This window comes from Nicotiana tabacum, chromosome 23, assembly GCF_000715075.1.
Source record: "Nicotiana tabacum cultivar K326 chromosome 23, ASM71507v2, whole genome shotgun sequence".
NCBI classification, from domain to species: domain Eukaryota; kingdom Viridiplantae; phylum Streptophyta; class Magnoliopsida; order Solanales; family Solanaceae; genus Nicotiana; species Nicotiana tabacum.
The window spans coordinates 67531633-67603721 of record NC_134102.1 but is presented as its reverse complement, the minus strand read 5'-3'; the positions used below and the strand labels follow the sequence as shown (position 1 = coordinate 67603721).

The following is a 72089-nucleotide window of genomic DNA, read 5'->3' as shown; positions in this document are numbered from 1 at the left end:
CGAGGTACCATCAGTTGAAGATTCGGGATTCGGATGTTCCGAAGACTGCTTTCCGGATTAGATATGATCATTATGAGTTTCTGGTGATGTCTTTTGGTTTAACTAATTCCCCGGTAGTGTTTATGGATTTGATGAACAGGGTATCCAGGCCATATATTGATTCGTTTGTCATTGTCTTCATTGATGATATTTTGATCTACTCACGCAGTAAGGAGGAGCACGAGCAACATATGAGAGTGGTGCTCCAGACGTTGCGGGAACAAAAGCTATATGCTAAGTTCTCCAAATGTGAGTTCTGGCTAGAGTCTGTAGTATTTTTGGTGCATATTGTATCGGGCGAGGGTATTAAGGTTGATCCCAAAAAGATTGAGGCAGTTCAAAATTGGCATCGTCCCACTTCGGCGACTGAGATCAGGAGTTTCCTAGGTTTAGCAGGTTATTATCGTCGGTTCGTGGAGGGCCTTTCATCTATTGCAGCACCTTTGACCAAATTAACCCAGAAGGGTGCTCCGTTCTGATGGTCCGATGATTGTGAAGTGAGCTTTCAGAGGCTCAAGACAGTATTGACTACAGCACCAGTGTTAGTGTTGCTTTTCGGTTCGAGAATGTATATAGTATATTATGACACTTTACGCGTTGGCTTAGGTTATGTATTGATGCATGAAGGGCGCGTTATTTCATATGCTTCACGTTAGCTGAAGCCCCACGAGAAGAATTATCCGGTGCATGATTTGGAGTTAGCTGCGATTGTTCATGCTCTTAAGATTTGGAGGCATTATCTTTATGGGGTGTATTATGAAGTTTACATTGATCATCGTAGTTTGCAACATTTGTTCAAGCAAAGAGACCTAAATTTGAGGCAACGCAGATTGCTTGAGTTACTAAAAGATTATGATATTACTATCATGTATCATCCAGGCAAAGCAAACATGGTTGCAGACGCCTTGAGTAGGAAGGCGGAGAGTATGGGTAGTTTGGATTTCATTTCAGTAGAGGAGAGGCCATTAGCTTTGGATATTCAGTCCTTGGCTAACAGACTTGTGTGGCTGGATATTTTAGAGCCCAGCCGAGTTCTTGCATGTGTTGTGGCCCAATCTTTACTATTTGAGCAGATCAAGGCTCGCCAGTATGATGATCCATACTTAATGGTTCTTCGAGAAACGGTACTACGGGGTGGTGCCAAGGAAGTTACTATTGGAGCGGATGGTGTTATGCGACTCCAGGCTCGTCTATGAGTTCCTAATGTGGATGGACTGAGGAAAAAGATTCTAGAGAAAGCACACAGTTCTCGGTATTCTATTCATCCAGGTGCTACGAAGATGTACCATGACTTAAGGCAGTAGTTTTGGTGGCGATGAATGAAAAGAACATAGTTGAGTATGTAGCTAGGTGTCTAAATTGCCAGCAAGTTAAATATGCGCACCAAAGGCCATGTGGCCTACTTCAGCAGATGACTATACCAGAGTGGAAATGGGAATGCATTACTATGGACTTTGTAGTTGGGTTTCCGCGGACCTTGGGGAAGTTTGATGCAGTTTGTGTGATTGTTGATAGGTTGACCAAGTCGGCACACTTTATTCCGGTTGTGACTACATATACTTCAGAGAGGTTGGCCCAGATTTACATTTAGGAGATAGTTCGGTTGCACGGTGTGCCAATTTCCATCATATTGGATAGAGGCCCTCAGTTTACTTCACATTTCTGGAGAGCAATACAGAGTGAATTAGGAACCCGTGTAGAGCTCAGTACAGCCTTTCATCCACAGACCGACGGGAAGTCAGAGCAAACAATTCATATTTTGGAGGATATGCTCAGGGCATGTGTGATTGACTTTGGAGGTCAGTGGGATCATTTCCTGCCTTTGGCTGAGTTTACTTATAACAACAATTACCAATCTAGCATTGAGATGGCTCTGTTTGAGGCTTTATATGGTCGGCGATGTCGTTCGCCCATTGGATGGTTTGAGCCCAGTGAGGCTAAGTTATATGGTATTGATTTGGTGAAAGATGCCTTGGAAAAGGAAAAGTTAATTCAGGAGCGACTTCGTACGGCACAGTCCAGATAGAAGAGTTACGCAGATCAGAAAGCGCGTGATTTATCATTTATGGTGGGTGAAAAAGTTCTCTTGAAAGTTTCGCCATGAAGGGAATCATGAGATTTGGGGAAAAGGGGAAGTTGAGCCCAAGGTTTATAGGCCCATTAGAGGTGTTGAGACGAGTTAGGTAGGTTGCTTACGAGCTCCCTTTTCCTCCCAGTCTATCAGGAGTTCATTCGGTTTTCCATGTATCTATGCTTCGGAAGTATCATGCTGACCTATCACTTGTGTTAGACTTCAGACAGTTCAACTAGATTATAGTTTGGGCTATGAAGAAGAACCACTTGCCATTATTGATAAACAAGTTCGCCAGTTGAGGTCCAAGAGGATTTCTGCAGTAAAGGTTCAGTGGAGGGGCCAACCAGTCGAGGAAGTGACTTGGGAGGCCGAGGAAAACATGCGGACCAGATATCCACACTTATTCAACACTCCATGTACAATTCTAAACCCGTTCGAGGACGAACTTTTGTTTAAGAAGTGGAGAATGTAATGACCCAACCGGTCATTTTGACTTTTAGAACCTCGTTCCCCTAAATAAAAATCCTTGTATGTTCTTTCATTAATTTATGACTTGCGGGGATGATGGGTTCGGGATTTGGAAGTGTTCGGGTTGAAATCGGAACACTTGGTTCCTTAAGTTAGCCTTAAAATGCTAAGTTTGACTTCGGTCCACATTTTTAGAAAACGACCCCGGAAAAGAATTTTTATGATTCCAACAGCTCCGTATGGTAATTTTGGACTTAGGAGCGTGTTCGGAATTTTATTTGGAAGTCCGTAGTTAAATTAGGCTTGAAATGACTAAAATAGGAATTTAAGTTTGGAAGTTTGACCGTGGAGTTGACTTTTTGATATCGGAATCGGAATCCAGCTCTGAAAATTTTCATAGCTCTGTTATGTCATTTATGATTTGTGTGCAAAATTTGAGGTCAATCGGACTTGATTTGATAGGTTTCAACATCGAATGTAGAAGTTGGAAATTTTAAGTTTCATTAAGCTTGAATTGGAGCATGATTCGTGGTTTTAGCATCATTTTATGTGATTTGAGGTTTCAAATAAGTTCGTATGATGTTTTAGGACTTGCTGGTATATTTGGTTGAGGTCCCGAGGGTCTCGGGTGAGTTTTGGATGGTTAACGGATCAAAAGTTAGACTTAAAACAAATACTGCAATTTTTCTTTGCTGCTGGAAATTCGGGGCTGAAATCGAAGTCATGGTCGAGCCCAGGATTGAGATCGAAGATCGAGGGTCATGATCAAAGGCCCATGATCGAGGGTCATGATCGAAGGCCCATGCTCGAGGGTCATGATCGAAGGCAGTGCTCGAGGGTCACGATCGAAGGCCCAGGGTCGAGGGACATGATCGAATCCACCATCGAGGTCGAGGATCGAGGCCATGACCGAGGCAGGACCGAGGGCTACCTGGGCAGAACTATAAAGGAGGGGACTTCGTCCCATTCTCCATTTTTGACAAATTGAAGATTCGATGTTTAATAGATTTTCAAGGAAAGACATTGGGGTAAGTGATTCTAACTCGGATTTGGTCAATATACACGAATATATCATTGTTTTCACCATTTAATTAGTGTTTTGAGATTGAAATTTTTGTAAATTTTAGAAATCTCGTAGAAACGAATTTTTGAGATTTGGGTGTCGATTCGGAGTCGGATTTGAGTGAAACTGGTATGGTTGGACTCGTAATTGAATGGGTTATCGAATTTCGTAACTTTTACCAGATTTCGAGGCATGGGGCCCACTGACGAATTTTTAATTGATTTAGGATTTTTATTGAAAATGTAGTATTTTCTTATGAAATTGATTTTATAATTTTTGGTGACTGTATAGAATTATTTTTGGTTAGATTCAAGTCATTCATAGTTGGATAATCGAGGAAAGGGTCTACTAGTAGATTAAATTAGAGTAAGACGAGGTAAGTCTCTTGTATAATCTTGTGAGGGAGAAATTACCCCATAGGTGATTAAATTAATAATTGTTGCTAATTGTGGGGGCTACGTATGCATGAGGTGACGAGAGTTCGTACGTAGCTACTATCTATGCTAAGTTCAGGTAGTTTAGGATTCAAAGCATGAATTATGTGTGTAAATTGTATTCTTTATTTAATTAAATTATTTGAAATATATTGTGAATTGTTAGGGAAAGATAGTAAAAGATGGGAATCTCATATAATTTTTTGTTTTAATTAATTAATTATTAAAAGGAATTGTTCATCCTCTCGAATTAATCTTATAATAAATACACTCTCATTCCGGAGGTATATAAAAAAATGTCCTCCTTTCTTGTGGAGCGGGCCGAAAGCCTCGGCAGTATAGATACATCTATGGATCGTGCCACACGTTTCTCGGTAGTGTGCACGACACTCTAGAACGAGCCGTATGACCTCGGTAGCAATCGTGCCTAATAATAATAATAATTACACGATACCTTGATGTTTTAATGGCAGCTTGTGAATTTAATTAATAGATTGGAATTTGTTGCATTTGAAGGAATGTAATTATTTCTGTTGGTTAAATGAGAATTATCATAAATTCTATGAATCATGTTGATTTAAATATTCTATTTTTATTTCAATTATTATTATTGACCCCTTAGTGAGTGTCAAAGTCGACCTCTCGTCTCTACCTCTTCGAGATTAGGCTTGATACATTCTGGGTACACATTGCTTACGTACTCATGCTACACTTGCTGCACTTTTTGTGCACGATCTGAGACAGGCACTTGTGCAGGACCTATTATCGCACACCCACGTTATCTAGAGGCGTAGTGGTGAGTTGTCTTTCTGAGCCGTTCTGCAGCTACAAGTGCCTCTTCTTGTATTTGCACTCTGTCTATTTTATTTCAGACAGTATTTGGAGTTTTGTATAACTTACTAGATGCTCATACACTTGTGACACCAGGTCTTGGCATACACACTGGTAGAATTTGGATTTGTATTATTTTCCTTGGATATAAATTAATCAGTACCTTTTCTACTTTCATTAATATTTCTAGGAAAAAGAATATATTATCTAGAAATTTGTTTTAAGAATGATTGATATATGTTTAATTTATTAGTTTGGCTTGCCTAGCTGTAGTGTTGGGCGTCATCACGACATTTAGGTGAAATTGGGTTGTGATATTTTGTAATGACCCGACCAGTCGGTTTGAGCTCTAGCGCATTGCTAGGCGGTTTAAGACCTTAAGTAGCTTCACTTCAAGTATTATGACTTGTACGTGTGATCAGAATTGAATTTCGGGAAGTTAGGAGTTGACTTGGGAAGAAAATTCTAATTTCGTATGCTTTAAGTTGGTAGAATTGGCTAAGGTTTAACTTTTGAGTAAACGATCTCGGAATTGGGATTTGAAGGTTCCAATAGGTTCGTATGATGATTTCGGACTTGGGCATATGTTCGGGTTGAGTATCGGATCACCTGGGAGCATTTCGACGCTTATTATGGAAAGTTAACATTTTGAAGGTTTAAGAATTTCCTAAGTTTGGTTTAAAGTGGGCTTTGGTGTTATCGATGTCTGTTTGGGATTCCGAGCCTTTGAATGGGTTTGTATTGTGATTCATGATTTGTACGCAAAATTTGGCATCATTCCGGAATGTTTTGATATGGTTCGGACGAGTTCGTCGAAGTTTGAAGGTTGGAAAGTTAAAGGAAAGGTTTTGGCCATCGATTTGTAATTTTGATGTTGTTTGACATGATTCGAGGTTTCGACAAAGTTCGTATCGTGTTGTGGGATGTGTTGGTATGTTTGGACGGGGTTCCGGGGGACCTCGGGTGCGAATCGGATTGGAAACGGATCGAGTTTGAACTTGGAAGAACTGCTGAAGCTTAAGGCTTCTGGTGCGATCGCACCTGCGAGATTATGGCTGCAGGTGCGAGACCGCAGAAGAAGCCCAAGGGTCGCAGAAGCGGTAGGGAGTGATGTTGGATGGGATTCGCAGGTGTGAGGAATTTTCCGCACATGCGGGCTCACAAATGCGGGCGGAGAAGCACAAAAGCAGAAGTGGTCTGGGGCTGGTTGATCGCAGGTGCATGTGCTATAGCGCACCTGTGGAGCCGCATGTGCGGTCATGGGTGAGCATGTGCGGAGTGGTGCTCGAGTTGGGGAGTCCACAGGTGCAGAGGTTTTCCGCAGAAGCGGATGCGCACCTGCAGTTGGATGGTCGCAGAAGTGGAAAAAGCTGGCCTTGGGGGAAGCCGCATCTGCTAGGAAGCTTCCGCAGAAGCGGCTATTGTTCCGTAGATGCAAAAAGGTCGTTGGGCAGTGTTGTTTTAAGAACATGATTTGGCCCATTTTCTTTCGTTCTCTCTGGGTTTGGGCGATTTTTGGAGAGCTTCAAGTGAAGGTTTTCATCATCTATGTCAAGGTAAGTAATTCCCACATATTGTGAGTTAAATACATGATTTATATGCGGATTTAAACTTGGAAATTAGTAGAAATTTTGGGGTTTGGTAGAAAACCTAGAAATTGATATTTTTGGATTTTTACCACAAAATTGGTCATGGAATTGGAAATAAATCTTATATTTGGGTTCGTAATATTATGGGTAAAGTTTATCTTCGAGAAATTTTGAAATCCGGGCACGTGGGCCCGAGGGTCGACTTTATGGACTTTTCGAGCATAGTTGGGGATTGTTATAAATTGATTAATTAAGGGTAATAGAGAATATATTTATGGAGTTGCACATTTGTTTTACTAGTTTTGGAGAGACGGGCATCAGTTTGAGGTGTTAGAGTGGCGTTGGATCCGGCTATGGAACTTTAGAGCGAGGTAAGTCTCCTGTCTAACTCTGTGAGAGGGGAAACTACCCCTAGGTGATGTATTTGATATGTGCTACTTGTTACGGGGGCTACGTACGCACGAGGTGACGGGAGCCCGTACGTAGCTAGATTCATGTTATGTCCGGGTAGACTTATAGCATGTTTGGCCAAGTTAGAAAAATCAGCTTATTTTGAGAACTGTTTCTTTCAAAAGTATTTTTCGAAAAAGTACTTTTGGAGAAAAGCAGTTTGTGTTTGGCTAATCCATTTGAAAAGTACTTTTGAACTATAATTTGTGTTTGGCCAAGTTTTTCAAAAAGTTCTTTTAAATGTCAAATTACAAATAAGGACATGAAGAGATTTGCTTAATAGTTAATATTATATAAGTAGATAAATAATTACAAATATTTATTATTAAAGATAATAATTAAGTTTTTTATTTTATTTAAGTAAAATATAAAAATAAAATTGAAAAGTACTTTATTCTTTCAAGATAATTTAAATATATCAAAAATCATTCAATAAATATGAAAGTTCATCCCAAAAGTCATTTTACATTACTTAATAGTTTAAACAAAGTAAGGTTATTTTGGTATATATAATATTTTGCAAAGGGTATTTTTGGAAGGAAGAAAAGTCCAAACTGCTTCTGCTTCTGGAAAGAAGCTACGCTTTTCTGCTTCTTCAAAACTGCTTTCTGTATCTAGTCAAAAGCACCTTTTTTTCTCAAAAACAGTTTGGCCAAACACCTCAAATTGAGGAAAAAGCACTTTTTTGAAACAAAAAACACTTTTGGCATGGTGAGAAGCTTGGCCAAACAGGCTATTAGGTTCCCACCATGCTATAACTGTACTATTTGAGTTGTCTCTTGCCTATTAAATTCCTTTAGTTTACGTTGCGACTTGAGACTAGACTTTTGTAGAGTCGTAGACTTGCTATTGTAGAGATTCGACGGGCTTCATGATTAGCCACGAAAAAATTGTACTCCTCCTATGAATTTCTCCCGCGTTATGCATTTTCATCGAAAGGTTTCCCTTAAAATTTATAACTTACACGCCTATTCGTGAGTGGGGTCAAGGACCCGTTAAAGCTCCTTATTCTAATGGGATCGGGCCATTCGCCTCGGCAGTATAATAGATGCATCTATGGTTCATGTCGTTCGACCCTCGGCAGTGCGCACATTATGATGGGATCGGGTTCACCTTGGCAGGATTACGTATCACACTGTCATGGGAGCGGGCCTTTCGCCTCAGTAATAAAATAGATGTATCTATGGTTCATGTCGTTCGACCGTCTGCAGTGCACATATTATGATGGGATCGGGTCGTACGCCTCGGCATTTCAAAAAAATACTCTTATGAAATCGTACGTAATAATTGACAAGAAGCCAGTATATCTGTGAGTTTTCCTGATTTGAACTGTGACGACCTATCTGGTGAGGTCCATTATATATATACTCCGATTGAGTAGGTAACTAATAGTTGAGAGCTTGAGTTATTAATGAGAGGAGAATTTTACTACGTATTTATATTTGTTGTTTCGTTTATTTATTTTGACTTACATCTGTTTACTTCTACTGTATCTGTCTTATTGGACCACTAGTAAGTATTGATGTCGACCCCTCGTCACTACTTCTCTGGGTTAGGCTAGATAATTACTAGGTACGCATTGATTTGCATACTCATGTTACACTTGTTGTACTTATTGTGCAGGTACATATATGTCTGGTGGACTTTTGGGCGCAACGGCGCGGCTATTGCAGGGACTTTGCCATGAGCTGCATTCCAGGTCAAGATCCACAGCCTGCAGAGTCTCCATCAGAATTATTTATATTCTCCTGTCTAATTTATATTCCAGACAGATGTTGTGTTTTATTTATATTTCCTAGTTGATGCTCATGCACTTATGACACCGGGTTTTGGGGGTTCCTACAGGTTGTTCATTATTGTAGCTCGTATAAATAGTAGTATCATTTACCCTATAAATTCTATTTAATACTACTCCCTCCGTTCCAATTTATGTGAACTTGTTTGACTGGGCACGGAGTTTAAGAAAAAATGAAGACTTTTGGAATTTGTGGTCCTAAACAATTCAAAAAGGGACCTAGAGTATTTGTGTGGTTATAAAATCTTCTCATTAAGGGTAGAATTGTAAGTTTAAGCAAAATTATTTCCAAATTTAGAAAGGGGTCATTCTTTTTGGAACGGACCAAAACGAAAATAGGTTCACATAAACTGGAACGGAGGAAGTATTTAATTAATGAAAATTCTTATTTCAAAATACTAAAATGAGTAATTAAGTTGATCAATCACCGTTGGCTTGCCTGACGGCAGTGTTAGGCGCCATCACAACCTTTAGTGGATTTTGGGTCGTGACAGCTTGGTATCAGAGCATTAGGTTCACTTAGGTCTCACGAGTTATGATCAAGTCTAGTAGAGTCTTGTGGATCGGTGTGGAGACGTCTGTACTTATCTTCGAGAGGCTACAGGGATGTTAGAAGCACTTTCCTTCTTGATTCCTCATCATGCGATTTGATTCCATTGAGGCTTGTGCCTTTATTTCCTTCCTACTCAATCTTACTCGACGTGGGGCGCTTGTTATCAATTGGGTGTTGAGGAGTTGTAGTGGTACTGCAGACGTGGTGCAGGATGTTTTTCCATACGTGTTCGGGCAAGCTATTATCGTCGCCTTGCGGAAGGATGTTCTTTTGTTCCAGCTCAATATCTGTATTCCCCATGGTTTCAAGACTGTGCACGGATGGCTATGATGTCTATGAGTTGTTATCGCACAATGTTGGTGTGATGGTAGGGTGCTTGTTTATGTATCGAGACAGTGAATGACTTGAAAGGAGGATTTCTCAGTGCATGATTTAGAGGTTCAGCATTCAATTCCAGCAAAGGAAAGGCAATCAGACTATGTATGTTCAGACCTTGGTTAAGAAGTGACGGGACTTGGTATTTTCGAGCGTGGTGAATTCTCATTTGTGATGTGGTATCGTTGTCCTTGTTTGAACGCATTAAGGTTCGCAGGTATTATGGTCATCTTCAATTTGCCTTTGGGACAGGGTGTTATGAAATGGTGTCTGAGAAGCGGTTGTCAGAGATGAAGGAGTGTAGCGGTTTTGGAATCAAATTGGTATTTCTAATGTTGATGGTTCGAGAAAGATGATCTTCTAGGAGGTTTAGAGTTGGTGGCAATTCATTAGTTTAGGTGCTATAGGTTTGGATTTAATTTGAGGCAACATTTGGGCAGGGAAGTATGAGGAACGACATGGAGGGAGGTGTCTCGCAGTAGTTCGATTACTAGCAGGCCAAGTATGAAAAGCGAAAGTCAAGAAGTTGCTTAAAGGAGATGGTTTGACCGAAGTGGGAGTGGCAGAGTAGCATATGGATTATGTGGTAGGATAGCCACGTACCTTGAGGAATATTAGAGCGATTTGGGAGGCATGGTAGAAAGTGAATAGGTCCACGAATTATAATTGGAATGGTGGTTACTGTAGGGAGAAAGATTGAATATGGCAGAAATGGAGTTTGCTTGATATAAAGAGGGGTGTGAAGATTTGAATATCGTTTCGGATGCAACATGACTTTGAGTTTGGAAGGTATTGTTGAACTTTCAGTTGATATCAATGGAGAAGGAACAGACTTTGTACAACTGGTGGACGAGCATGGGCTCAGAAGGGTTTACTGATTTCGTGGTAGTTGCACCCAGTGCAGCGTCGTTGGGAGATGTCGGTATGGAATTCCACATGTGGGCTATCTCTAGTGGACAGGTCGGCGGTTGTGTGATTTTGATGAAGTTTCTATGAAGAGTTCTACTTACTATGAAGCGGAAGGTCAAGTATATGATTATGGTTGATAATTCGAAATGTTCATGAAAAGTTTAAAAAGAGGCTACAAGAAATTTGGCGGGTTAAAAGTGCGAGATCATGGTAATTGAGAAGGAGCATTCGTGCGGGCTCTACATTATCTGATGATAACTTAGAGCTAAGTTGGGGAGCCTACCATCTACAATTGGATCGCGTGGTTGTCTTCATGTGCGATTTTTGGTTATCCATGCGTTGGTGGATTATTTATGACTAAGAAAAGAAAACATCAGGGGTAATTGGAGAAAGGAACTTGATGAATGTATGCTATACTTCGCCTTATCAATTCAGGTGCAGGTTTTGGGAAGACTCGGAGTTTATGCTTATTGTGGATATAATGTACAAGGAAAGGAATTCAACCGGTTGCTTCTTTGATAGGGTGTTCGTGTGCTAGCAGAGCGATGGAGTTTGGTTATATTCGGGACCAGGTCAGAGTGGGTGACTCTTAACAATGGTCCTAGTGGGTTCAAGAATTTAAGTGTAGTGCCTAAGGATTTCGGGTCCGTTGTGTGGTTAAGGATCGAGTTTTCGCAGTGGATTACGAACGGGACTTAGAGTGTTCTATGTTATCATAGGGTATGCGGTGCAGTATTGGAGGAAAGGAAGAAATAGCTTCGGATTCGCGGAAGGTCTTGGAGAATTGGTGTACCAGTCGGAGATGCTATTGTGCGCATGAGGAGAGTATGAGATGGTTCAAGAGTATTTAGATGATGTGGTCTCGTGATGCGGATCACTCAGGATGAGTGCGGATTTGACTCGTTAAGTTTGTGAATGGAGCTACTATTATTTCTAAGGCAAGTCGAGAGTAAATTGGAAAAGGTTGGTCAGTTAGTAATGATTGAATCAGCATGATTGTGACAATGATCAGTTCCTTAGGGGAGATTGATGCTGCTAATGGTTTCCCATTATTATGAAGCAAGCACTCTCAGTATTCAGTTGCTAGAATATAGCAGACTTAGCCGTCTTAAGATCTCCCAGTAGTTTTCTGAGAGTATAAGGTGTCAAAAAAAATAAGGTTTCACATAAGGACATGGATGAAAAATCTTATACTGCAAATCCTTGCACTCGTGTTGCTATTTGAAAGATCAACTTCAGTCACCAAAATCTCGTTGAAACTTCTATGAGATGAGATTTGAATTGTGACAGACGTATAAATGAGAGCTTAGTTTTTTGCAAGCTCTTACTTGTCATCATTCGATTTGAAAACCCTGGAAGTTATCTGGCTCATTATTTGTCCTTCTCTTCCAATGAAGATAACTCACTGTTTTGATGCCTAAGACAAACTTCATAGCATTTTGACTCCTGAAATTTGGAAAGGCTTAGATATGTACGCATGCGTTGTATCCTTTTCTGAGGCCATAAGAAGCTTTTTGTTAATGTCATAAACCCAAAATAGCTCACTGTTTAGTTTGGTAATTTCAACAGAATTGGGCGTGCCTTGAGATACTTTCCAACTAATTTTTAACAGAAGCTGAAAGAAAAGAGTAATCTATTTTTTGGTAAAAATTAGAATTTTCAAAAATAGTTATGTTCAAAAGCTGAATTTCAGGGCACCATTGGCTTGCTTAGTGGGATAATATTATTTCTTCTAGGATGTTATGATGACTTCCAGCCCCTTGGGGGGATATTTTCTTATTTTACGGCTACAAAAGCTAGGAACTCGCCTGGTAATCCCTGTGCAAGCTTTTGATTTTACAACAAACAAACAATAACATACCAGTGTAATCCCACAAGTGGGGTTGGGGGAGGTTAGTATGTATGCAAATTTTATCCCTACCTTGTACTGGTAGAGAGACTGTTTCCGATTGACCCTCGGCTCTAGAGGAACAAAAACATAGCAGTTTTAAAGAAATACGATAGCGAAGAAGACATGAGCAAAGAAGCGTTAACAACGACAGGCTAATAACAAAACTGAAGCAGAGGAAGCATCATATAATAATAGAAGTCTAAGAATAAGGAAATACAAGAATAATACTAGAACAAACGATAAAGAAAGAAAAAATACGGTACTATCCACTAACCTTCCACTCTAGTTCTCAACCTCCCCACCTTTCTAACAAAAGTTATGTCAAGTTGGAATAACATCTTCTCGAGGGCCATGGTACACGACATATCCTTCAGATAGTAACACAAGAACATCGAACAATTCGAAAGTCTCATGTGAAGGACGACAAAGAGCCATCATCACAGTTCCTTCCATTATATGAACAAAATTTTGTCTGCACTTGACTATTTCGGAAGTTGTATTACTGTCAAGTCCAGTAGAAATCTCATCCATGAACAGTGTTTTCCTGGGACCAACAATCATTTCTCCTGCAGGTTGGAAATATTAGCGTGCAAAAGCTGGAGCTTAAATTTCATGAGGCCATTGCCCTTCTCCGATCATATTAACTTCCAAAAATAAGATATTTCTTTTTCTAGGATAATCCCCAAACGATCAACTCGACTAGAATATATATATATATATATATATATATATATATATATATATATATATATATATATATATATATATATATATATATATATATATATATATATATTTCAACGAGAGAGAGAGAGAGAGAAACCTGTTGTAACTCTCTTCCTTTGTCCACCTGAAACTCCTCTTATCGTGTCATTACCAACTACTGTGTCTGAACATATACCAAGTCCAAGAACATTCAAGACATAGTCTGTCCACACATTGTGCTTTGTTCCACCAACGGAAGATGCCTGAATGGTTAGATTGGTTTCCTGATCAAAAGTCAAACATGAAAACAACCAGAAATAAAAAGGTCATGAAAGATCAGAATGAAACCTTCATATATGCATCTATCTCAGACTCCTGACGTATATCTTCTTCCTTCTCTACATGGTCAAGCTCTTTCATATAGTCTGCAGCAAAAATAACAGGGCAAGTTCAGGAAAGCAAACATTCTCATGGGATAAATTAGAATGTCCTCCTTATCTCTAAACTATATACTCTCTTTATAGATCTTGAATTCCTCCCCTTGTCCATTATTGTAGGCCTAATTGGTCGTACATACCTAGGTCCGTATTATTATTATTATTATCATCTTTCTTTGGGGTATATATCGCCCTGTTTCAATCAGAAGTACGGACTGAACCCGACCAGACGTTTTGCTTTCTAGATTCATGTTCCTCTAAATAAGACTTCCCGTATGTTCTTTTACTATTTTATGACTTGTGGGGATGGTTAGTTCAGGTTTGGAAGGGTTCGAGTTGAAATCTGAATACTTAGTTCCTTAACATTGGCTTACAAGGGTTAAGTTTGACTTGGGTCAATATTTTTAGTAAACGACCTCGGAACGGGGATTTAACGGTCCCAATAGGTTTGTATGATGATTTGGGACTTGGGCATATGTTCGGATCGCATTTTGGATGACTCAGGAGCATTTCGACGCTTAATATTGAAAGTTGGCACATTGAAGGTTTTAAAGTTCTTTAAATTTTGTTTGAAGTGGGTTTTGGTGTTATCGAGGTCCGTTTGGGATTCCGATTCTGGGAATAGTTACGTATGGTGATTTAAGACTTGCACGCAAATTTTGGTGTAATTCCGAGTAGTCTAAGCATGATTGCGCGTTCGGAGTAAGTTGGAAGAACTTGAAGTTCATAAGATGATTCGATTTGGTTTGGGGTGCGATTCTTTGTTTTGATGTTGTTTTACACGTTCCGAGGGTGTGAGTGAGTTTGTTTTATGTTTACGAACTTGTTGGTATGTTTGGGCGAGGCCCCGGGGGCCTCAGGATCTATTCGGACGATGCGCAGATCAAGTTTGGACTTGAAAGAACTGTTGGTGCACCAGTTTTGGTGCGTCCGCATCTGCGAGCGTTTTGGCAACAGGTGCGAGCTTTTGATTGCATAAGTGGCCTGGGACTGGTGGTATGTGGCCCGCAGAAGCGAAGGAAGTTCCGCAGAAATGGCCTCGCTTCTGTGATGAAAAGGCCGCAGGTGCGAAAAGAGGCTGTCTAGGCCTGGACCGCAGGTGCGACGCAGTTTTTGCAGAAGCGAAGGTAGGTGGCCTGGGCTAGGACCGCACCTGTGATGGATTTTCTGCAGATGCGCCCCAGGATCCGCAGAAGCAAAAATCACTGGAGGCAATGAGGGCTTTTAATGTCGGGACTTAGGTAATTTTAGCTCATTTCTTTCATCTCTTGGGCGATTTTGGAGCTCTTTGAAGAGGGGTTTTCACATAGCACTTTGAGGTAAGTAATTTCTATATGAGATGAGGTTAATACATGTATTTTGGATAGATTCTTGGCATATAAAGTGTAGAAATTATGCGTTTTTTAGTTGTAAAATCTAGGTTTTGATAAAAATGGGATTTAACCACAAATATGATTATGGAATTGGGTAAAAATTATATATTTGAGTTCGTGAGGTTATGGGTAACAATTATCTTCGATAATTTCTAGAATCCGGGCACGTGGGCCCGGGGGTGAATTTTAGGAATCTTCCAATTTGGGTTGGGTAATTACTCTAATAGTTGAATTATTAACTTTTGAGCGCATAATGATTAATTTATATAATATTTGGCTAGCTTCGGATTTGTTCGACACCAAGTTGGGTCCTTGGAGTGAATTTGTGGCCGAAACGTGAGCTTTGAGATGAGGTAAGTCTTTTACCTAACCTTGTAAGAGGAAATTTACCCCATAGGTGCTTTAAATTACTATTTGCTTCTAATTGTGGGGGATACGAACGTAAGAGGTGACGAGAGTCCGTGCATAGCTACTAATTATGCCTATGTCCGGGTAGTTTAGGACCCAAAGCATGAAATACTTGTAATGTTTGCACCCTACTTGTTAATTAAAGTGCCTAAATTATATTGAAACTTGATAAAGGATTTGTAAAGACTGAATTTCACTTACTTGAGTTTTGGCGGGTTACTTGACCGTTAATAAAAATTGTGCTTCTTTGTGTATTAGCCCTATAATAGCTTTTAAATCGGATGTTCATAAAGTATTTTCTATTCTTGTGGAGCGGGCCGAACGTCTCGGCAGTATAACAAATGCATCTACGGTTCATGCCGCTCGACCCTCGGCAGTGTACACATTATTCTGGATCGGGCCGTATGACCTCAGCATAAATCGTGCATGTTAATGCTTGGAGACCGAATACACTTGATATTATTTTCATGAATTGAGAGGTTATAATTTATTTATTTGCTCGAGATTTATTTGGAATTAGTATGTATTAGTGGAAGACTTTTGGAATTTACTATTAGTTAAAGAATCATTTAATCATTGTTGATACTGTGTTAATATTATTATTCATATATTCTATGCCTATTTAGCATTCCTGTATTTTATTGTTAGCTCATAGTAAGTGTCGATGTCGACCCCTCGTCACTACTTCTTAAATGTTAGATTGGATACATACTGAATACATATTATTTTTGTACTCACGCTACACTTCTGCACTAATCCTGCAGGATCTGAGGCAGGTGCATCTGGCAGTCATTCTGGCGCGCACCCTCGTTACCCCGAGGCCTAGTGGTGAGCTGCTTTCTGAGTTCGTTCTGCAGTACCTAGAGTTTCTCTTTTGCATTTATTTTCTGTATACTCTACTTCAGACAGTAGCTAGTGTTTTGTACATTCTACTAGTTGCTCATACACTTGTGACACCAGGTCTTGGAATACATGCTAGTAGACCTTATGGTTTTGGAATATTTATCTCGCTGCATTTGCTCTCTCATTAGCTTTCGCTTTACTTTATTAAATTTTCTACTCCTTATTTTCTTAATAAATGAAAATCAACTACTTGGAAATTTATTAAAAAGAAAAATTACATGGTAAGTTCACCGTTGTCTTGCCTAGCAGTGACGTTGGGTGCCATCATGGCTTATAGGAGAAATTGGGTCGTGACAACATGGTATCAGAGAACTAAGTTCATATAGGTCTCACGAGTTATGAGCAAGCATAATAAAGTCTTGCGGATCGGTGCGGAGACGTCTGTACTTATCTTCGAGAGACTATAGGGTGTTAGGAAAACTACTCTTTCTTCATCTCTTATCGTGCAGTTGATGTTATGCTAAGTGTCTTTCTCTTATTCTCTCACAGATGGTGAGAACGAGCGTGACTGATGTACCCGACCATGGAGGAGCTGCTACCCTTGTTACTAGAGGCCGAGGCAGAGGCCGAGGGAGGGCTCCAACTCGTGGTAAAGGACGAGGACGTCCCAGAGTTTCCACAATTGTGCCACCAGTGGATCCTGTGGAGGATCCTGCTATTGAGGAGCAGGGCTAGGTGCCTGCAGCGGAGCCAGCCCTAGTGGATTTCATGTCTGCACTGCGATTCCAGGAGGTCATGGGACATATGTTGCGTTTCATGGATTATATGACTCATGTTGGTTTATTTTCAGCAGACCCAACCACATCTCAGGCGGGAGAGGGAGCATAGACCCCTACCGCTCAGGCTCCAGGGCATGCAGCTGTCGTATATCAGACCCCGGGAGCACTACCCATGGGTAGAGCTCAGCCAGTTGCAGCACCTATACCTGAGCCCAGACCAGCTGCGGTCGGCGAGCCGCAGAAGCTATTGGACAGATGGACCAGGATACATCCTCCTGTCTTTGGAGATGAGTGACATGAGGACCCCCAAGACTTTATTGATCGTTGCAGGGATAGACTGCGAGCGAGATGGTAATAGGGGTGTGGAATGGTTGATTGCACCTTGGTTATGGTCATTTTCGGTTGTGGTATACGGTATGGTTTGCTCCTTCATGGTTATGGCCATGCACTTTGTGTACTTGATGTCAAACTGCGTGTGGTTGTTGATTTGGAGCATTGTGGCTTGAGGTATTTCATAGTGATCAGTGTTTGGATGGGGTCACGCATTGTAGTGGAATTATGTTGAGAAACGATCATTTGCGTTAGATTAGCGTGTCTTGGTTCTACTTCGTACGATGGGTTCATAGCATTGCGGTTGTGGTGGTACTTGTTGAGTTTGTGGGACAGTCCTCTCATTTGAGTCATTTCCTATTTTTCGTATTGGTGCGCGGATTGTACGGTTTGTGGCTCTAGGTTGAATTGGTGTGGAATGTCTGTAGGGCAATTATATTTGATAAGATGAGGTCGTCGGACCTAGAAGGGGTGCTATCGGATTGGATTGCGGTATATTTGGAAAGATAATGTCGATGATCGGCTTAGAAATTGACTATAGCTCTTGTCGAAGGGGAGGAGCTCCATGACTTGTTGATCTGATAAGTGGTTACGGTTTTCTACGCGTTTCTTTCATCATCAACAATGTATAAAGGTTTTAGAACGGGTTTTTGTTCAATAAGAGGTTTATTACCGGTATTGGGTTGTGTTGAGCAGCTACTATGATCGAAAGCTATTGCTATGAGTATTGGAGTTATGTGGTATATCATGTGATTGTGTCTTGGGTCATGGTTATGGCTTGATGCAGCATATTCAGGCTTATACAGTGTGTAGATGTAAGATTCGGGTCTTATAGGAAATTCTGGATGTTGGAAATTGGATTCTAAGGTTCATGGGCTAAGGTTGAATTAAGGATCTTCAGCTAGGTTGTGTCGTCGGGCATATATAAATCAGGTTGACGTGGGATCATCCCTGGGTATGTGTGTGGTAAGGTTACACAGTGATTTGACGGCTTAGGAATAACTCTTGGCACATTCGAGGACGAATGTATGTTTAAGTGGGGGAGGATGTATCGACCCGACTTGTCATTTTGAGCATTTGCACTTCGCTTGGTGATTTGAGGGCATGAGTAGCTCTGTATGATGTAGTATGTCTTGTGCGAATCATCAGTTTTGGAAAAATGAATTTCATGATTTAAGTTTTAAGTTGGAAGAGTTGACCAAGTTTAACTTTTGTGAATTTGACCCCGGAACGGAGTTTGGATGGTTATGTTAGGTCCAGATGGTGATTTTGGACTTGGGCATACGCCCGATTTGCATTTGGATGTTCTTAGAAGGATTCGGCACTAATTGGGGAAAGTTGGAAATTTGATGGTACCGTACAGTGCTAAGTGACCGAGTGTGTTGAGTGATTGAGCGTGATAAGTGGGCGTGTGAGACAGTGAGATGGAGTACTCTGAGAGTGTGGGTACATGAGTCATTGTAGTGCATTGCATTGACATGTATACTTGGCATACAGGCATAGAGATGCATTCCCTCATGTTACACGGTTTTGTGACATTTATGACATTCACATGCACATTGACATGTAGGCACAGAGATGTACTTTCCTCATGCCATCTGATAATGAGACTTCTTAACTATTGTTGAAAGTTTTTGGGAAAAATCATAGTTTTCAAACTTACACATATCTTTGGTGTTTTTCTTTTTGGTGAAAAAATTGAGATTTATTGTTATACTTGAAAAGCTTGCCTATATTTCGTAACTGTGAATGAGATGAGCTATTTCTTGTACCATCTTTATTATATTGTTATGAACTATTGCTGGTTATTGGATACCCTGACCCTTGTCCCAGCTCGTCGCTATTTACAACCTAAGGTTAGGTTTGTTACTTATTAAGTACATGAGGTCGGTTGTACTCATACTACACTTCTGCACCTTGCGTGCAGATGTTGGATGTTGATGTTGATGTTGTTGTGCACGGAGGAGCTGGATTTGAAGACGTACCTGCGTTCCAGTCACATCTGCCTCTTGTTCATGGTAGCTCTAGACTTATGAAAATCTGTTTATGTACATTCTGGCAGATGATGTATTTATTTCATACTAGCTTTGTAAACTCTAAATCTTAGATACTCATGAATTGTACTACCAATCCTGAGGAAATTCTTATATAAAAGCAGTTGTATTTTCATTTATTTTCTTAATAAATCTCATTTAAATTGGATAGTTGTTAATTGGCTTACCTGACAGGTTGGGTTAGGTGCCATCACGACTAGGTGGATTTTGGGTTGTGACACTGAAGGGCTCGGGGTGAGTTTTCGATGGGTTACAGATGAGTTTGCAACTACTGGTGCAAGTCTGTAGATCTATCATTTGTGAGGTCCTGCTCGCAAATGCGAGCCTCGCTTTTGCGAGGGACTATTCACATTTGTGGAATGGGAAATGGGGGCTAGTACTTTGCATTTGTGAAGAAATACTTATAAATTGGACTGGGATCGCATTTGCTATCCTAGAGTCACATTTGCGACGCAGTGTCTGGAGAGTCAGCAATGCGCAACATTTGGACGCATTTGCGATGGAGGGAGCTTCACTTTTGCAAACCAAATGTCGCATTTGCAACTCCAGTGGGGCCGATGCACTAATCGCATTTGCGATCTGTGTATCGCATTTGTGAACATCGTATTTGCGAACATGCGACATCTACAGCAACGAGGAAAAATTCGGGACCTAGCTCACTTTACACCATTTCTCAACCCCATACACTCTAGAGGCGATTTGTGAAGAATTCTTTATTCCCAAATTCATTGGTAAGTGATAGTAGGCTAGGAGCTCGTGTTTTAGCTACATTTTACACTCTAGTTACTACAATTTGAGTGTAGTTTACCCTAATTGCTAATACTTTGTACTCATTACGTGTGTTATGCTATGTAGGATGTGATTTCGAGTGGAGAAACAAGTTTGGAGCTAAAATTGATGATTTGGAGCTTTGCAGTCTGAGTAGAAGCCCAAACAATTAAGCGAGATCATGTTCGGCAACCGAGGACCAAGTCTGGAAGTCAAAAAGTGAGAAAAAAAGATTACTCTGGAAAACATGCACTACCTCGCCGGGCCATGCGTCGCGGGGCTCTAATGCAAAATTCCTGCAGAGTTTAAAAATCAACTCTCTGAACTTCTCCACAGGCGCACAGCGTGGGGCGGCGTGCCATGCACCGCGCATGTGCAAATTTTAATAAGTATTTCTCCTACTACGAAAAGAAAAGGATAGTTTCGTTCGGGCATGTTCCTACAAGGTATAAATACACCAAAAACACGATTTTAAGAGGACTTTTGACCTTGGAAGTTTTTGGAGAGCATTGGAGGCTACAAGACACAAGATTTTATCATCTTTCCATCAATTCAATACGGGAGTTTGGATTGTAACGTAAGATTGATGTTTTCTTTCTCTTTAATTCTATTTGTGATGACTTTCTCCATATTTATGGAGTAGTTTACCTTATGGTTTGACATGATTTGGTGACTTGATTGGTGTTTATAGATTTGACTACTATTTAATTGCTTGAATTTATTGGAGGAGCTTTAATATAATTGTGATTTTATTCTTTATAGTGTTTAATCGAAAGAGGAACATACTATTGAATATTATTGCAGCGTATGCCTTAGTTTATTTTAGTAATTCTTTTAAGTAATTGAGAGAGCTTTTTGAGTTACTGTTTAAATTTAGATTGAGAAATATTCGCGAGACGTTTCTCTTAGATCATTCCTACCAATATATTCTTGCAAGTTTCACCACACTTCACATTAGTTTATTTGAAAGATTTAGATTTAATCGAGAGAGGAGTCTGAATCGGAAGTATAAGCTAATCTCCTATTGAATTCGTGAGAATCGATAGAACCTCAAGAGTAAAATATAACAATATCATATCCAGAATAACAACCTTGCACCTATCATGTCAAAACCCTTATTTCTCACATTGATAAGAAATCAACTCTGCTAATACCTAGTTCTTTGCAGTCAATTATCAATTGCTTTACTTTAGTAGTTATCGTAGTTCGTAATCATTCCAATCAAGTTTTGATCATCCTAAATAGCAGTTAAACCAGGAATTACTAGAGCATTATTTAAATTCAATCCCTGTGGAGACGATAATCATACTATACTATCTTTGGCTAGCGAGCATCAATTTTGTGTTGTGTTTTGCGCCCGTCAAATTTTGGCACCGTTGCCCGGCATTGGTAATTAATAGTGTTTAAAATAATTTTTGTACTAATTCGGTAATTATTTTTTTTTCTTATTATTTTTTATTAGTTAACTTCTCTTCAAGATTTCTTTTGTAGTACCTGACAAGTGCCAAGAAGAAAACTTGAAAATTATTCTTGTTAATGAACTCTAATTATTGTTGAAGATGGTACAACCAGCCTAAGAAAATGGTTGCAGAGTTAGCAGCTGAACACTATCACAAGTCTGCTATCTGTTTTAAATGTAGTGGAAATCATCTATGAGTTAATTGTCAAGCAGGTAAGTATTTCTCCTATGGTTCATTTTTTGAAAAGTCTCGCTCCGTTTCTAGTCCATACAGGTATGGGGTTTCATATGTGCATAATTTTAACTCTAGTTGGGATGAATACCCTTATTATGACTGGAATGAAAGAAAAGTGAGACAACCACCTCAAGAGGAGAATGGTAGTTTAGAAGAGCATATATATAATTTCATGAATAGTGTTGAAGAAAGATTTATACAAAATAATGAAGCCATTAAAAACCTAACAACGGAAGTGAGTCAATTAGTAAGTATACTTTCAGAAAGCTCATTGCATTGTGATGGTGAATATATGGAGGAAATACCCTGTGAGAATGAGCCTACACAAGAGGATGAGTATTTACAGAGAGAACTTCCCACTCTACAAAAGAGGTAGTTTAGAAGAGCTTATGTATAAGTTCATGAATAGTGTTGAAGAAAGATTTATACAAAATGATGAAGCCATTAAGAACCTAACAACGTAAGTGAGTCAAATCATCTAGAGGAGAATGTTAGTTTAGAAGAGCTTATGTATAAGTTCATGAATAGTGTTGAAGAAAGATTTATACAAAATGATGAAGCCATTAAGAACCTAACAACGTAAGTGAGTCAAATCATCTAGAGGAGAATGTTAGTTTAGAAGAGCTTATGTATAAGTTCATGAATAGCGTTGAAGAAAGATTTATACAAAATAATGAAGTCATTAAGAACCTAACAACGCAAGTGAGTCAAATAGTAAGAAAATTTTCAGAAGCTCATTGCATTGTGATGGTGAATATATGGAGGACATACGCTGTGAGAATAAGCCTGCCCAAGAGGATGAGGATTTACAGAGAGAACTTCCCCCTCTGCAAGAAGACTCTGATTCAATTGAAATGATTAAAGACGACTCTTTGGTTGATTGTGAAGCAATAAAAGAAGAGTTCAAACTCCCATCCACCATTTCACATTTACACCCTATACTACAAGATAATGAGAAACAATTGGTCTTGGACATGCCAGAGGAATATTCTCATGACCTTTCTTCTTTGTTTTCTTATTCTAACATTAATCATGTGGATTTTATATTTGGAGATTTACAGGAAGATGCATGGAGTGATCCTATAAAAGAATGCAAAAACACATTGAGAATCATCCTGCAGGATAAATTTGGCGTTGAAAAAGAGGCCAAGCAAGAAATAAAAGAGCGACTCTTGAAGATATCCTCAGAAGACTTTGGATTAATGAGCTCCATAAATGTAATGACCCGACCGGTCATTTTATTTTCTAGAACCCCGTTCCCTTAAATAAAACTTCCCGTACATGCTTTTACTGATTTATGACTTGCAGGGATGGTTGGTTCGGGATTTGGAAGAGTTTTGGTTGAAATCGAAACACTTGGTTCCTTAAGGTTGGCTTGAAAGGCCAAGTTTGACTTCGGTCAACACTTTGAGTAAACGACCTTGGAATCGGGATTTGACAGTTCTAATAGGTTTGTATGATGATTTCGGACTTGGGCATATGTTCGGATCGAGTTTTGGATGAACCGAGAGTATTTTGGAACCAAATAATGAAAGTTGGTTCTTGAAGGTTTTAGAAGTTCCTTAAAATTTAGTTTGGAGCTGGTTTTGGTAATATCGAGGTCCAAATGGAATTTCGAGATCGAGAATAGTTCCGTAGTGTCACTTATGACTTGCACGTAAAATTTGGTGTCATTCCGAGTAGTATAAGTACGTTTCGACGCATTGGAAGTAAATTGAAGAACATGAAATTCTTAAGTTTGATTCAATTGATTTTAGGGTGTGATTCATAGTTTTAATGTTGTTTTGGGCATTCCGAGAATTTGAGCGAGTCCGTTTTTTGATTTCATCGGACGAGGCTCGGACCAAGTTGGAATTTGGAAGTCAAAGCTGAAGCTCCAGCTGCTGTCATAATTGCACCTGCACATGGTCAGCCGCAGGTGCGAGCCCCATGATCGCAGATGCACCCCAGCATAGGTTGCCCAGCCATCACAGAAGCGGAAGAACGATCGCACCTGTGAAAGCGCAGGTGCGAAGGCAGGCATCGCATGAGCGGGCAGTGTCGCAGATGCGCGTCGTTTGTCGATGATGCGTGGCCGCACGTTTGATCACCTGGGCGCAGAAGCGAGACGAGGCAGCCTGGCTTTGGTTCACGCCTGCGCGAGTTGTCCGCAAAAGCGGAATCGCAGGTGCGCCAATTTAACCGCAGGTGCGAAAGTCGCTGAAGGGCAGTGATGTTTTAAATCGGGGTTTGAGCATTTTTGCTCACTTCTTACTCTTCTTGGGGGAGATTTTGGAGCTGGTTAGATAGGGGATTTCCATCAACTAGTTGAGGTAAGTAATTCCTATCAAATGTGAGTTAAATACATGGTTTATGGGTAGGTTATAACATGTAAATTAGTGAAAATCATGGGTTTAGAGGAAAACCTATATTTTTGATAAAAATGAAGTTTTACCACGAAAATGGTTATGGAACTTAATAAAAATCATATATTTATGTTCCTAAGGTTATGGATAACAACTTTTTTCGAACATTTCCAGAATCCGGGCATGTGGGCCCAGGGGTAAATTGTAGGAATCTTGCATTTAAGGTTGGAAAATTACTTAAATGATAGGGATATGAACTTTTAAGCCTATATTGATTAGTTTCTACACTATTTGGATAGTTTTGGATTGTTCGGCACCAAATTGAGGGTTTGGGCATAAGCTTGGACCGGAAAGTAGGCCTTAAAGCGAGGTAAGTCTTTTTTCTAACCTTGTAAGCGAGAAATTTTACCATAGGTGAACTGAATTAATGTATGATTATTTGTGGGGGCTACGTACGCACGAAGTGACGAGAGTCCGTACGTAGCTACTATTCTTGTTATGTTCGGGGTAGTTCTAGGCTTACACCATGCTTTGTGGGTACTGTTATCTGAACATAATTGTTTATTTGCATTGAATGGAACTAAATTGAGGATTTCAAGATTTCAAAGGTTTCAAGTAAATTAATATTTTGAAAAGAATTGAGAAACATTACGTTATATTTATATTTAACCGCGTCGCAAGTATATTCCGCGAGCGGGGTGACTATTTCCACTACTCTCATGGGAGCGGGCCATTCGCCTTGGTAAGTTAATAGATGCATCTATGGTTCGCGCCGTTCGACCCTCGGCAGTGCACAGTTTACATTTTCATGTTGGATCGGGCCGAACGTCCTCAGTGGAATTTGTGTGTGATAATAGAAGTGGAAGCCCTTTTTACAATTGGTATAAATTTACTGTTTTAGAGATCATTTGTTTAAGATGAAGGAAGTATTTTGGTTTCTTAAATATGATGGAAGAACTATACCGTTTTTTCTTGTTCTGAGTTTATTGTTAGTTCTGTGCATCATGCTTATTTAGAATTACGTATTATTATATTGTTGGCCCTAGTGAGTGTCAAAGTCGACCCCTCATCACTACTTCTTCGAGGTTAGACTCCTTGAAGCTCATTTTGGAGCAAAAATCTGATATTTTTAGTGAGAAGGGAGAGTGTTCTAGAGAGAGGAAGAAGCTCAAGTACTTTGTTCATTAAGATCTTGTTCAAGCTTTGAAGTCCAACAAGGAAATATCACAAGATCTTCACCCAAGAGGTAAGGTTCTAACCCCTAGTCTTCAATTTCGAGTTTGGGTAAAGATGGGTGATTAAGAGTATGATTCTTGGGTGTAATAGTATCATTTATACATATTAATAAGGTTTATGGAAAGATTGTTGAGTTCAAATGGGTATAGATTGGGTTGAAAATGGTAGAAATCTTCAAGACTTTAATTGAAGATTTGAGGGTCGAGTTGATGTCGGAATTTGATGAATTTTATATGGTTAGACTCGGGAGAGAACGAGGATTATTATTCTGCCATTTTTGATTGGCTTCGAGACATGGGCCCGGGGGCCGAATTTTGGCCGATTTCGGATTTTTTTGCCTATTTATGTAGTTTTTCCGTTGGAATTCGATTCTTTAGCCTATGTTGATAGTATTGTTCTGATTATGGATAGATTCGGAGCTTTTGGAGACCGAGTACATAGACGAGGGCATCCTGGAGTAGGATTTTAGCGTTATTAAGGTAAGTAACGATTTTAAATCTAGTCCTGAGGGTATGAAACCCCGGATTTCGTATCATTCTATTATTTTGAAGTGATGCACATGCTAGGTGACGGGCGTGTAGGCGTGCACTGTTGGGGATTTGTGACTTGGTCCGCCCCGTAGGAACTGTAAAGTTGCATACTTTGTTGAAACCATTGATACTTATATGATTTAGAAAGATTTTATGTAAATTGGGCTGAATGCCATGTTTGGGCCTTGCGCCAATGCTGTTTGGACCCTTAGGGGCTGTTTTGTATCATCCTCTCATTGTTTTTGATTGAAAATCTATACTCAGTCATGTTTATACTTGGTTACTGCATAACTCAGTTTTATGACACTATTTTGATGCATATAAATGTTTTGGGCCGAATGCCCTATTTTACTGAAATGCCCGAGTGACTTGATTTGTGAGGATGAGTGTGGATCGGGGCTGCCCGCCTGCAGCATACTTGTGACTGAGTGAGGCCGAGGGCCTGATTGGTAAGGATGAGTGATGATCGGGGTTGCCCGCCTGCAGCATACTTTATTATTATCGCACGTGAGTTGTCCGTGCAGATTATAGCGCTTGGGCTGAAGGAGCCCCTCCGGAGTCTGTACACACCCCCAGTGAGCGCAGGTACCTACTGAGTGCGAGTGCCAAGTGCCGAGTGCTGAGTGACTGGGAGGCATGAGTGATTGTGAGGTATGCCCGAGTGGCAAGAGTGATTGTGAGGTATGCCCAAGTGGCAAGAGTGATTGTGAGGTATGCCCGAGTGGCACGAGTGACTGTGAGGTTTGCCCGAGTGGCTGTTTATGATTTTATCAATTTTTGCTCACCTTTGCATTGAGCCTTTGTTTGAAAAACTGTTGGAAAAATATCTTTAAAATGATTTTTACTGGAACTAGGTTTAAACGAGATGTTTGATTCAAATCCTGATTTTTAAGAGCATGTGGTATTTTGCTGAGATTTCCTGATATGAACGTTACATGCTTTATTGCTCGTCACTACTGCTCAGTCTTTATTTATTGTTGTTACTTACTGAGTTGGCGTACTTACGTTACTCCCTGCACCTTGTGTGCAGATTCAGGTGTAGCTGGACACGGTAGTGGTTATTGAGTGTTCTGGTTACAGGTTTTCTTAGAGATAGTAAGGTAGCTGTTTGGCGATCGCAGCCCCTGCTCTTCACCCTCTTATCTTCCTCTAGTTGTATTTAGCCATTTTCCGGGCTAAGTTAGCCTTGATATTGTTAGACAAATTGTAGTATGTGCTCATGACTAGTGACACCCCGATGTCGGGCTTTTCTTTTCCGCACTTCTATTTTTCTTTGATTTGAACTCTTTAAATGGAGGTTTTTACCTTGAAATTATCTTTGAAATGAATATATCGGTTTGTTTTGGGAATGAGTCGGCTTTCCTAGTTCCACGATAGGCGCCATCACGACAGGGTTAGTTTTGGGTCGTGACATTATGACGCCTAGTCTCAGTTCTTGACTCATCTATAAGTGCTTTAAATTGTTTGATTTTGACTTTGTTTAACTGCTTTGACTAGAGAGTCGGGATGATCCGATCCTGAGTGAGTTATATGCCAATGTGTGTGTGAGGTTGTTGTTGATATTTTGTGCATGTCAGATAAAGTCTAGAACTTTCCCCGTGTATTTGCAAAGTGAAATAGAAGTCTTGTTTAGGCTAAGAAGTGATATAGGCATTTTTTTGTTGAGCCAGATATTTGCTTGTGACCCACCTAATTAATGTGTATCTTTGTTAGCCCCTTTGAGCCTGTAATCCTATTTCTTTGGTAACCATACTACAAGCCTGGCCACTTTTTTTGAATTGACCATCTGTTTGAACCTTTTACCTCTCTTGAGTACTTGAATTTGTTATGAGCTTGTAAAAGCTAAGTTGAAGTATGGTCGAGTTTTTGAGTAGAACTATTGAAAAAAAAAAGAAAGGTGCATTGGTTGAAAAATTGTGAGAGCTGCTTGTGGGGAATTGAAAGAAAAAAAAAGAGTGAGTCTGCTTGGAAAAAAAATTCAGAACTTAGAGAAGAAAAAAAATGATTCCTTGCTAGTGGTAGTTCTCATCTTGTTTGTACTTAAAGATATTGGGAGCTTGATGCTATTATGTGTAAAGGTTAGGTTTGAACTGTTAATGTATATGTATTAAAGTGTTTAGAGAGGTGTAGTCACTATTATCTATATATATCATACTTGTCCTGCAGCCTACATTACAACCAATTAAAGTTCTACTTGATCCTTGACTGAATGAGCTCAAATTAGTAGAGTATTACACTACGGACAAGCCTATGGTACATTTTTTGTGGCACATGAATTTTATTTATGAGAGTGAGTGAATTCTTTCTATCTTGAGTTCCTAATTGTTCTTGAACTTTATTGTGTGTGGAAATACTATCTATTGAGGGCACATGACTTGTGAAGGAAAGGTAATGTCTTTGGTCTCTGTGTTAGAGTAAGTGAGCAGGGTTTTGAAGAAAATACGTGGCGCTTGTGAGTCTAGTCGCGAGGCTAAGATGTTACAGTATGGTGCTTAGTCTATTTTAAATATTCTTGGCATGATGGGTTATGGAAGTTGTTTGATGAAAAGGTCATTTCTATGTGAAGTATAGTTTGATTGCTCGGGGACGAGCAATGGTTTAAGTGTGGGGTGTTGATGGTAGGCTAGGAGATCGTGTTTTAGCTATATTTTGCACTTTAGTTAATACAATTTGATTTTATTTAATCCTAATTGCTAATACTTTGTACTTATTACGCATGTTATGTAATTTAGACGTAGTTGCTAGTTCATGCCATCTCTTTCATCGTTAGCTTATTTCATACATTAGAATCCGAAGTTTGCCATTTCATGGAAATACCTTCATAATCGAGTTATCCCTATGCAATTAATTGAAGTTGAAATTATCGAAAGTCATTAATCTATTTTAATTAAAGTTGTGTTAAAAGGGGGTGTTGTTCATTGTTGAGTTACTTTCTCGTTTATTTTGTTGTTATTGATATTCTATACACAATGTGTTTGAGTCGTGGGCTATTTTTTGTGGAAATATTGAAATTGTTGATTTTTTAAGAAAGGTTTTGGCATATTGGCATTTGTGCTACGAGTTGATAGTCGTGTTGTTGTGATGTTAGCACACGTTAATTGTTGTGTGAATTTGTAACGACCCAACCGGTCGTTTTGAGCCCTAGCGCATCGTTCGGCAGTTTGAGTCCATGAGTAGCTTCACTTCAGGTATTATGACTTGTGAGCGTGGTCGTAATTGAATTTCGGGAAGTTCAGAGTTGATTTGGAAAGCAAACTCTCATTTCGGAAGCTTTAAGTTGGAAGAATTGACTAACGTTTGATTTTTGAGTAAACGACAGCGAAATTAGGATTTGAAGGTTCCAATAGGTTCGTTTGATGATTTTGGACTTGGGCGTATGTCCGGATCGGGTTTTGGATGACCCGGGAGCGTTTCGGCGCCTATTATGGAAGGTTGGCGTTTTGGAAGAATTTCATAAATTTGGGTTGAAGTGCATTTCAATGTTATCGATGTCCGTTTTGGATTCCGAGTCTGGGAATAGCTCCGTATGATGATTCTATTATTGGGAGCGCGTCCGGATGTGGATTTGGAGGTCCATAGTTCATTTCGGGGTCATTTGGCGAAAGTTAGAAATTTGAAGGTTTTTTAGAAGTTTGACCGGGAGTAGACTTTTTGATATCGGGGTCAGATTCCGATTCCGAAAATTGGAGTAGGTCTGTAATGTCAAATGTGACTTGTGTGAAAAATTTGAGATCAATCGGACGTGATTTGATAGGTTTCGGCATCGAATATAGAAATTTGAAGTTCTAAAGTTCACTAAGCTTGAATTGGGGTGCAATTCATGGCTTTGACGTGGTTTGAGGTGATTTGAGGCCTTGAGTAGGTCCGTGTTATGTTATGGGACTGGTTCGTGTGATTGGACGAGGTCCCGGGGGTCCTCAAATGCATTTTGAGGTGGTTTCAGACCAAATTGGAATGATTTGATGCTGCTGATTGCTGCTAGCTGGTTTACTTCTTCGCAAATGCGAAGGGATTCATGCGTTCACGAATGAGACTTGGGGGGCTGCTGGATTTTCCCATCGCGAACGCGATGGGAGAGACGCGAACGCGGATGCGGGTAGGCGCACGCGAATGCGAAGAGGAAATGAGTTGGGGGCCTGCCAGGCATTAAGCCTTCGCGAATGCGGCTTGAGGCCCGCGAACGCAAAGGGTAGGGAGTCACCAGGTTCGTGAATGCGTCCATTAGATCGCGAACGCGTAGAGGAAATGTGGAGGTAGTGTGTTTAGCCTTCGCGATCGCGATGGCATTTCCCGCGATCGCGAAGAAGGGCGGGCCTGGGCAGATTGGTTTTAATGCGGGGTTTGGCTCATCCCCTCTCATTTTTCACTTGGGTGGGCAATGTTTGGAGCTTTTGAATAGGAGACTTTCATCATCTATGTCAAGGTAAGTGATTCCCACCTATTGCAAGTTAAATACTTGGATTATATATAGATTTTAACATGGAAATTCATGGAAAAATTGTGGAAAATTTGGTGTTTTGGTAGAAAACCTAGAAATTGGTATTTTTAGATTTTGACCATGCATTTGGGCATGGAATTGAGAATAAAGCATATATTTGAGTTCGTAATATTATGGGTAAGGTTTATCTTCAAAAAAATTTAGAATCCGGGCATGTGGGCCCGAGGGTTGCTTTATCGGCTTTTCGAGCGGAGTTGGGAATTTGTCTAAATTAATTTGTTATGAGTATTAGAGTATATTTTTATTGGTTTGCACATTGTTTGACTAGTTTTGGAGCAACGGGCATTGGTTTGAGGTGTTAGAGGGCTTTGGAGCTGGTTATGGAATTTCGGAGTGAGGTAAGTCTCGTATCTAACCTTGTGAGGGGGAAATTACCCCTAGGTATTATATATTGATGTGTGCTACTTGTTGTGGAGGCTACATACGCGTAAGGTGACGAGAGCCCGTATGTAGTTGTATTCATGTTATTGCCCGGGTAGGCTTAGGTTCACATCATGCTATAGCTGTACTATTTGAGCAGTCTCTCGCCTATTAAATTCCTCTGTTTTACATTACTACTTGAGACTAGACTTGCTATTGTAGAGACTTCATGAGTTCATGATTATTCACCGAAAAAATTTTACTCCTCTTACGATATGTTTGCGTGATATATATGTTTTATTGAAAGGTTTTTGTTAAAGAAATTACAACTCACATGTTTATACGTGAGTGGGGTCAAGGACCCGTCAAAGCTCCTTATTCTAATAGGATCGGGCCAGTAATGAGCCGACCGGTCGTTTTGAGCTCTAGCGCATCGTTCGACTATTTAGAGCCATGGACAGCTTCACTTCAGGTATTATGACTTGTACGCGTAGTCGGAATTTAATTTTGGGAAGTTCGGAGTTGATTTGGAAAGAAAACTTCCAATTTCGGGACCCTTAAGTTGGAGAAATTGACTAAAGTGTGATTTTTGAGTAGACGACCTTGGAATCGGGATTTGAAGGTTCCAACAGGTTCGTATGATGATTTTGGACTTGGACGTGTGTCCGGATTGGGTTTTGGATTACTCGGGAGCGTTTTGGCGCCTATTGTGAAAGTTGGTATTTTGAAAGAATTTCATAAATTTGGGTTGAAGAGCATTTCAATGTTATCGATGTCTGTTGGGGATTCCGAGACTGGGAATAGCTCCGTATGGCGATTCTGGTATTGAGAGCGCATCCGGAAGTGGATTCGAAGGTCCGTAGGTTATTTTGGGGTCATTTGGCAAAAGTTAGAAATTTGAAGGTTTTTGAGAAGTTTGACCGGAAGTGGACTTTTTGGTATCGGGGTCAGATTCCGATTCTGGATGTTGGAGTAGGTCCGTAATATCAAATGTGACTTGTGTGCAAAATTTGAGGTCAATCGGACGTGATTTGATAGGTTTCGGCATCGATTGTAGAAGTTGAAGTTTCAAAGTTCACTAAGTTTGAATTGGAGGGTGATTCGTGTTTTTAGCAATGTTTGATGTGATTTAAAGGCTTGACTAAGTTCGTGATGTGTTTTGGGACGTGTTGGTATATTTGGTTGAGGTCCCGAGGGCCTCGGGTAGATTCCGGATGTTTAATAGATCGAGTTTGGACTTGGATGAAATGCTGAGGCAGCTGATACCTCGTGCAATCGCACATGCGTAAAAAGGGCCGCGGGTGCGAGCTCGCAGGTGCGAGCCACGAGTCGTAGGTGCGAAGGAGAGGAGGTTGGTCATAAACTGCAGGTGCGGAACATTTGGGCACACCTGTGAAGGCGCATGTGCGAAGTTGGCAACACAGGAGCATTCGATGGGTGCAGGTCCGGCTCATGCACAGTAGAAGCGGTCTCGCAGAAGCGAGCCGCTGATCGCAGAAGCAGACAAGACAACTAAGGGTAAAAACCGCATCTGCGAGGTTATTTTCGTAGATGCGATTGGCTAGCCGCAGAAGCGGAAATCGTGGCTGGGCAGAATGTTTTAAAGTTGGGTTTGGGTTCATTTCACCCATTTTCCACACGGCTTGGGCGATATTTGGATCTCTTCAAGGGAGTATTTTCGCCATCCTATGCAAGGTAAGTGATTCCCACCTATTTTCAAGTTAAGTACTTGGTTTACATATGGCTTTAGACTTGAAATTTGTAGAAATTTGGGATTTTTGGTAGAAAAACCTAGAAATGGATATTTTTGGATTTTGACCACGAAATTGGCATGGAATTTGGAATAAATTATATATTTGAGTTCATAAGGTTATGGGTAATGATTAGCTTCAAAATTTCTCGGAATCCGGGCACGTGGGCCTGAGGGTGATTTTCATCGACTTTTAAAACGGAATTGGAATTTGTTATAAATTGGATTATAAGGTGTATTAGAGTATATATATTCATGGATTTGCATCTTTATTGACTAGTTTTGGAACGTTGAGCATCGGTTCGAGTTATTGGAAAGGCTTGGGAGCTGGTAAAGGAACCCCGGAGCGAGGTAAGTCTCTTTCCTAACCTTGTAAGAGGGAATTAACCTCGTAGGTGAACTAAATTATTATGTACTTCTATTTGTGGGGACTACGTACGCACGAGGTAACGAGAGTCCGCACGTAGTTACTAGCTATGCCTATGTCCGGGTAGTTTTAGGCTTACATCATGCCTGGTTGGTATTGTTATTGATTTTTGTTTATTGTTTGTCTTGAGAAGGAGCGGGATTGAGTTTGCTTATTAAATGTTTTGAAAGGAGTTGAAATTGAGGAAACAAAAAATTGGGATCTTGAAAGTTTTCATTTGAATTTTGTATTTTTAAAAGAATGGAAGAATACTATAATAACTTAAGAAATCTATGTGTAACCGCGTCGCAAGTATGATCCGCGAGCGGGGTAATTCCTTAAATTTATATTTGACTGCGTCGCATGTACGATCCGCGAACGGGGTAATAGATGCATCTATGGTTCGCGTCATTCGGCCCTCGGCAGTGCACAGTTTAAATATTTATGTTGGAGAGGGCCATACAACCTCGACATGATTTGCGCATGATTGAATTGATTGCTTTGGAATTTACAATAAATGATATTGCCTCCTTGGCCTGAGATAAATTGTTAAATAATGGGAAATAAATTTGGAGATTTCTTAATTATAAAATAACTGCTTACTTACTTCAAAATATTGAGCTTGCAACCGTTTTATATAATCCATACTTAATTATATCATTGATATCCTATTTATAGCCTATAGTAAGTGTCGAAGTCGACCCCTCATCACTACTTCTTCGAGGTTAGGCGGGATACTTACTGGGTACGCGTTGATTTGCGTACTCATACTACACTTGTTGTACATTTTTGTGCAGGTACATATATGTTTAGTGGCCTTGTGGGTGCAGAGGCACGGTTATGGCAGGGACTTAGGTGAGCTGCATTCTATACTACGATCCGCAACCAGCAGAGTCTCCTTCAGAGTACTTGCATTTTTCCTGTCCAATTTGTATTCCGGACAGCTGTTGTATTTTATTTTATATTCCTAGATAATGCTCATGCACTTGTGACGGTTTTGGGATGATTATGGGTTGTTCTGTATTGAATTTGTCAAAAGTATTATTATTTACTCTTTAAATCCCCATTCTTTACTATTTAAATTGAAGGAAAATATGATTTCAAAACCAACAAAATGAGAACCCAATTAAGTATTTATTGTTGGCTTGCCTGATAGTGGTGTCCGGCGCCATTACGACCTTATGGATTTTGGGTCGTGACAGGACCGATCGCCTCGGCAGGATTATGCACTTCTTATTCTAATAGGATCGGGCCGATCGCCTCGGCAGGATTTATGTACCACACTCTCATGGGAGCGGGATGTTCGCCTCGGTAGTTTAATAGATGCATCTATGGTTCATGTCGTTCGACCCTCGGCAGTGCACAATTTATTATTTATGTTGGATCGGATCGTACGCCTCGGCATTTCTATAAAGATATCCTCATGGAATCGTGCGTAATATTTGGCAAAAAGCCAGAGTATCTGTGAGTCTTTCCCTGATTCGAATTATAACAATCTATTTGTGTGTATATATATATATATATATATATATATATATATATATATATATATATATATATATATATATATATATATATGTGTGTGTGTGTGTGTGTGTGTGTGTGTGTGTGTGTGTGTGTGCGCTCCGGTTGAGGAGGAATTGCTAATTAAGAACTTAAGTTTATTGTAAGGAGGATAATTGTAGCACAGATTTGCAGTTGTTTATTTCATTTATTTACTTTTCCTCATATTTGTTTACCTCCTTACTTTACCTGATATTATTGGACCACTAGTGAGTGTCGATGTCGACCCCTCGTCACTACTCCTCCTGCGTTAGGCTAGATACTTACTGGGTACACGTGGATGTACGTACTCATGCTACACTTGCTGCACATTTTTGTGCAGGTACTTTTATGTCTGGTGGTCCTTTGGGCACGGATGATGCGGGGACTTGCCGCGAGCTGCATTTCAGGTTACGATCCGCAGCCAGCAGAGTCTCCTACAGGGTTATTTGTATTTTTCCTATCTAATTTGTATTCCGGACAGATGTTGTATTTTATTTTTACTTCCTAATTGATGCTTATGCACTTGTGACACCGGGTTTTGGGGGTACTTATGAGTTGTTCAGTATTGTAATTGGAAAAATATTATCATTTACTCTGTAAATTTTATTTCTGATTATTTAATTGAAGGAAAATTTTGATTTCAAAATACAAAAATGAATAATCGAGTTAATCAACTATTGTTGGCTTGCCTGGCAGCGGTGTTAGGAACCATCACGACCATTAATGGATTTTGGGTCGTGACAGTTTGAATGTGAGAGCACTAGGTTCACATAGGTCTCCCGAGTCATGAGCAAGTCTAGTAGAGTCTTGCGGATCGGTACGGAGATGTCTGTACTTATCTTCAAGAGGCTACAGGACTGTTAGGAGCACTTCTCTTTCTTGATTCCTCATCGTGCGATTTGATTTTCTTTGAGGCTTATGACTTTATATCCTTCCTACTCATTCTTATACGATGTTCAGCGCTCGTGTCAATTGGTCATCGAGGAGTTGTAGTGGTACTACAGATGTGGGCAGGATGTTTCTCCCTGTGCATTCGAGCAAGTTATTATTGTCTTCTTGCGAAAGGATGTTCTGTCATTTCGGCTCAGTAGCTATGTTTTCAATGGTTTCAAGGCTGCGCACAGATTGCTATGATGTTCAGACATTGTTATAGCACTGTGTTAGTGTAATGGTAGGGTGCTTGTTTATGTGTTGAGGCAGTGAACGACTAGAAAAGAGGTTTTTCTCAGTGCATGATTCAGAGGATCAACATTCTATTCCCAACAGAGGAAAGGCAATCGGACTATGAATGCTCAGATTTGGGTCGACGGGGTAACAAAACATGGTATTTTCGAGCGTGGTGGAATCTGCATCCGTGATGTGATGTCGTCGTCCTTGATTGAATGTGTTAAGCTCACCGGTGTTATGGCCTTCTTCAAAATCGCCTTTGGGGCAGAGTATTATGAATTATGCCGGGGAAGTGGGTGTCAGAGATAGCAGAGTGTAGCGATTTCGGAATCAAATGGGTATTTCTAATGTTGATGGCTAGAGAAGGATGATCTTCTAGGAGGCTTGGAGTTGGTGGCAATTTATTAGCTCAAGCGTTACGGAGATGGATTCGGATTTGAGGCAACAATTGGGCAGCAAAGGACGAGGAAGGTCATGTGGGAGGTGTTTTGCGGTGGTTAAATTGCTAGAAGGTCAAGTATGAAAATAAAAAGTCGAGGGGGTGCTTAAAGGAGAGGGTTTAACCAAAGTGGAAGAGTGGCAGAGTAACACATGGGTTCCGTGGTAGGATGGCCACATGCCTTGAGGAAAGTTTAGAGCCATTTGGAAATTCATGATGGGCAGAGACTAGGTCCATGGATTTTATTTGGATGCAACATGACTTTGAGCTTGGAATGCATTGTTGGACTTTAAGCTTACGTCAATGGGGAAGACGGAATCTCGGTGGGTCCCAGGGTTATGTAATTGCAGCTTCAAGCTAAGTGGGATAGCCCCACTGTCTATGATTGGATTGCGTGGTTGTCTACTTGTGCGGTTTCTGGTCATCAGTGTGTTGGTGGGTTATTACGACTAAGGAGAGAAAACATCAGTGGTAATTTGAGCAAAAGGATTTGAGGAATGTGTGCTATATTTGGCCTTATCGGTTCATGTTCAGGTTTTGGGAAGACTAAGAGTCTATGCTTCGTGTGGATGTGATGTACAAGGGAAGGAATTCAACCGGTTGATTCTTTGAGAGGGTGTTCATATGCTAGAAGGGCCTTGGAGTTTGATTGTATTCGGGAACAAGTCAGAGTGGATGACTCTCAACAACGGTCCTAGTGGATTCAAAAGTTAAAGTGCGGTGCCTAAGGATTTCGAGTCTGTAGTATGGTTAAGTATCGAGCTTTAGCAGAGGATTATGAAAGTGGCTTGGAGTGTTCTACGTTATCTTCGGTCTGCGGTATGGCATTGGAGGAATGGGAGAAAATAACTTCGGATTCATAGAGAGATTTTCAGAATGGGTGTACCAGTTGAAGATGCTAATATGCGCATAAGGAGGGTATGAGATGGTTCGTGGGTTTTGGAGACAATGTGGTCTCGTGAAATAAGGTCACTTAGGATGAGTGCGGATTTGGGTTCATGATGTTTTGAATGGAGCTATTAGTATTCCTAAGTCAAGTCCAGAGTAAATTAGAAGAAGTCGGATCGATTAGCAATGGTTGAATTGGCATGATAGTGGCAATGACCAGTTCCTTCAGTGTGTTAAGTTATACATATGATTTGTAGCGGTACGTGCGAGGCTTGACGTCCGTCGTAATTGATTTTATTTGAAGGCATTTGAGTATTATGGCCTGTTATGTGTAGATAGATCCCGAAAGAGTTATGGTGGTTTAGACCACTACTTGCGGATTGTATTTTCTACGGTTATGGGAATTCAGCCGCGTGTTGCAATAGTTATCCTGAAATGAGTTAAGTAAAAGGTTGATATGTGATAGAGTTTTTAGTTTATTAGTGGATCAGGAGTCATGATGGAATTCTTGTACTCTCACATATTGGTATGTTAGGTGCAGTGAGCGGCATGGGAATTGGAAGTTGAGGATCAAGGTTACCGTTAGGTGTCGACAAGAATGTCACGAGCTCGGATGAGCAGGAAAGAATTCAGATGTTTAGAGTAAGCTGGTACTATCTTCAACGTCACCTGAGATCAGTGTCATATGTAAGAGGCTTTATGTACTGAATTGCGGATCCTTGGTTCTCTTTACGGCATTAGTATGACCGGTGGTATGGATGTGCAGACTTGTTACCTGGTGCGGAAGGTCGTGGGAGCATATCCCATGGGAGGATTGTATAAGTGTGACATGTAGTCACTTGATTGATTAAAGATTGGAACCAAGTATGGAGATTGTGGTACTATTGCTAATGTGAGAATTTGTGCCTGGAGGGCGCCCTGTTCAATTGGTTGTGAATTGTGGAAGTTTGTTCCGGATTTGATGGTTATTCTTGGGGGTGGGTCCTTGAAAGGTTATTAGCTCAGTACAGTACGATCAGAATCGGCTTGAGGTCTGTGAATGGATCTAAATGTGAGTGTGTACTCTATATCGGGTCAGATGTGTTCATTTCAGCATAGTGTTGCTTGCGGAGGAGTCTTCGGGCTTTGGATGTTATTTCTGTCGTCAACTTTTACATGTAATACTTTATTATGCCATGTGGGTTGTGAGACGGCTTGATTATTTGTACAATGTGTTGAGGTCCCGCGTAGCGGTGGTGTTATGTGAGCAGGATGACTCTCGAGATGCAGATCATATATCGCACCTTAGTTGTGCATGAATTTTATAGCGTGTGACGCTACCCGTCTCCCCAGGATTTGTATTATGCACTTGACGTGCTTATGGTTGATATTCGGGCATTTCGTAAGTATAAGCGTTACTGCTCGATGTGTGTTTTCTTTAGATTATTATGTGTGGATCGGGTGGCACGCCTCCACGGGTATATGGTCGAATCGGGTGGCACGCCGCCACGGGTATATGGTTGGATCGGGTGGCACGCCACCACGGGTATGTTGTTTGGATCGGGTGGCACACCACTACGAGTATCATGGTTGGATCGGGTTGCGCGCCGCAACGGTATCATGTGTGGATCGGGTTGCACGCGCGCAATAGTGTGATGTTGAGTACAGTTCCCCAATATCTATTCTTGTGTGTTTTGTTTCTCATTTTCTAAGGAAGGTTCATAACATCTTTTCGGTTGTTTAAATTAGTTACGTGGGTTAAGTAGTTCATACCAAAGTTCGTTTTTCCTTATGTATCACATTCGAGTTTGTAACTTGTTGGCACATGGTGGCATCATATGAGACTTTTGGCAGTGCCTGAGGTGGCTTATTGCCGGAGCAACTTGTACGGGGTGAGACGAGATTATTGGACCTAGGATTAGTGCGATCAGATTTATATGAGGCACACTAAACAGTAAATATCGATATTCAGTCCAGAATGAGGTACTAGTTCTTGTCGGGAGGAGAGACTTCATGAGTTGTGATTCGACAGGTAGTTATGAGTTTCTACACATCTCTTCTGTCATGGCAGTATTGCTAGAGCTGAAACAGGATTTATATGCTTCATGAGGTGTGTTGTGGGCATCAGATTCGTGGGATTTCGGCTATTGTTGTCAGGGGATGTCATTATGGTCATGTGAATAATGCGGTGCATGGTGTGAATTCGGTAAGAGTATACAATCATGTATTAGTACATCGTGTAGTGATGGATATGGTGTTCATATGTTGGAAACGGACCTGGTAGAGAATTTCAGATGTTGGAATTTGGCTAAAAGGGAGGATTTTCAGGTTTGCTCGAGCTAATGTGCTCAATTGGGTTGTGGTAGTACGGGTAGGTGCACGAGGTGTTAAACAATGATTTTGGATAACTCCAGAGCAGTTCTTAGCACGTTCGAGGATGAACGTATGTTTAAGTAGGAGAGAATGTAACGACCCGACATGTCATTTTGAGCCCTAGCGCATCGTTCAGCAGTTTGAGGCCATGAGTAGCTTCACTTCAGGTATTATGACTTGTGTGCATGGTCTGAATTGAATTTCGAGAAGTTCGGAGTTAATTTGGAAAGAAAACTCTCATTTCAGAAGCTTTAAGTTGGAAGAATTGACAAAGGTTTGATTTTTGAGTAAACGAATTCGAAATCGGGATTGGAAGGTTACCACAGGTCCGTATGATGATTTTGGACTTGGGCGAATGTCCGGATCGGGTTTTGGATGACCTGGGAGCGTTTCTACGCCTATTGTGAAAGGTTGGCGTTTTGGAAGAATTTCATAAATTTGGGTTGAAGTTTGTTTGGGATTCCGAGTCAGGGAATAGCTCTGTATGGTGATTCTGGTATTAGGACTGCGTCTGTATGTGGATTTGGAGGTCCGTAGGTCATTTCGGGGTCATTTGGCGAAAGTTAGAAATTTAAAGGTTTTTGAGAAGTTTGACCGGGAGTAGACTTTTTGATATCGGGGTCGGATTCCGATTCCGAAAGTTAGATTAAGTCCGTAATGTCGAATGTGACTTATGTGCAACATTTGCGTTCAATCGGACGTGATTTGATAGGTTTCGGCATCGAATATAGAAGTTTGAAGTTTTAAAGTTCACTAAGCTTGAATTGGAGTGCGATTCATGGCTTTGACGTGGTTTGAGGTGATTTGAGGTCTCGAGCAGGTCCGTGTTATGTTATGGGACTGGTTCGTGTGATTGGACGGGGTCCCGGGGGGGCCTCGGGTGCGTTTCGGGGTGGTTTCCGACCAAATTGGAATGATTTACTGCTGCTGATTGCTGCTATCTGGTTTCCTTCTTCTCAAACGTGAAGGGATTCATGCGTTCTCAAAAAAGACTTGTGGGGGCTACTGGATTTGCACATTGCGAACGTGATGGGAGAGACGCGAATGCGGAGTTGAGGTTGCAGAAGCCTACGCGAACGCGGGTAGGCGCACGCGAACATGAAGAGGAAATGAGTTGGGGGTCTGCCAGGCGTTAAGCCTTCGCTAACGCGGCTTGAGGCCGGCTAACGCAAAGGGTAGGGAATTACCAGGTTCGCGAACACGGCCATTAGGACGCGAACACGTAGAGGAAATGTGGAGGTAGTGTGTTTAGCCTTCGCGATCGCGATGGCATTCCCGCGATCGCGAAGAAGGGTGGGCCTACGCAGATTGGTTTTAATGCGGGGTTTGGCTCATCTCCTCTCATTTTTCACTTGAGTGGGCGATTTTTGGAGCTTTTGAAGAGGAGACCTTCATCATATATGTCAAGGTAAGTGATTCCCACCTATTGCAAGTTAAATACTTGGATTATATATAGATTGTAACATGGAAATTCATGGGGAAATTATGGAAAATTTAGGATTTTGGTAGAAAACCTAGAAAATGGTATTTTTTGAATTTTGACCATGAATTTGGGCATGGAATTGAGAATAAAGAATATATTTGAGTTCGTAATATTATGGGTAATGTTTATCTTCGAAAAATTTTAGAATCTGGGCACGTGGGCCCGAGGGTTGCTTTATCGGCTTTTCGAGCAAAGTTGGGAATTTGTCTAAATTGATTTGTTATTAGTATTAGAGTATATTTTTATTGGTTTGCACATTGTTTGACTAGTTTTGGAGCGACGGGTATCAGTTTGAGGTGTTAGAGGGCTTTGGAGCCGGTTATGGAATTTCGGAGCGAGGTAAGTCTCCTATCTAACTCTGTGAGGGGAAAATTACCCCTAGGTGTTGTATATTGATGTGTGCTATTTGTTGTGGGAGCTATGTACGCGCGAGGTGACGAGAACCTGTACGTAGCTGCATTCATGTTATTGCCCGGGTAGGCTTAGGTTCACATCATGCTATAGCTGTACTATTTGAGCAGTCTCTCGCCTATTAAATTCCTCTGTTTTACATTACTACTTGAGACTAGACTTGCTATTGTAGAGACTTCATGAGTTCATGATTAGTCACCGAAAAATTGTACTCCTCTTACGACATGTTTCCGTGATATATATGTTTCATTGAAAGGTTTTTGTTAAAGAAATTACAACTCACACGTTTATTCGTGAGTGGGGTCAAGAACCCGTCAAAGCTCCTTATTCTAATGGGATCGGGCCGATCGCCTTGGCAGGATTATGTACTTTTTATTCTAGTGGGATCGGGCTGTTCGCCTCGGCAAGATTTATGTACCACACTCTCATGGGAGTGGGTCGTTCGCCTTGGCAGTTTGATAGATGAAACTATGGTTTGTGCCGTTCGACCTTCGGCAGTGCACAGTTTATTATTTATGTTAGATCGGGTCGTACGCCTCGGCATTTCTATAAAGATATCCTCATGGAATCGTGCGTAATATTTGGCAAGAAGCCAGAGTTTCTGTGAGTCTTTCCCTGATTTGAATTATAAAAACCTATTTGGTGAGGATATATATATATATATATATATATATATATATATATATATATATGTGTGTGTGTGTGTGTGTGTGTGTGTATGTGTGTGGTCCATTATACATATATATATATGTGCTCTGGTTGAGGAGGAATTGCTAATTAAGAGCTTGAGTTTATTGTAAGGAGGATAATTGTACCATAAATTTACAGTTGTTTATTTCATTTATTTACTTTGCCTCATATTTGTTCACCTCCTTACTGTACCTGATATTATTGGACCACTAGTGAATGTCGATGTCGACCCCTCGTCACTACGCCTCCGGGGTTAGGCTAGATACTTACTGGGTACACGTGGATGTACGTACTCATGCTACACTTGCTGCATATTTTTGTGCAGGTACTTTTATGTCTGGTGGTCCTTTGGGCACGGATGATGCGGGGACTTGCTGCGAGCTGCATTTCAGGTTACGCTCTGCAACTAGCAGAGTCCCCTCCAGGGTTATTTATATTTTTTCTGTCTAATTTATATTCTGGACAGATGCTATATTTTATTTTACATCCTAGTTGATGCTCATGCACTTGTGACACCGGATTTTGGGGGTACTTATGAGTTGTTCAGTATTGTAATTGGGAAAATATTATCATTTACTCTGTAAAATTTATTTCTGATTATTTAATTGAAGGAAAATTTTGATTTCAAAATACAAAAATGAATAATCGAGTTAATCAACTATTGTTGGCTTGCCTGGCAGTGGTGTTAGGCGCCATCACGACCATTAATGAATTTTGGGTCGTGACAGAATTGGTTGTTGTTATGAGAAGCATAAAGGTGGTATCTCATTGTTGTTGATTGTGCGAAACGATACGGGTGGCTATTGTGGTATGGTCCGGGCGGAGTGATAATGTTTTTTTATGCGGAGTGATAAGGGTGGCTATTATGCGATGTCTTTGATTTTACTTGTTGACTTGGGCTGTAATAGTACACTCGCACAAGCATACACCATAACATGCCACTTATACCGGTTTAGAAGTATGAAACTTAACATTTATTGATCATGCCCATGTATTCTTGTATTATTTACTTTCATGTTGATATTGAGCCTGTGACCATACCAGGCGGATTATGATAGTGAACTTGTGACCATGCCGGGCGGATTATGATATTGAGCCTGTGACTATGCCGGGCAGATTGTGATTGTGAACTTGTGATCATGCCAGGCGGATTGAGATATTGGCACGTGAGTTATCCGTACGGTTGTGATTAGAAATGTGGGCACAAGGTGCCATGAGCATATGATTGTGGATTGAGACTCGTATCTTGTGATTATGAGATGAGGCATCTCGGAGTAATTTCGTTTCGAAACTTGAGTTAGAACGACTTGCCTAATTGGTTGTTATTTATTTTCCTTGTTTGGTTTCAATGGTACTTTCACGGTGTTCGTATTACTTTACTGTTTATATCATATGTCGATTCTTGTTGCCATTATTGATTCATGCTTTCATTATTAGCTTTATACTTCTATATTGTACAGGTTATTTTGACTAATAGGTGTCTTGACTTGTACCTCGTCACTACTCCACCGAGGTTAGTTTTGATACTTACTGGGTACCGACCGTGGTGTACTCATACTATACTTCTGTACATTTTTGTGCAGATTCAGGTATTGGAGATATCAGACTCAGGCAGAGTTAGCTTATTGATCGCGAGGATTCAAGGTAGAGCTGCTTGGTTGTCGCAATCCCTTGGAGTCCTTTCCTTCTTTTGTGTCAGCTTGTTTTTTGAACATTATTGTATTTCGATCTTTGAGATATTTTCATGTATTCAGCTAGAGTTCGTGACTCTATATTACCTAGTCTTGGGAGGTTTTAGTAATTATTGCCGCATAGGCCTATTTCACATTTATTTCGGTATTTTATATAATTCTCTAAATATCATTATTAAATTGGCTTAATTATGGTAAGTAATTGGCTTACTTAGTCTTAGAGACTAGGTGTCATCACGACGCTTGAGGCGGGATTTTGGGTCATGACAACGATCAACTTCAGACTTATCGGCTTTGAAGTTAAAAAAATAGTCCGAAGTGCAATGCAATTAAGGCCAATTAAGTCTAAAGTGCAAAAATTACTCTTAAAATGCACTAAGGCCAAATAGGTCTGAAGTGCAATAAATATTTTCATGCACTTAAGGTCAGAGAGGTCTGAAGTAAAAACAATTACACTTCAGATGCACTTAAGGCCAAATAGGTTTGAAGTGCAACCAATGGTTTTATGCACTTAAGGCCAAAAAGTCTGAAGTAAAAAAATTACACTTCAGATGCACTTAAGGTCAAATAGGTTTGAATTGCAACCAATAGTTTCATGCACTTAAGATAAAAAAAGTTTGAAGTGAAAAAATGCACTTTAGATGCACTTAAGGCCAAATAGGTTTGAAGGGCAACCAATGGTTTCATGCACTTAAGGCCAAAAGGTCTGGAGTGAAAAAATTGCACTTCAGATGCACTTAAGGCCAAATATGTCTGAAGTGTAATAAACGTTTCATGCACTTAAAGGCCAAATAGGCCTGAAGTGCAAATTACCCAGAAACAAAAATTTGTTCTTCGAATTTTAACAACCCAATATAGGACTCAACACCTAAATCTACTCCAAATGAGTTCAAATTTGAAACATAACCTCCAAATATCATCAAGAACAAACTCCAATCATCAATTTGTCAAAACAACAATAAATCTAATGAACCTATTTTGTAATTAAGAAAAAGAAGAAGAAGAAACCTTAAGCAATAATAAAAAATAAAGCGCCACCGCAGCTCATCACTATAAAATATCATAAACTACCTTAAAGTATATTCACAAACACCATATAAAATTGTCATCACTCGAAGAAGAAGAAGAAGAAGAAGAAGAAGAAGAAGAAAGAGGAAAACAAATGCCTGAAATTGTTTAAAATTTGGGCACTAGTTAAAAAAAATTTAAAAAGTGGGCACAGGTTAAATGTGGCGACCAAATAAGGCGCCAAATTTTTTTACCTTTTTACTTGTAAAGAGAAAGAAAAAAGGCCAAATATATAGACGGTCCCTTAAAGTTGTCACCAAATTTCATTTAGACACTTTAATTGAGTCTATTACCTATCAAACACCTCAACTTTATCCAAAATGTATCTGTTAAGAATCTTGAGCAGACGTGGCACAAGCAGTGGTACTCACTTTGAGTTGAGCGCGTGGCACAAAGAGTTTTCTATTTTTCTTTGTTTTCTTCTTTCAGCTTGGTTGCCGACGACCTCTTTCTTATTTTACTCCGGTCATCTCCCTTTACATATTCTTGCGAAAATTCCAGTATTAAAATTTTCTGGATTCCTTTCAATTATCAGTTATCTCCTTGGGGGTGGTTTTTTCCATCATGTAACTAGTCCAAGACATGATTCAAAGTTGTGGTACCAAGTCATGATTCAAAGTTGTGGTACCAAGTCATGAAAGTTGACCAATTCTTCTGCCTCGCCTTTCCTCTTTTTCTTTACTCGCTTAGATCCCCATCTTTTGGTTATCCCGTCGGGATAGAATAAAGCTTATAGTTTTTTAGTTAGTTTTTTGAGAAAACCTATAAGTAATGCTCTGTTTCACCCCCTCTTCAAAATTCAAGCCCACGATAATTTTCCTATCCTTTGAGGCAGATGTGTTCCGTTTCTTATTAATAATCATTCCATTAACTAATGTTTTCCTTGTAAATTAAATCTTTAATAAAACCATTATTTTTAATAGGTAATATTTGATACTCTGAAGTCTACAACAAACAAGTGGAAGAGGCAGGATTCGAACCTACGTAGAAAAATTTTAACAGATTTACAGTCTGCCGCTTTTGACCACTCGGCCACTCTCCCCTTCCCGGGCCGAGGGCCCCCTCAATGGGTTCTAATCTAAGAAGGGAGGCGGCGCCCTGAATCAATCAAAAATCTTATTGATTTAATTGAAGGGAACTAAGACGATTAGCTTAGCTAGCGTTCCGGGAGAATCTAGTCATTTAGTCAGTTCATAACTATCTCTATAAAGCAAAGGGTAAAGCTTCTATGAAAGCTTTTCTTTGCTGTCCGGGAATTTCAGATTGTAGCCCAAGGTCTTGAAATTACAATGCTTGAAAGAGTCAGATAAATTTTATTGCTTTTATTTCTGAACTGGATTATGTTACATTGGCACCGATCAATTGCTTTTTTATCTCATGATTTTGAAGATGGGGAAATACTCGCCATTTGTGGCTGGGTAGTTAACCCAAGTTCCGACCAGAAGCGAATTCAAGATTTGAACTTTATGGGTTCCCATACTTTCAGCAAGTAAGAATTTTTTTTAATGTTGGCAGGTCTGTTTTTTAAAAGAAAAAAAGAAAAAAAAAAGTCCATACGGGTGTTGTTTTGTCAAAAAAATAAAAGTGAAGCTAAAAAGTAAATGACGGGATTCGAACCCTCGCCACATATTCAAGAATTCAAGAATACAACTTTATTTTGGTTCCTCCATTTGCCACAAGACCAGAAGCTCATTTTACTTATGGGTTCCAAGCTAAAAATAGTTATACATTTAATAAATTTCTCGATACAAATACAAGGCTCAGGTAAAATTTACTGGGTTCCCGAGGGTACTGATATTGTTGATCCACCCCTGATTCTGACCTTTCGTCTAGTTAATTTGATCATTTCACGTTTCCTGCGACTTTTGCCGGTTTGGAGCGGTAGTAATTTGGAAGTATCTTGATCCTTTCTTTCTATTTTATTTATATTTTTGCTGATTTGTAATTTTCTAATTGGTTCAATTTGCCAAGTCAGAGAGTGATACGAGAGTGAGATAAATTTGTGTTCACTAGGCACATTTTGAATACGGAAAAGGGTCATATTTGCTCCCGTACTCTTTAAAAAGGGTCATATTTGTCCTTCATTATACTTTTTTGATATATTATCCTTATCGTTATACTTTAGGATCATATTTAGCCTGTACTATTCAAAAAAGGGTTACATTTGTCCTTCATTATACTTTTTTGACATATTTATCCTTACAATTATACTTTAGGATCATATTTGTCCCTCATCCGTTAGATCGCCATGTCCCACCTTTGTTTTCCTACATGGCGCCTATGTGGATTTCTTTTTCTTTCAATTTAAATAGGGTCACCTATTTAAGATAATTTAACCCCGCCCACCCAATTTAAATAAGACACACTAACTAAAATAAATAAAAATCCTAATTCCCATCCCCCCACTCGTCCATCTCTCTTTTCCGGGTCAGCTCCATATTTTCCGGAGAGTGAGAAAATTTTGGACAGTGAGTGAATGAAACTATAGTGTTATCTCTAATTGATTTATTTAATTATTTTACCTTTGTCTATGTTAATTTGTTTCCCTTTAATACTTAGGAGTTAGGAGACATGAATCACTCAATGATGTGTTGAAGTGTTTGTAGAGATACAACTCTGTAAAGTATAAACTGGGTCAATTGACCATGATTGGTCTACGAAAAGCAATTTCCTGATATGGCATTTACGAAGATTGTGCGAAATACAATAGCGATATAGCAACGACAACATATTGGCAAACAATAACTTTGAACTCAAAATCACTAATCTAATACATCTCACAATTATTGCAGTAACCAAAGTAAATTACGAGAAGTTGCACAACAATGGGTTAATGAAGTCTTATTTAAGTTGGGTGGACGGGTTAAATTATCTTAAATGGGTGACCATGTTTAAATTGGAAGAAAAAAAAATTCACATAGGCACCATGTAGGAAAACAAAGGTGGGACATGATGATCTAACGGATGAGGCAAATATGATCCTAAAGTATAATTGTAAGGATAAATATGTTAAAAAAGTATAACGAAGTGCAAATATAACCCTTTTTGAAGAGTACATGAGGAAGTATGATCGATAAGGATAAATATATAAAAAAAAAGTATAACGAAGTACAAATAAAACCATTTTAAAGAGTAGATGGGTAAATATCACCCTTAACCGTTTTGAATACACTTGAGGTATTTTGATAGGTAATAGTCTCGGTTAAAGTGTCTAAAATTTGGCCAAAGAAAAAAAGAAAAGAAGAAGACGTAATACATAAATGAATCTGAGCCGTTGAAGAGGGTCCACGACACGGTCAGCGCACCAGGTCACCAACCAATCAACGATCGATCGAAACTAACACTCCTCTCTCTCTCTCTCCTCTCTCTCTCTCTCTCTCTCTCTCTCTCTCCTCTCTCTCTCTCTCCCCGCAAATCACCGGGACAGGGGACGCACTGTGTCGCCGATTTCCCCCCAAAGCAAAGCCCTAACTTTCTCTCTCTAAAATTCTCCCCCCTTTCTCTTTCTTAATCTTCCCAATCGCTATTCCCTCAATTTTATGCTTCAATTTCACTCTCTGATTGTTTTGTTGCCACCTTTTAAGCAGCACCTCTAAGCCCCATATTCATACACACACACACAGAGACACATAAACGCACACTTTAACAGTCTATTTCAGGCTAAAAAACCAATTTTACTCAGGGACTTATACTATAGCTGAAGCTGACCCCAATTCTTCAGATTCAGTGGTGTATGTGTTTATCTTCGCGGAAAAGTTTGGAGATTATAGCAAGGTAATTGCAAATCTTAATGAATGGGCACTTGGGATGAGCGAGTAATGTTGATTTAGCTTGATTATTTGGTATAGTTTTGCAAATTTGATAAAATTTGTCCGTATTTGCATGTGTTAGTTTGTGGTAATTTTTGTATATTCGGTGTTGCACTTCAACTATTTTACCCGGTACCTGCTATCTCACACCAGCACAGTTACCAAGTAACTCTGACCTCCAAGGCCCAGGCAGATGAGAAGAAATCACCTAGTGTTTATTGCCCCCACTGGGGATTTGAACCGAGACCTCATGGTTCTCCTTCCACTTCATTGGTCTATTTCATGTTTTACTTTCGACATATGTAAACTCATGCTTTGAATTTGTGTGTGTTGAAAAAAGACAACTTCAGCTGACTCTCATGAAGAACTTCATGTATGCGTGTTTAATTTGCATGACAGGATGGTTTGAGCAGTTATTGAGGTAGTGGCCATGGGGAGCAGTGATATTGACAAATCCTCGAAGGAGGCAAAGGAGTCAAAGGAGGCGGTAACTGTTTTTTTCCTTTTAATTTAATCACCTGAATTGTTAGATATCATGTCAGCTTGCCTAAATCCCAAGCATCATTTTTTGTGTTATTTAGGAGCAGGCTTCATCAACTGCCACTGGTACAGTAAATCCGGAATGGTCCGGCTTTCAGGTTGAGTTTCTCTGTAGCATTGTTACTTAGCCTTTTACTTCATTTGTTGCCATTTCATTTGTTGGTAGTCAATGGACATGGATTATCCGCGTGCAGGGATATTCTCCAATGCCTCCACATGGATTCTTGGCGTCAGGTTCTCAAGCACACCCTTACATGTGGGGAGTTCAGGTATGGAGGAATTATGATTCATGTCCTGTTATGTGTTCCTTCAAAATTAGATCTGCTGGCTTTGCATTGCATCATTGTGGGCAAGCATGTTTGTGGATAATTTTTTATGTTTCAATAATGACGGATATACACGGTATTAGTCTGATAATCATTGAACAGGTGCTTGCTGTGACCAATTCTGGATTTGAAATGGGAGAGAGTTGAGCTTGTACTTTAGAGAGTTTCAGGAAGCTTATTTTGTCATTGATGAGCTTTGCTCTTAAGCATCCTCATTTGTGAGCATTAGTAATTATTTACTGGTTACACCTGCTTTCCTGCTAGCGAAATTCATGTCATGCATTGAAATCTCATTATTCTATTGTTAATTTCTTTTATAACATGTTTGGATTCAGTAATGTCCTTATCCTCTGGGGGCAAATTCTTTTTTGTTTTTCAAAAAAGAATACTCTATTGAAAAAAATGAAAATATCACTAGTTAATTTCAGTATATTTCACACTTTGAATGATTGATTTGGCTCTGTGATGATAGTTTCTTGAATAATCTTGTCTCTTAGGAATGCTAAAAGTCAGTCATTTTATTTTCAGCGTCCTCCTTAATTATGGACGTAGATACCATGTTTTTGAAACATCTTTTTGTGTCAGAATATTACTGCTATATTTTTATTATTAGCTGTATTGTTTTGAGGAAGGCATCTATAATTGGCATTATAAACCCCTTTTTCATTGTTACAATTCGAGGGCATCCTTAATCAGTAATAAAAACCGTCTTAACTAGAACTATATTTATAAATATAGAGAGCTCAAGTTTGGTAGTTTGAAGATTAAAATTAATGTAATGATTAAGCATGTCGTAGCCTAAATTTGTGCAGTTGTCTTAGTCTCCTTTCTTTCGAATACTCAAAATGCTCTCATTTAAATCTTTGAGATGTATAAGATAGCTTTACATTGGAAAGGAGAGCCTTTTCTGACTTGTGATGCTTTTAATGGTGAAAACCCTGGTTTCTGTATATTTTATGGTGCTCTCACTTTTTATACATACATATACATGGACAAGTTCAGTGAAAAGGATAGAATAATTGAAATACTCCGCGACCGTTCTCGTCATGATTCAGTATTCAGTTTTTCTATCACGAAAATTATGTAAGTAAACATTTTGTGGCTCATGAATTTCCACATTACAGTCAATGCATGTCTAGTTTAAGCTCTCAAGCAGCTATGTTGCTGGTTAAAGCTCTTTTTTAAGAATAAACTGGGGAAATTTGGTACCACTTTGTGTTGATGCGGCCTCTTGAACACCTTTAGATATGGAGTTTAAGTTGCTTGCTATACATAATCTTTTGGTAGGTCAAACCTATTCTTGACCATCTTCATCTTCTTAGTTCAAGTGTTAAATGACTTTTAGTGATCGTAAATTATCAAGAAAATAATTGTGTTTTTGTTAATCCAATTGTCTAACTCATGTGGTTCTGTTGACGTCTTCATTGATTCTCAAGTGCTAATAAAGGTGACAAACACGAGACTGCAAAATTAACTGCTTGAATAAAAGCAACAATTGTTATGCAAGAGGCTGCTTGTTAAAGTCAAAGGTTCTCAAATTTTCTTCAAATTTACATGGATGTATATGATAGTGGCGCCTCAATCCCAAACTAGTCATATGAATCCTCTAAATCCATTATGTTTAAGGACCAGCCATATTATGGCTATATTTATGCTGCTGTCAACCTACTGCAACTCTCCTCCTTTAATTGGGTTTAGACCTGCTGTGCGAAGCTCACAAAGATATTTTCAAAGATGTAGAAACAACAACAAAGACAACACTCCATGTCACCCCATTTTAAGTTCATCTCAAACCAATATAATACAAAATAAACTAAAAATCAAAAACACTAGGAGTTCTCTATGTTTTCTACTGGAATATAAATCTCGGCAAGGTTAAGAGACCCGTTGAAAGCGAAGACTTTAAGTAAGCGTGCTAATATGACTAAAAAATATTTCTAGCTAGTTGGTATCATCTATGTAGATCTTTTTCTTGATTCATGCTATCTTTTGCTAAGTCTGCATGGATTCCAAGAGATTGTAGGGCTTTCTAGACAATTTTATCCATGTGATTTTAAGTTTACCTTGTTCCTTTTAACATCTTTACCCATCATGGTTTCACACCTGCAAATCGTTGCATTGGGAGGTCGACGCACGACATGGACAAACCATCTCAATCGACCTTCTCTCATTTTATCCTTGATGTGTGCTACTTGCATCTTTTGCCGAATATTATCATTTTGAATCTTGTCTAATCTTATATGACTGCACATCCATTTTAGCCTCCGTATCTCTGCGACACTCATCTTGTTGATATGTTGGATTTTAATGGTCCAGCGTTCACTCTCATATAACATTTGCCGGTCTTATCACTGTTTCATTGAAGTTACCTTTTACTTAAGTAGGTATCGTCCTATCATATAACACCCCAATAGCACTTCTCCATTTGAATCCTCCTATTTTGATTTTGTGAGTAACATCTTCATATGTCGTACCATTCTTCTGGAACGTCCATCCAAGATATCTTAATTGTTTGCATTTACGCACAGCAAACCCATCCAATCTCATGTCAACTTCACTCTTCTTATGCTGACTAAATTTACATTGAATATATTCCATTTTACTTCTTCTCATCCTAAAAACCGCTGTTTTCTAGAGTGCTTCTCCACAGTTCGACCTTTTGGTTGACACTCTCACTGGTTTTGTCAATTAGCTAATTATAAAGGATGTATGAGTTAAATTATCTTTCTGCTCAATTATTGTGCTGGTTTTTAGTTTCCTGCTTCTCCATGGTTCTAAAAGTAGAGACTTCTGGTGAATTCTCCCGGATTCAAGCATCTGGAGTCATATGCCAAAATTTACAATATCTGTTTCTTATTTGAATTTATTTCGAAAGGGATGTACTATTATTTTGAGGCTCCAACTCATACTAGTTACTATTGTCTTTCTTAACCAAAATGTTTTCCCGTTTTCAGCATCTTATGCCACCCTATGGTACTCCACCGCATCCTTATGTTGCAATGTATCCCCATGGTGGAATATATGCTCATCCATCTATTCCTCCGGTATCTTCTTGTTCCGTGATATTTCTCAGCTTGCTACCAGTAGCTCGTGTTTTAGTGCTAACAGACATTTTTTTTTCATATTGATCAGGGATCTTACCCCTTCAGCCCCTTTGCGATGCCTTCTCCAAACGGCGTTGCTGAAGCTGCAGTAAGTACCAAAGCTAGATATGTTTAGTGATTCTGTTCGATGATACTAATGGTTCAAATTTCCGATTTCTGTGGTGCTTCTGATATTTGAACTTTTGTAGGTTAACACCTCTGGCAATGCTGAAGTAGATGGTAAATCATCTGAGGGAAAGGAGAAACTGCCTATTAAAAGATCTAAGGGAAGCTTGGGTAGTTTGAATATGATTACAGGAAAGAATAATCAACCTGGTAAAACGTCTGGAGCATCTGCAAACGGAGCCTATTCTAAAAGGTACGCGATATCTCAACTGAATAAATTGTTTGAAAGGAGGAAGTCGTGGAAAATGAAGACAGACAGAATGATGTTACCACTTGGAGATGGGTATTAACACTAGTCTCCTAATCCTTTAGCTTTTCTGTCCTCTTCATTGCCCTCGAACTTTGCTGATATGTGACAGTAGACACTTAAGCTGAAATTATATATAAAGGCAGATGATCGTTTGCTATTTCAATTGGTCTAGATTGCTTCAAATTGCCTTGATTATTTCTTTCTGCTAAACACAAGCAGCTTGATTGAGATGGTTAGTATATGAATAATGTAATCAGCTTAATCAGTAGTTGGTCTTGTGGGTTTTGTCAAGTATGCATTCTCTATTGAAGTGGTTTGAGGTTATCTCATGACTGTAGTTTGTGCTCCATTTATTTATTTGCTTTAGCTGCTTGTATATAATGATAGCCGATATGCCTTAGATCAATTGGGATAAGTTGCTGTCAGAAATCACCAGTTGAGACTTGAGAGTATGGTTTCTTACTGGGTCTGCATTCAGAGTGCATTCTCTTTTCCTTTTTCTTCAATCAAGTTTTTCTTGGTTAAATATTGTCCTGTCGTATCCTTAGCTTGGCTGGGAACTTGCTGTCCAAAAAATGTATAATGCTATATACTCTTTTTAGGTTTCTATGTGGTCTGCATAGATTTCTTTTGGAGATTCTGGTTCAATTGGATCTGTTTGTTGCCCATGAACATATTTGCTATCATTTGCTTAATCTGCATGTTTGTTTTGGTTGTTAAACTTAAAAGGGCATCCTGTCAGTTATTAAGAAGTTTGACCTTTGCCAATTTGGGCTTGCAGTGCCGAGAGTGGAAGTGAAGGCTCAAGCGAAGGGAGTGATGCAAATTCTCAAAATGTGGGTATTATGTGGTGGATATTTGATTTGTTCATATCTAGTCCTTGGCAGTTTTTATGGTGGATTATGTTTACACAAACTATTAAATAAGCTTTCCATCTTAACGCATTAGGATTTCACATATAGGTTTTTGGTCATCCATTACCCTTGCAGTCAGTATACATGGGAACAGTGTAGTCGTATTTAGTAGTTGGTGCCTTCTTTGAGTATTTTTCTTCTTGATTGTGTACAGGAGTCACCAATGAAGTCAGCAGGCAGGCAAGATTCAGGTTCTGGTGGTATGAATTTGCTTTAAACATTTTGTCATGAGTTTTGCCAATGCATTTATTTGATGGAAAAGTATGGCGTTTCTGTTATAGCTGAAGCATCTCGAAATGGCAATTCTGCTCATAGTTCTCAAAATGGAGGAACTAGTGCTTCCCATTCATTGATCAACCAAACTATGCCAATCATGCCAATGTCAGCTGCTGGAGGTATTCCTGGTCCCACAACCAACTTGAATATTGGTATGGACTACTGGAGTGCTGCCGCTTCACCGAGTATACCTGCAATTCATGGAAAGTTACCGTCTGCTTCAGTTGCTGGAGGAATGGTTACTGCTGGATCAAGGGATATTGTCCAATCACAAATGTGGATTCAGGTAGTTTCATCTGTCTTATTAACTTTTTACCTACCCTTTTGCTAGCTTTTTCATTATGCTGGTTCAACTACTGCTTGTGCTTGAAATATCTAAACACCTGAAATCCACTCTCTTCTTTTCCAGCTTTAACTTAGCATGTGGCAGAACAATTCTGTATGTTCCATTATAAAAACAAGGCTGTGGTGATAGATATAAATATGCAGATAGCATACTTTTGTATATTTTAGTTACATGGGAGCAGTATGAATTAGTGTTCAATATAGTCGTTATAGGATTACTGGTAGAGCTCATTTAATTTGTTCTCACACATAATCTTTGCCTGGGTATCGTAGCCTTGCTGAGTACTCAGAGTTGAACACCGTAACCTCCATGCTCTTCAGATGTCCTTTTCTTCTGTTTCTAACTGTGGACGTGTCACCCTTTATTTTCCTTTGCCTTATTTGTAACTTAGTCCATAGTAACCTAGAACATGTATTTTCCTTGAATAGGATGAAAGGGAGCTTAAGAGGCAGAGAAGAAAGCAGTCCAACAGGGAATCTGCGCGTAGGTCTAGGTTACGCAAGCAGGTACTGATATTTCTTTTCTTGTTTCTTTGCAAATTTGGAATGACCTCTGACTCCACTTTGCCTTTGGGAGCCAGGCAGAGTGTGATGAACTAGCACAGCGTGCTGAAGCTCTAAAGGAAGAAAATGCCTCTCTTAGAGCAGAACTGAATCGTCTGAGGAGTGAGCATGACCAACTTGCTGCTCAGAATGCTTCTCTTAAGGTATTGTCTCTTTTCCCTTCTTCAGTTATAACTTTTATCAGAAGAAGAGAAAAAGAAGGATTCAATAGTTGCCAACAAATAACTCATTGCAAAATGAAGAAACTTGAGGGTGGAAGGTCAAAGCATTAATGTTCTTAGCTGCAGAAACAACCAACCTAAAATTTACCTGATGTGGACTGTGACATGGTTTAAAGTGCTTATGTAAATACTCGCCATACTTTATTTGTCACCTTCTAACTGCAGAAGGGAATTGAAATTGTTAATTCTCTTTTTCCTGTCTTCGCTTTTAGAAAATTCATGAGTCACTGGATTTGACTTTGCAGGAGAGACTTGGTGAAGTTCCAGGGCGAGAAGATCCGAGACCTAGTAGAAATGACGTACATCTAGGCAAAGATACCCAGCATTCATCACAAACAGAGCCCACACAGGGTGGTCAATGAAGTTCTCGCTACATTATTGTGGATTGGATATTAGGGCTTAACCTAACAAATAGTAGCTGAAGTCTATAATTTGCATATCATGTAGTTTAAAATCTGTGAAATCTGAGCTTGTTAGTGTCAGGATTTGTTGTCCAATATTGTCCATTGTTTCTCAGTTGGACCAATCTTTTATGGTCGAGGAACTGGATAACATGTAGATTATGTGATCATTGGTGCAGGTTAGTTCTGTGCCAAATAGGTGGTGTTTCTATTTGCTCAAATTTTTATGTACTGAAGTGGTTGAATGAATTTGCTCGTCTTAGAAGAAATGCTCTAAGCACAAATAAATATGCAATGTGACTGTATTATACACCGTTTGTTATCTTTTTCCTTTGCCCTTCCCTCGGAGGACCGCTATTGGTTAGCATTTCTTAGTTTCTACCGCGAGGATATTTTGTTTTTAAAAACGTCAACACTACTTTTGCGGGGGGAAACTTGAACCTACTGATTAATCTAGACTTACAGGAGCACTCTTTGCATGGAAATGGTATCTTGTTGAAGATACAAGCTGAAGGTTCCTTGTAGACCGACGCAAGTTTTTAACCAAATACGTCCGGATCTGTTTATGTTCAAATTACTGTTAACGCAACATCCCTAAATTCTTAAAAGCCATTTTTGGTCCAAAACTAACCTCCGTATCCATATAGAGATCTTTCAATCAGTAAGTATATCTATTAAAAATGAATATTAATCTAATTTCAATATCTGAACAAAGAGTGAACAAGAGAACTCGGCAAAGCCAGCAGAAGGAAAGTCATTTGGTCGAAGTTCCTTGGTCTGCACAGCTGTGATTGCAAAACCCTCACATCAGACTTCAATTGCAAAGGGCAACGAATGCAATTGAAGTCCCCAAAGTGCAATTTAAGATCTAATAGGCCGTTATGGAGCAAACATGGAAATATTTAAAACAACAGTGTGGTAACGTGTTAATTAAGGATACCATGAAGTTAGTAGAAGGCAGAGGCTTCTTTACTAATCACTGCTGTAGAGAGGCCAATCAAGAAGCAGATAAAACGGCTTCTTCAAGTCATCAGCAAGAAGCAATGCATATATATACATGTTTTGAGACAATGCCAAGACAAATTAAAGGTTTACTAACAGCTTGTTTGAATGGTTGCAGAGGCGCAGCTAGGATTTCAAGCTTATGAGTTTGGGATTCTAATCATTAAAAGTTACTGGGTTCTTAATTAATCATTTATATATATTCAATGGATTTCGTAAGACAAACACAAGGTTCGAATCAAAGTTATTGGGTTCGGCCGAACCCGGTCCCGACACTCTACCTCCGCCACTGAATAGTTGTTATGTATTGTTTCATAATGTATCGTATAATATTGTATTGTATTTTATTGTACTGTATTGTTTTACTATATACAATCTTTGGATATGTTATATTATTTTCAGTCATTTCATGATGTCATGCACCAACAATATAAAGAATAAATTTATAATATTATAAAGAAAAAGTAAGATACGAGGTAGAATTATTAGATAAAAAAATAGGGTAAAGAATAAAATAAGATTTTTAATAATATGGAAGAGACATATGTGAGAAAAGAATAAGGTAACGACGCGACCACATTAAATCGGCCGTTCCATAAAGTGATAATTTTTGTCGTAAGGTATATTTAAAGTACCAATACGCTACAATACAATATATAACAACTATCCAAACAAACTGTAAAGGTAGATAGGTGGCAATTGCCATCTTTCCGAGTCAAGAGGAGAAGGTCAAGGGTCCTTGTATATGAGCAACCATGACACCAGCTTTATTACCACTGGATAAGAGTATTCCTTTTTTGTTTCCAACAAACAGTTTTATGTTCAATATATGAGATGGCTTTGCCATTCTCTCAAAGTGTAATAGAAGGCCATGCTATCCCCTCCTTCAAAGTGTATATTCTGTTTAAAGTGGTAATAAAATCATGATTTTGGATTTTATTTTTTTTGAAGAAGTAAAAAGTAAACCCCAATAAACGGGGTTGTTCTTAGTCAAAGGCCAGTCCATGATTTCTCCTCCTGATCGTGAATCAACTATCAAAACATCAGTTGGGTTGTTACATATATTTTCAAAAGGTCAGAAGTCACTCCTCAATAATGTGAATTATAATAAACTATTATTTTAATAATTAAAATTGGGAGAAGGTTTAAAATACCTAGTATAATAAAAAATATTTCTTAATTTACTCCGTTATACTTTAAGATATTTTTATACTGAATATATATATATATATATATATATATATATATATATATATATATATTGAGATTAAGCCAAATGACAAATTAATAAAAAGTCACTTGGAAATTTTAACCACAATATTTATTATTTATATCTATATCTATATCTGTATATACATCTATATCTATATCTACATTATAATAAATTATCGCTAGGTTTTATTGCAAAATAATAAAAGAGCTTCTCCGTTTATACTTTGGAATTTAGATTTAGAATACGATGTGACATAATTTGGATTTTAAATAGTCCAAAGTTTACATCCTTTTTTTAAAAAAATGTTTTTCTATGTCAATGAATATGTGATAAATATATTGGCTATAAAGAGACTAATAAATAATAGAATAAAAACATTAAAAATTAAATTTCAATAATAAAATAACTATATCTATCTATCTATCTATCTATCTATCTATCTATCTATCTATCTATCTATCTATCTATATTATTATAAAAGCATGAATACAACATAAATTAAGTCAAGTGATAAGTTAATAAAATGTCACATGCCAATATAAAGTTACTAAGTATAGGATAATACGACTATGATAAATAATGAATAAAAAGAGAAAAAAAAATTAAATCAAAAGCTTTAGCATAAAAATATAAAAGAATATGGCCTATTTAGAATTGAAAAAATGATAAGGTTTGTAAAATTATGATGAGAAAAATGAAATTATATGTATAAGATAACGTAATTAAAACTTTAATAAATAAAACTAAAAGGATGTTGAACATTTGAACAATGAAAGAACTCCAACCAAAAAAAAAAAAAAAAAAATGGGAGAGAGAGAAAAAAGAAGGAAAATTCAACCCACAGATTAAAAATAAAATTTAAATTCTCATATAGGTGATTTTAATAATTAAAACTGAAACTCAAAATTTATATTGAAAATAAAAGAGAAGGAAATATTGGTTATTGCACATAATAGTATAATGAAATTATTAAATTTATCGATAGATTTTATGACAAAATAATAAAAGAATTTATCTATTAATACTTTCGAGTTTGAGAGAATTCAAATAATTATAATTTTGTAACGACCCGACCGGTTGTTTTAAGCCTTAGCGCGTCATTCAGCGGTTTGAGGCCTTGAGAAACTTCACTTCAAGTATTGTGACTTGCACGTGTGGTCGGAATTTAAGTTCGAAAAGTTCGGAGTTGATTTGGAAAGAAAATTCTCATTTCGGATAAGTTGGAAGAATTGACTAAGGTTGGACTTTTGAGTAAACGACCTCGGAATCGGGATTTGAAGGCTCCAATAGGTTCGTATGATAATTGTGGACTTGGGCGTATATCCAGATCGGGTTTTGGATGATCCGGGAGCGTTACAGCTATGGAAAGTTGGCATTTTGGAAGAATTTTTATAAATTTGGGTTGAAGTGTATTTTAATATTATCAATGTCCGTTTGGGATTCTGAACCTAGGAATAGCTATGTATGGTAATTTCTGGTCTTAGGATCGCGTCCGAATGTGGATTTGGAGGTCCGTAGATTATGTCGGGGTGGAAATTTAAAGGTTTTTGGAAAGTTTGACCGGGAGTGGACTTTTTGATATCGGGGTCGGATATCGATTCCAGAAGTTGGAATAGGCCCGTGATGTCATTTGGGACTTGTGTGCAAAATTTGAAGTTGTTCCGGATTGATTTGATATGTTTCGGCACAAATTATAGAAGTTAAAAGTATATAAGTTCATTAAGTTCGATTTGATGTGCGATTCATAGTTTTGATATTGTTTGATGTTATTTGAGGCCTCGAGTAGGTCCGCGTTATATTTTGGGACTTATTGGTATGTTCGAACGTGGTCCCGAGGGGCTCGAGCGAGTTTCGAATAGGTTTGGGTTGTGTTGCGCTCATTTTTTATGTTTCGACTTCATTTCTTCAAGCATAAATGGTACCACATTAAGCAAATGAGCTCTAATTTCTGTTTTGATTAAAGCATTAGATCCGTATCGTAATTACGGAGACAAAACAAAAAGAATCATCAAATTTGGACATCGTATGAAGAAGTTATGCTCATTTTAGTGTCAGAGAAGAGAGCTGATGTTGTTGCTTCGCAGATGCGAGGTTGGGTCCGTGTATCTGCGATCCCGCAGATGCAAAAATTGGTCCGCAAAAGTAGAAATTACAGCTGAAAATGCGCAGGTGCATATTTTTTGTCGCAAAAGCAAAAATCTCTGAGTATATAAAAATCAGACCGCGTTATTTTGGTATTTTGGGCATATCTTGAGTTCTAGAGCTCTGTTTGAGATAATTTTTACGGAGTTGTTCTCGTCTCAACAAGGGTGTAAATATCTGACCTTTATTTTGATGTTTCTCCATGATTATTTTCGTTGGTTATTATTTTTATCCGTATTTGAATTGTAGAAATTGGGATTTTGAGCCCCAAAGTTGAAAAATGATAAATTCTTGATTTGAGGATCGATTCATGGATGAAATTGAATAATTTTATGGATATAGACCATATGAGTTATGGGTAATATTTATTTTCAAAAATTTTCGGAATCCGTGCACGTGAGTCCAAGGATCGACTTTATTGACTTTTCGAACGGAGTTGGGATTGTTATAAATTGATTTATTATGAGTATTAGAGTATATTTTTATTGGTTTGCACATTGTTTAACTAGTTTTGGAGCGACGTGCATCGATTTGAGGTGTTAGAGTGGCGTTGGAGCCGATTATGGAACTTCAGAGCGAGGTAAGTCTCCTGTCTAACCCTTTGAGGGGGAAACCACCCCTAGGTGATGTAATTGTTATATGCTACTAGTTGTGAGTGCTACGTACGCACGAGATGACGAGAGTCCGTACGTAGCTAGATTCATGTTATTGTTCGGGTAGACTTAGGCTCACACCATGCTATAGCTGTACTATTTAAACAGTCTCTTGCCTATTAAATTCCTTTATTTTTTTGTTACAACTTGAGACTAGACTTGTGTAGATTGGTAGACTCGTTATTGTAGAGATCACACGAACTTTATGAATTGCCACAGAATAATTATACTCCTCCTACGAATTTCCCCCGCGTTATGCGTTCTCATCGAAGGGCTTTCCCCAAAGCTTTCCTAAAACTCACCTGTCCCTTCGTGAGTAGGGTCAAGGACCCATCAAAACTTTCTTATTCTAATGAGATCCGACCGTTTGCCTAGGCAGGATAAATACATCTATGATTCGTGCCGTTCGACCCTCGGCAGTGACTTTAAGGGATCGGGTCATTCGCCTCAGCAGGATTATGTACCACACTCTCATAGGAGCGGGCCATTCGCCCTAACAATATATATAATAGATATATCTATGGTTATATAACAGGTTATGATGGGATCGGGCCGTACGCCTCGGTAGTTCTGTAAAAATCCTTCTATGGAATCATGCATATTAATTGTACAAAAGGTCAGTGTATCTGGGAGTTTTCCTGATTTGAATTATGGCGACCCATCTGGTGAGGTCCATTATATATATATATATATATATATATATATATATATATATATATATATATATATATGTACTCCGGGGGAGGAGGTGACTGCTAATCGAGAGTTGAGTTTATTGTTGAGAGGAAAATTGTACCACATATTTATATTTGTTTAATTCGCGTATTTATTCTGCCCCATATCTGTTTTACTTTTTACTGTATTTGCCTTATTGGACCACTAGTAAGCGTCGATGTCGACCCCTCATCACTACTTCTCTGGGTTAGGCTAGATACTTACTGGGTACACGCTGATTTACGTACTCATGCTACACTTGCTGCACATTTTTGTGCAGGTACATATATGTTTGGCGGTCTTCTGGGTGCAAAGGCGCGGATGTTGCGGGGACTTATCGTGAGTTGCATTTTATTTTATGATCCGTAGCCTGTAGAGTCTCCATCAGAGTTATTTATACTCTCCTCTCTAATTTGTATTCCAGACAGTGTATTATATTTCCTAGTTGATACTCATATACTTGTGACACCGGGTTTTGAGGGTGCTTATGGGTGGTTCATTGTTGTAGTCGTGAACATATTATCAGTTACCATGTAAAATTCTATTTCTTACTACTTAATTGATTAAATTCTGATTTCAAAAATACTAAAATAAGTAATTGAGTTAATCATCCACTGTTGGCTTGCCTGACGGTGGTGCTAGGTGCCATCACGATCTTTAGTGGATTTTGGATCGTGACAAATTTAGAATACGATATGACAATTATAAATAAAACACTAAATTCTAAATATCTTAATTAAAATATCATATAGAACAGAGATAGTTTTACAGTATTTATATTTTGGATTAATTCTAAAAATAAAATAAGTTAAATAATGCTCAAAATATTAATTAAGATGTAAAAAAATAAATTAAATATATAGACGGATAAGACTTATTTTAATTTGAATTAAGAAAGTATTTGAAATTTTGGATTATGATAATAAACATATAATACCACGTAGCTGAAATCTTAATAGAAAAATTAAAATAAAAAATATTACGGCAAGTGACAAGCTAAGAATAAGTAATATTAGCAAATGATAATAGTAAATAGTAGATTATATAATAAAGAACAAAATAAGGAACAAAATAGTTATTTGATGCATTTTATACAATTTCATACAGATTTTGTGATTAAGTACGTTGCCTTGAAACACAAACATTGAAATGCTTCTAAAGCAATATGATTTAATGTGTTCAAACGAATTATTTTATTGTTCTACATAATTAATATCCTTAGTCTAAAACTACCCAATTTAACATTTTGGAGCAAAATACTATTAATATTAGCCAATTCATACTCACTAGCTACTCACTAGCTGCTTGTATGAATTAGCCAAATTGAGATTCAAACTCCTTGATGTATCCAATCTATTCCAACAACACTCGCTTGAAATAAATTCCAATTTGAAACCCTAAATTTTCAAGCAAAGCTTAAGCGGGCTTCAACAGCTTTTAATGGAGTTTTAGCTCATCTTCTTCACTTTCCAATCAACCAAACTGAATAATTTTCAGGAAGTGAATATACAGTACATTGCATATGTTTTGCCTAATCTAACTCTTAATTATTCTATGTACGACAATCTCCATTATTGCCGTGAAAATAATCAACATCCAAGTAATAGTTCTCTGATCCAGCTCTTAAAATGTTTTTGTTTAATATGTAGTGTTGTCTCCTCATTTTGTCATGTAGTCCCATGGGTGAAAACGAGGTTAACGCAACAGCAACTGCTAACAATACGAATAGATTTATTCTAGGATGGATGTTGTAATGTATTAATAGAATTAGTGATCCCTATTAATAATTGGTTTTGCTCTTTTTCTGCTAATTGGCTACGTGAGGGAGAAAGAAGGAAAGTGGGGAGGTAGACTAAAGAGAGAAGCATACAAATAGCCAATTTCTATTAATATTAGCCAATGCATCTGCTGTATATCCCATGTATATCTATATATACTTATGTGTGAGATACATGTGTAACAGAGAAATTTCTAAACTCGATTTCTACTATAAATTTTGACTCCAAACCAATTCAAATTACATCCAATCTTTCTCAAATTTGGTATATTACCTCTTCTATGTATTTTTAATGAATTTTAACTATACCCATTGACCAAAAATATTTTTTGTCTAGTTTTTTTAGTAATAAACTTTGACTCCAACCAGTTAAAATCACCTTTAATTTTTAACTCTTGTATATTACCTCATCTATGTGTGTTTCAACGAATTTTAACCATACGAATTGATTTTTTTATTTGTAGGTTTTTTTGAATGTTGTATGTCAATGATAGCTTTTTTGTGGCTCTTTTTGGTAGCACGACTTAGTGGCTATCTATTGATAAGTAGTGTCTATTTGTGGCTTATTTTTTTGCATTGATATTATGTGATTAAGCGGCTAGCTATAAATAAGTCATTTGTTAATCTCAGGACAATGTCGTCTCGATGTAATAACAATAAATTTAAATTCAAAGATATAGCTTTTCAAATAAACAAGATAAACTACCTTTCTAGATTTATTTCTTGGCTATTTTTTCGCTCTCCACATGATAGGAAGATGTGGAGGTCGAATATTAGGGTTGTAGGTTAGGAGGTAGTTAAGTCTTGCCGTTGTGAGACTAGTCTGGTAGGATTTTTGTCTAAGCTAACTAGTGGCAATGTCGTGTCTTACTATTTTGCATTTCAGTGCCGGACCTATTTACTAGCTATCGCTTTTGCTTTGCATCTTTCTTCTGGATTTCATGCTGTTCCTATTTTTCCTATGATTTCTGTGGTGATCCTGATATTGTCTTCTTTTGTCCTCTTGAGCTGAGGGTCTTTCGGAAACAACCTCTTTACCTCTTCGGGGTATGTGTAAGATCTGCATACACACTATTCTTCCCACACCTCACTAGTGGAATTTTACTGGGTTGTTGTTGTTGTTGTTGTTGTTGTTGTTGTTGTTGTTGTTGTTTTTCGCTTTCCACATGAATTCTTTTTTAAAAAGATGGTGATATTTCTTTTAAAAATTGGAAAGCAAAACTATAAAATTTTGTTTCGCCTGAACTCAATCACTGAAAAAAGTTTAAAAGATAATAAGCTTTTCAATGGTGGAGTTTCATTGAAACAATATATTTGTACAATTTGGAAACATATTTTTCAATTTCTTGAAATAAACGCCATAATAAAGGATTATCTTGTTTTATCATAATAAACTTTTGATAATAACATATTTTTGTTAAATTTATAATGATTTTGAAAGATAAAGTTTTACAAATAAATATTGTTAATTTTTTATTTTGACTTGAAATATCAAAATTTTATGTGAATAATTTGCATAATTTTTCTAAAAGAAATTAAATCATGTGGTTATAGTAAATGAAGTGATAAAAATAGCGAGAATTTAAGTTATCCAAATATATCTTCAACATAATTCCCACGACATTAAAAAAAATTAAACGTTGTCGTTTGAGTGAATAACGTGATAAAATTATGTTCACTTTGAGCTTACCCAAATATATTTCCAATATAATATACATATTGTTTTTGAAACTAGAGATCACATTGTTATGTTTTAAATTCGAATTGAGGATACATAACATCTTTAGTAGTTTATCCTTAGCCTAATTCTTAGTGCTTTATCATTGGTGATAATCTTATAGTTTGTTACTCCTTTTTATACAAAATAGCTTACAACTCTACAAAATTGAGTGCAAATAGTAGATTTTCAGCTTTATTTTGTGTAGTTTGGTAGGTTTATCAATTGAAATTGTTCGAAGGGGTTGTATAACGTGCGAGTTTTAGGTTTTATAAAAAATATAAAAATTAATTACAAAAAATTGAGATACAAGTAAAAGAAAAGCTTTTGCAATAGCAAACCCACAAATATAATGTATATGCAAAGTTCAAGTTTATGTTATTTATAAAATTAAAAAGTAAGTAGCCTTTTCTTTTCTATTTTTTCTATTTCTATTTTTATCAAGCCATTTCTTTTATATTCATTGAGCCATTTATCAATTGATTTTGTTGGAATGAATGAAGCGTGAGGAAAGGTGGGAATCGAGGAGATTGTCACGACCCAAACCGATGGGCCGCGACGGGCACCCGATACCTTACTCAATCGAGTACCAACATAACGTATCTTTTCGTATCATACTATCATAGATAACTGAGCTGGAGAGGCTGGCGTGAAATAAGTAGAATACAACCTGAAATACCAACTTATACATAAGACATACGAGCCTATAAGACCAATGTGATCCATTATATACTTAAAACATAGGCCGACAGGGCCATACAAGTATCCGTATACATGACATCTGTCTACAAGCCTCTAAGAGTACATAAATATCATAAAGGTCGGGACAGAGCCCCGCCATACCAATCAACACATGTCCTAATTATACTGAATAAATAGCAACTCCGGAGCAAATTGAGCGCACCAACACCTTTCGCTGAGCTGATAGGCTACTTGGAGGACTTTTGACTTGTCTATCGGGATCTGCGGGCATGAAACGCAGCGTCCCCAGGCAAGGGACATCAGTACAAATAATGTACCGAGTATGTAAGGAATGAAATCAGTAAATAATAGACATGAGAGAAACATGGAGTAAAAGTCTCAACATGTATATCTGAATAGCTCTGTGAATCATTTAATATTATAATGTCATGCAAATGCGTATAAATGTCATACCATGCATGAGTATATACGTTCATAACATCATCAAGCCTCTGAGGGCATCCTATCATATCATTTCGGCCACCGTGGGCAACATCATCAACGTATACCAGTTGATCAGGTGGTGGTGCGTATATAACGCCGTAACCTTTTCCCATATCCCATATACATATATATACATATATACGCGTATATAATGCCGTCTGAGTCATGGGTCAACGTACATGTATAAATGCATGAAATGCATAAGAATTTCGTCAATAAGATCTCTTGGAATGTCATAAGACCATTATGCCTTTGAGTAATATCACGAAGTAAACTTTTTTTCAACTTACGTATTTTTCTGTGACCCGTGAACAGATGATAGAATAATAGGATACATGGGGAATAAAGAACATAAGCATCTCTAGCATTTCTATGAATAGAGTCATTTGTGAAAATTTTGTATTTGCTCGTTTCGTTTGTGTCGTATAGATCATGCCAAAAGAAAGAAGGGATAGCCTTAACATACCTGAGTCGATTCTCTTGACAATCCCTCTAACACCCGTCTTTTGCGAAAAATACGTGTAACAACGGATTGGAGTAGGGGAAAATTTGTATGATATTCTTGATATCATAGCACGTTATTTCTTATCCGACTAATATTCACTCCATAATCTACATCTTCAAAAAAATTTCTTTCGGACTTCTTCTATCATGTCTTCAAATTTCTCCAAGTTATATCATTAATAAAGAAAGCAAACAAAGGTAACTAAGGACTCATTATGCATATTGGTGTTAGGCCCAAAATAAAGTCATGTCCAAAGACTTTGTAGAGAATGGTTTTTATGTGTTATGTCCAAGACAATGTCTTATCCCAAGACTTTCACGTGTAAAGGATAGTTTTTATGTGTTATGTCCAAGACAAAGTCTTATCCCAAGACTTTTACGTGTAAAGAATGGTTTCTTATGTGTCATGTCCAAAACAAAGTCTTATCCAAAGAGTCACAATAACTTAAGCCTTTGTTGCCACGGTAAAACTTATCCAAATGACAATCCAAAATATTTTAATTAATTATCAATTTCTTAATTAACTTGGTAATTCCTCACTAATCTAATAATTAACCAATTACCCACATAATTAAAAATTATCTCAAATTACTTAAAATACCACTCACTTTTAACATACTTTATACATCTTATAATCACGGTCATGTGGTACCTTGTATGACACTAGTCCATAGATACATGGTATTATAGCTTGGACCATATTTTATCCCCAAAATGCCAAACTTCGACGAAACTCATTTTTTTTGATTTGCTTACTCTCTCTCCTTCACGAATTTACTCATCACTTATTTGAAATAGCATAATGCTTACAATCTCAAAATAATCTCATTCCTGAACTTACATTGGTTAACTGACGACGAAACTTTAACGTAGAAAATGCGAAACGTAACTTCTTATTTCATAGCTTTCATTAATTTATTTATTTATGGCGTACTTTCACGTACGAAAACATGGGGTGTAACAGAGATAATATTGGAATGGATTAAAATAAATACAAGGAAAAAGGGGTAGGCTGGAGGTGTGGAGACACACCCTGGAGTCTAAAAGTTTCAAGTAAAGTAGGATGAAAATAAATACTTGAAGTGTAAGTTCAGTGTTGGGACGCATGAAGCAGAAGTGGACGTGAAGCTTGATACACAAGTCATCCCCAAGAGAGATAGTTTTAAATATTTTGAGTCTGTAATACACGGTAATGGGGAGATTGGCGAGGATGTTACACATTGTATTGGAGCGGAGTGGATGAAATGGAGGCTCGTATATGGTGTTTTGGTATAATAGGAATGTGCCACCTAGACTTAAGGGCAAGTTCTACAAAGCAATAGTTAGATCTACTATATTGTACGAAGTCGAATGTTGGCCAGTCAAGAAATCTCATGTCTAGAAGACGAAAGTAGTAGAAATGAGGATGTTAAGATCGATGTGTGGGCATACCAGGAAAGACAATATTAGGAATAAAGTTATTAGGAACAAGGTGGGCGTGACTCCTGTGAAAGATAAGTTGCGAGAATCGAGGTTGAGATGGTTCAGACATGTGAAGAGGAGAGACTCCGATGCCCCAGTTAGGAGGTGTGCGAGGTTAACCATGGCTGTAACGATCCGACCGGTCATTTTGAGCTTTAGTGTTCCATTCGGTAGTTTGAGACTTTAAGTAGCTTCATATTATGTATTATGACTTGCGTGTATGGTTGGTTTGATTTTCGAGCGGTTCGGGATTGATTTGGAAGAATGATTCTCATTTTAGAAGCTTTAAGTTGGAAGAGTTGACCATGATTTGACTTTTAAGTAAACGGACGCAGAATCATATTTTAATTATTCTAATAAGTTTGTATGATAATTTTGGACATTTCCAAAATGTTTGGTTGAATTCTGATGAGATTTGGATAAGTATGGATTGTATGGTGATTGTTTTCAAGTTTGACGTCGATTTGAGCATAAATGTTACCATATTGAGCAAACGGCTTTTGATTCGTGTTTTGACTAATCCATTATATCCGTATCGTAATTTTGGAACCACGGTAATTGAAATCATCAAGTTTTGATATTGTATGAGGAATTTATGATCATTTTACTAAAAATTGGGTAGTCAGAATTTTTTCAGATTAATTCCGAAATTGCTGCTGAATTCGTATTTAAAAATCTGCACTATTTTCAAATATTAAAACCAACATATGCCCTTCATTATAAGGTCAAATGGAGTGATTCAAAAGCCTAACTTGACTGAAATTTCATGAGGAATACATTGGAGGCATTAAAAGTTAGTTTTGGGATAATTTGGCACAAGAAAAGAGACAGAGCAGCTGGGCATTTTTGGCTATTAATGTTGTTGGAGTTTTTCTCATCTTGAAAATTTGGGATTGGGAGAATTCAAGAATGTATTTCAAGTTTCTTCCATGGGGTAAGGTCTAAACCATAACCTAAGTATTTTTCTTTGATTCATTCCCTTTGTTAAAGCTTAAATCCATGATTTTAATTGAAAACCCATTTAATTCTTTAAATCAAGACCTAGAGTTATGTCCTAAATTTTAAAAACTGAAAATGAGTTAGAGGTGTTTATTTCCCGATTCCTTTTGGGATTTTGTTCTCCTATATTAGCAGAACAACATACTCAAATTTGGCGAGTTTTGGAGGAGTATTTCGGGAGTTATGGGACCCAACTAGTGTGGGTTGGACTCTTCGGTTTTGAATACCCAAGAACGATATTTTGGCGAATTGGTTGAGCTATCGAACTCCGATTGAGTCGGTTATTGTTCGTGTGAGATTGTATTGGTTCGGGCTTCGTTCGGGTAAGCTTGGATTCGAAATCCAAGGTGGGCCCGACGTTGACTGTTGTTGACTTTTTGGAAAAAATATAAAGATCATAGCTTTATTTATTGTAATTGGTTTCTCTTGCATTGTTTGATGTTATTAAGTCATTTTTGGTTAGATTTGAGCCGTGGAGGCGAATTTTAGGGGAAAAACTATTTCGGAGGGTTGAGTTGGCCTAGTTGAGGTACGTATCTTGCCTAACTTTATGTGGGGGAAACTGTCCCTTAGGATTTAGGTTGATTGTGCTATTTGTATTATGTGAAAGCCGTGTACACAAGGTGACGAGTGGGTACAAAGACTATATGTGATAGTTGACCGGTTTAGATTATCTAGACTCTTTCTATGCCTTTAATTGAATTGTCATAACATGTTATATCTCTCATTGTTAATCTACTCTTACATGATCTATTTGACGTTGTAAGCACTTGTTCTACCTCTTACTTGTTATTTTGATCCTATATACTTTAGTTGAAGTTATTGCCATCCTTATTGTCTTGTTACCTCTTAATTGTTGAATCACTTTTAATTGCAATTGTTATTTTGGAATATCATCTTGTTGAGTTATTGGTGTTGAAGTTGTAATAGCTGTTATCACATTGAGCCGAAGTTGTTAATTGTGGAGATACCTTTCCTTGTTGAGAATTCTCATTCATTTTGTTATTGTTGAAATTCTTGTACACATTATGATTGAGCCATATGCTATTTATTGTGGAAATATTGGTGTTGTTGACTTTGTGATAAGTTGTGGTATATGGGTACTTGTGGTACGAGTTGTGATTGTGTTGTTATATTTATACGCATGAGGTGGTATAAGGCTAGGGGTTGATACGCATGCGGTGAGATAAGGTGGGCTTGATATGCGTGTTGCTAGTAGGGGAACTACTTGAAGCCACACAGTGAGATAAGATGGGCGAAAACGCGTGTAGCTATTTCGGGAAAAATTGATTTTCAAAACTAAATGTAAGGCTCATGCGGTGATATAAGAAAAGATTGTGGTTGAAATTGTGAAATGTGAATACGAGGCGGTACCTCGGTTGTGATTTTCATTGTAAATTTCATGTTGGAACAACTTGTTGATTTGAACGGTCATTGTTCTTCCTTCAATCATTCATCCGTATTTTGATGGTGTTTGGTTATTCATTGTTATCTTGGTGTTAGAACGATTGTGATATCTTGTGTGAGTCATGCAATCTACGTGATTTGTTGTGTTGCTTTGACATGCCAATCTGTGCCTCTGTTATAACTTTGTGAATTGATTGTCAATGTGAATTTAATTGCGTGGAGTCACTATATCATATTCTGTTGAGTTGTTGGTAACATAATGGTTTAAATAAAAGAAATATTAACATGATTTATTCTACGTGCCTCTTAAGATAGAACTCGTTATCTCACTCGGTGCCTTATTATTTTAAATGGTTATCGCACTTTCATTATAATTAGGTTCTCAAATTATACTCATCACCCTGTTAGATGTTTACCTTATTTAAAATTGTTATCATGTTTTTCTTTAACAAATTCTATATTTAATTCATTAATTTAACTTATATTTTGTTTTGTTTAAAAATGATACTTTCACTCAATTTTATCGATTTCTAAACTAAACCCATCTTATACTCTGTTTTGTATAAATTGTATAATATTTTATTTTATTTGATTTCTAAAATAAACTCATTATTTCATTTTACACCTTACTTTATTCAAGATTGTTATTATAGTTTATGGTGTCTAAATATACTTTCGTTCATCTAAATTAATATTTATCACGGTTGCAAAGTACATGGTAGCCGTGGGCTTTGCTGTGTGAAGGTGATTGCTATTGTGGGTATGAGGTTCCATATGTGTAAGATTTGGAAATCGTGGTTCATGACTTGTGGTTTATGAGGTGTGGTTCCTCAGGCTAATTCTTGTTATAAGTCCATGCATTGGGAGTGATTTGATTATTTGAGTTGTCATCCATTTTCCCCCCTTATTTGAGTTCATTTACATTTCATCGGTGTTCTGATTATGTTGTTCTTTATTACTCGTTTACTACTTGTTGCCATTTATGTTTCTATTACTTCATTGTTGGTTGTAAATCAATAATTTTTCCGCCGTTGGTCTTACATTGATGTTCTTTCCATTGTTAGCTTATGTATATCTTGAACAAGTTTTTATGTCTAGTAGGTGTCTTGACCTGGCCTCGTCACTACTCTACCGAGGTTAGGCTTGATACTTACTGGGTACCGTTGTGGTGTACTCATGCTATGCTTCTGCATATTTTTATACAGATCCTGGTATTCTAATTGTGTTGTTGAGATTTGCATCTGTGCGACGGGAGACTTTACAGTATACCTTCTTGACGTTCGCAGGCCTCGGAGTCACCATCTTAATTCATTATGCTACTGCTAAATTGTAATTTAAAATATTATTATGTTTATAAATTCTAGTGTGTTTTAGTAGTGCTTATGACTCTGTACTACCGGTTTTGAAAAATGTATAACTATTGAACGCTTGCGGCTATGTATGTCATTTAATGGTTTATGACAAATGATTAAATAGTTCAATTCTGTGATTAAATCAACATGTTTTAGCTTACCTAGTCTTAGGGACTAGGTGCCATCACGACATCCTAAGGTGGAAAATTGGGGTCGTGACAATGGCAAGTCAGATGAGGGGTAAAGGGAGGCCTGAAAAGAACTGGGTGGGTTGATTAGTCAGGACATGATACTACTTCAGCTTACCGATGACATTGACCCTCGATA

The 72089-nt window shown here is 38.3% G+C and overlaps 1 protein-coding gene and 1 non-coding gene across 3 annotated transcripts; one reads left to right on the top strand and one right to left on the bottom strand.

The window, feature by feature from the left end:
* Window positions 1-45680: 45680 nt before the first annotated feature.
* TRNAY-GUA (transfer RNA tyrosine (anticodon GUA)) lies at window positions 45681-45763 on the bottom strand. Its single transcript has one exon. It is a non-coding gene; the product is annotated as a tRNA-Tyr (tRNA).
* Window positions 45764-47895: 2132 nt separating this feature from the next.
* Window positions 47896-55955, top strand: LOC107805713 (bZIP transcription factor 16). Of its 2 annotated transcripts, none has more exons than XM_016629786.2 (13): window positions 47896-48495; window positions 48930-49017; window positions 49112-49168; window positions 49265-49339; window positions 52351-52440; window positions 52529-52588; window positions 52689-52858; window positions 53697-53751; window positions 53984-54020; window positions 54111-54391; window positions 54880-54957; window positions 55032-55157; window positions 55481-55955. In XM_016629786.2, exons 2-13 carry the CDS (start codon window positions 48961-48963, stop codon window positions 55595-55597), a joined length of 1203 nt encoding a protein of 400 aa, XP_016485272.1. In that variant the 5' UTR covers window positions 47896-48495; window positions 48930-48960; the 3' UTR covers window positions 55598-55955. The 2 variants fall into 2 exon arrangements, with proteins under 2 accessions (XP_016485272.1, XP_016485271.1); XM_016629785.2 differs by having other exon boundaries at window positions 53984-54029.
* Window positions 55956-72089: the final 16134 nt, after the last annotated feature.

Excerpts from the sequence above, each read along its gene's own strand:
- LOC107805713 (XM_016629785.2), top strand. The coding sequence starts at position 48,961 with ATGGGGAGCAGTGATATTGACAAATCCTCGAAGGAGGCAAAGGAGTCA. Across the intron at positions 49,169-49,264 it reads CGGAATGGTCCGGCTTTCAG|GGATATTCTCCAATGCCTCC; the intron begins GTTGAGTTTCTC and ends ATCCGCGTGCAG. Across the intron at positions 52,589-52,688 it reads ACGGCGTTGCTGAAGCTGCA|GTTAACACCTCTGGCAATGC; the intron begins GTAAGTACCAAA and ends GAACTTTTGTAG.